General features: G+C 41.8%; 3 protein-coding genes across 4 annotated transcripts in view; 1 reads left to right on the top strand and 2 right to left on the bottom strand.

The window, feature by feature from the left end:
- Positions 1-6,671: 6,671 nt before the first annotated feature.
- On the bottom strand, positions 6,672-45,461 carry KIF14 (kinesin family member 14). The gene is made up of 29 exons (XM_044432610.1): positions 44,338-45,461; positions 43,566-43,817; positions 42,878-42,971; positions 41,040-41,138; positions 40,085-40,137; positions 39,353-39,383; positions 37,804-37,911; positions 36,572-36,688; positions 35,743-35,861; positions 33,678-33,850; positions 31,574-31,721; positions 31,423-31,486; positions 31,076-31,260; positions 30,109-30,211; positions 29,757-29,917; positions 28,680-28,827; positions 27,254-27,406; positions 25,721-25,838; positions 23,079-23,172; positions 22,543-22,681; positions 20,939-21,039; positions 20,355-20,440; positions 19,437-19,658; positions 19,094-19,278; positions 17,835-17,984; positions 16,390-16,512; positions 15,525-15,599; positions 10,094-10,232; positions 6,672-7,954 (listed from the first exon to the last, which is right to left on the bottom strand). The coding sequence occupies exons 1-29, from the start codon at positions 45,459-45,461 to the stop codon at positions 7,563-7,565; spliced, it is 4,956 nt and encodes a 1,651-aa protein (XP_044288545.1). The 3' UTR covers positions 6,672-7,562.
- Positions 45,462-48,817: 3,356 nt separating this feature from the next.
- On the bottom strand, positions 48,818-63,606 carry DDX59 (DEAD-box helicase 59). 2 transcript variants are annotated; one of them, XM_044432564.1, is made up of 10 exons: positions 63,515-63,606; positions 62,331-62,500; positions 61,807-61,871; positions 60,583-61,397; positions 58,776-58,943; positions 57,071-57,160; positions 54,889-55,140; positions 53,173-53,325; positions 51,312-51,440; positions 48,818-49,101 (listed from the first exon to the last, which is right to left on the bottom strand). In XM_044432564.1, the coding sequence occupies exons 4-10, from the start codon at positions 61,384-61,386 to the stop codon at positions 48,838-48,840; spliced, it is 1,860 nt and encodes a 619-aa protein (XP_044288499.1). In that variant the 5' UTR covers positions 61,387-61,397; positions 61,807-61,871; positions 62,331-62,500; positions 63,515-63,606; the 3' UTR covers positions 48,818-48,837. The 2 variants fall into 2 exon arrangements, with proteins under 2 accessions (XP_044288499.1, XP_044288501.1); XM_044432566.1 differs by lacking the exon at positions 62,331-62,500 and having other exon boundaries at positions 60,583-61,151; positions 63,515-63,598.
- Positions 63,607-63,764: 158 nt separating this feature from the next.
- The window catches only part of CAMSAP2 (calmodulin regulated spectrin associated protein family member 2), a 124,928-nt gene continuing 123,818 nt past the window's right edge, over positions 63,765-64,874 (top strand). Inside the window, exon 1 of the mRNA XM_044432428.1 lies at positions 63,765-63,843. The gene's annotated coding sequence lies outside the window, so the exon portion shown is untranslated. The remainder of the gene's footprint in view (positions 63,844-64,874) is intronic.

Below are 64,874 nucleotides of genomic sequence, written 5' to 3'. Positions count from 1 at the left end.
TGTTGTGTTTTTCTTTGACCATTTCCCCCTAAGAAACCTTCTACAGAGGATCCTAAAGAGGGCCTGTTTAGCATGGGAGAGGTTCTGTCCCTGTCATCTCTAGTTTCAAAAAAGAATCAGGTAGCTTTTAGAAGGCCAGATACTGAAGATGAAACTCAAATACTTTGGCCACCTAATGAGAAGGAAGGACTCACTGGAGAAGAGCCTAATGCTGGGAACAATAGATGGCAAAAGAAGAAGGGGACAGCAGAGGATGAGGTGGCTAGATGGAGTCACTGAAGCAGTTGGTGTGAGCTTAAGTGGACTCCCGGAAATGGTGGAAGACAGGAAGGCCTGGAAGAATGTTGTCCATGGGGTCGTGACGACTTTGCAACTAACAACAACAACAGGTGAAGTGGAAAATGGAGCTGCTAGCTGCATGCATGTGTAGAGAAAAGACATGCTCAGCATTGCCCAGTCAGCCGGGAAAAAGCCAAATGCCATGAAGACCCAGGGTTCATCCTCCATGAAAAAAACAACCCCACAGGTTTGCACAGGCTAATTTACCTATCCTGCAAAGTCTCTCTATGTGTGTGAGCAAAGTCTCTCTATGTGTGTGGGCATGTATTTAAAGGGCACTATCTCCTAAGACCGTACTTATTTGTAAAAAGGAGACAGGAAAACTTTTCATTCCGCGGGGGCGGGGAGCTAAGGCAGGAAGACTGAAAGGTGACGCATATGGGGATGAAACCCACAGCTAATCCAGGGGATCAAATTGAACAGGGATCATCAGGAATTCCCTAATTTTACCCATTGACAGCAGGGCAGTGGGGCAGAAATTCAGGTTTCTGGATGAAAAATTTGGGGTTACTGCTCTAGTGGGCTAACTTTGTGGCTCCACACCTCTGCAGTCAAACATGCTTTGTGGGTAATGCCAGGAGTATTGTTTTTTTGGTCCAAATATGCATAGAATCACTTCCTTACATAGTCAAATAGCATGATCTCATACAAGGCATCTTTTTATGTAACATATGTATTTGTTCAATAATCAGGAATTCATTATTATTTGCTAAATATAGAAATGAATGGGGTTTGTTTCCCTTTGCTGAATCACACAGAGAAACTGCTTTTAAAGTTTGTGTCGGGAAAAAAGGGTTCTTTTTCCAGAATACTGTTTATTTTCACACCTTGGATCCTATGAAATGCTCCTTAAAAGAGTGAAGTTTGTAATAGCATTGTGAAACACTTCCATCTAGTGGAATAAGTAGAGACTGCATGCTACTAAAATATGACAAAATGCTGCAATTTACGCAATTATTCAACACCACCTCAAATGCACCCTATCATACTGCAAATTTCCCCATCTCTTAGTTTACCTTTAATTACGATCAGTCCCTTTATCAAGATAACTATCTAGTTTTGTTAATATGCCAGTAGTCCTAAGAAAGATAGTTTTGCTAAACTCTAAAGAAAATTCCAATTATTCCCATGCCTGCACATTTTTAGGTTCACTGAGTCCATTTCTAAATTATTGAAAGCGAAATGACAACCTTTAGAAAAAATATCTATGCACGTTTTTACGTGGGCCAAAATTGGAGCGGCCAATTTCCCATATCCAGTGCTTCAGTCTCATTCGTCTCCTGCAACCCAGCAAACTGCAGGATTTAATTTTTCTTAAATTAAAAAACTCCTTTGATCTTTTAACATCTTGCACATGTGCTCATGCACCGTTTGCAAGTCTGCAGATGAGCAGTTTCTTCTTCAGCCTTGGCAAACTCAAGGTCACGGACAGAGTTTGGCCTTTTACCACAATATGTAGCCATGCTCATCATGGTTATGTCTCAGCTGAAAATCTCCAGTTCAGCTTAAAGTCTCCAGTGCCAGACAATTAAAATACCTAAGGCTTTTCCCCACAAAGTATAGCTTCCATGCATGTTCAGCAAAACCGCAGCATTCATTGCCCACCGTGGCTGGATTTGGGGCCCTTTTTGGCTTGTGTCGAAGATGCTCAGGTTGGTGGATGCAGCTGTAAGCTATAGTCAATACCATGCAATTATCATTAAAGAAACATAACCATCGAGTGGTTCTACATTAATTAGAAGTACCAGTTTTTTAAGTTTAAAAACACTCATGCTAGGCTTGCCAAAAAGGAAATAGATTTTACTTCAGAATGACTTGAAATAAAAGCAGATGAATGCTTTCCCCTTGAATGTATAAGCATTAAAACAAATACATGACATCACAATCATTGCATTTCCCAGTAATTTTTTCCAGGATTGAACTTTTGTGGCTGCAAACTTAATTTTTTAAGGAATACCAGCTGCACTTCAAGATATTTTTTTTTCTTTTTGGTCTTGCGGTGGAGTTGGTGTGGGGGAGAAGAAATGTAGCTAGCCACCCTCAGGCTTGTAAGTAATATTACTGCAACAAAATATTATTGAGTAATATTATTGGAACAAAATGTCAGTTTTGCTGGTTTTCTCTTATAACTTGATCAAGAATCTGCCTGCCCCCTACCCTCCCACATGTTTTCTTGCATAATACACAAATAAAAGTGAATGTCAAAATGGGATCAAAGTGAACCAACCTCAAGCCTGAGGTTTTGTGTAATAAATGAATTAGAATTAAGCCCAAATCTAAAATTTCTGTATTGCCACAAATTCAAACAAAATCTCTGTATGGGCACATGCCCCTTTTAGAAATATGCAAAGAACCATCTGAACAAGAGTAGCATTTCTGCTTCCAAAATGGTTTAGGCATCCATAAATAGGTTAGAAAGTGAACAAGTGTGGGCCATGTGTTTATAGCAAGATAATCTAGTCTGGTTTGCAGAAGAATGAAGTATCTGCAATAGCCTCTCTTACCTGTGGGTGCCATTGTAGAACCAAACGAAAGTTGATACTGGAAGTCAATTATTTGTGTTGTATTGAGTAGGCTGGAGAGAGAGCAAGCATACTTTATCAACCCTAATAAAAGCTTAGTCCCCTTTCCTTCTCCCTGCACCTTTTTAAAAAAATGTGTATTGCAGAAGTCCCCTGTCTGAGTACACTTAACATTTCCATACTGTCGGATGTTTTAAAAAAATTGAAAGGAAAATTGAGACTCCTCCTTAGGAATTCGAAGCCACAGGGTTTTGAGTCTCTAGCAACCTAAAACAACTTGCTAAGAGACAGCTTTTCCTCCCACAATAATAGAATCCAGCCTCATCCCATGGCACTGGTTGGTGGGAGAGTTGGAACAGATAAACAGAAGTACTTCACACAGTACTTTGCTTCAAACATGAAGTCCCTATACATTGTCCACAAATCTGGATGGTTTTAAAAGGGGAACAGCCAAATCCACGGAGGAAGAGCTACCAGTGCTACAAAGTCATGATGGCTACAGACTACCTTCAGTGCGCACCAGTTACCGGAGAATGCGGATGGGAGGGTGCTTTTGTGCTGTTGTCTGGGTTTCCCTGCTTGGCCACTCCGTGAACAAAACACAGGACCAGATGGCCCTTGGGTCTCATTCAGCATGGTTCTTATGCAATTATTTCTTCTTACTTATTGGAAAAAAGTTTAGAATCAGCAGCAAAGGCAGTGTACAAAGTTTCAACACACACACAATAATATAACCCAGTCTAAAGAGCTGGTATAGGGTGTTGCCACAAGTTGCAATCTCAGCTCCGCCATGAAGCTTCTAAATGGCACTGGACCACTCACTTAATCCGCCTCATACAATTGTGATGTTTGTGTGTTTGAGTACTGGCACAAAATGGATGGAATACAAAAGTGAAGGCATAAAATCATCCACAGTTCTTGAGAGTCACATCTGTATCTCAGCACAAAATCAGCAGGATGGTCACATGAAAACTGGTGTATCTGGATAAGTACAGATCTGAGAACCCTGAGCCCAGTTTTTTAAAAATCTTTTCCATCCCCATGGCATATAATGGGGAAAGGAATATTTTCAGAATCCTTTTAAGTTTCCATTTAAAAATTAACAAGGGGCAAAGAATAAAGCATGTTTTTATCAAATGTTTTGACCAATATTAGCCAGTGTTGGCACGGAAATTGGCTCTGATACATAGACAGGGAAAGTCAACATTTGTTCAAGAAGAAAGTATAGGCAAGCATCATTAGATCAGACATGCAATCTAATAGGACAGCAGAATCTGGAAAGCATGAAATTTGCTAAAAATGGCTACACAATCACTGCAGACATTCAGATTATAGGAAGGGGCTGTAATTCAGAGAACAAAGCTTGGTTTCTCCAGTTAAAAATAATTTAACAGGTTAGCAAGGCTAGAAAAAATCCACCAGCAAAGCTGGAAAATGCAACCTAATTTAATGATCTAATTCAGTGTAAAGAGAATTGTTTATGTTCTTGCTTCTGTCACAAGGCACCATTTGCAGTCCATTTTAAGCATCAATCCCATTGATGCAATCCTATCCACTGCCTTTTAAAGAGTCTATGTTAGTGCTGAATGTTCAGCGACTTTTAAAACAGCAGATAAACCAAAGTTTCATAATTTCGTCTTTGCCTTTTTTTTTTTCCTGGAAAGAAGTGGTGAGAAAATATGGGCCAACAATATGAGCCAAAGACTATTTTGCCTTCAAAATTCATTGAATGGGGCAGTGTGACTTCACAGTAAAAGCCTAATCTGGAAGCACCTGCAATAATTTAATCCAGCACTGCTTTGATGGGTGTGAGCGCATGCAATATTTTAATAGCAAATTGTTAGGATCTAGCATGTCCAGTAAGGGGCTTCTTAGTCTCCTGCTTTTGGAGGTACTGCTGCCCTCAGTCTTCCTGAAAGGCCTGTATGTTAAGTATGAGCAGCTGGTCCTAGGAGAAGATTACCAGTGCGCATTGGCACTTTAGATCCGCGGCACCAGCCAAATCTCAATGTCTGTGTGACAACAAGTGAATGCACTACTAGAAATAAAATTTTAAAAAGCAAATAGTTCAAACTAAGCTCCAAAGTATACTTCCATAAATGCCCAAATAAGGATTCAATAGAATTGTTTAATAGGACTTTTGTACAGCATTTTAAAACTTTGCTCAATATACAGTACAGGGCTTATGATTTAAAAAGAAAACATTCATCTCTGTGTTTTCCTTAAGCTTTGATTATTTGCAGACATCTTACAAATTTCAATTCTAAAATTCAGAAGCATATTATATATGCAGATAGATACATAAACATACGTACATGATTGTGAGTGCAATTACATTTTCGCATTTCAAGCCCAGTATTATTTAAAAAATGTGAACGCCAACACTGTATTTTTGTTTTCATAGGTTTATGTTTCAATTCCAAGCAATTGAAATAGCTTTTGTCAGGCCAAGGATCCTTTTAAATCTTTCAATAAACAATGAACCAGTTCTGCTGGAGCTGTTGTGTTACACTATTAAATTGATGACCTGGTTTGCATGATGTGGCATGCTTATCTGGGGATGGGGTTAACCCATGATGAGTCACAGTGAATGCCAGGCAACCTTCTGAGTATGCAACCCTCGCTTGGAGGTTACTGTGAATTCAGCCACCAAGGCATATTTGAAGGTTAAACAATCCTTGCATAACCCTTGATTTGTTCTTTAAGAAATCCCCAATGAATCCAGCTCATCTGCCAAACCAGGCCAGTAACTCCTTTGGCAAGTTATAACTGCACCAAAACACATTGCTAGAACGAACTTAAACTTTGTTTCCCTTTCAGACAACTGTTGCATATAAATTACAGGATACAGAAAATCTTGTTGTCAAATTCAAGCCAAAAGCACATTACATATTTATAAGCTGCCTCACTTTTCTCTTTTGTACATGACCGTTCCCTGAGATGACGTGGAGCCATTGCATTCTAAGTCAGTGAGCCCAGTTTATACCGCCTATTAGCTGGGATCCAAAGGGCTATGTGCAGGCTTACTAACCCCTTCCAGAAGAGGCACTCTGTCCATGCTGAAGCGGCACGCTTGGAGATTGGGGGCTTCTCCAGGGCGGCATTCTGCTAGACATAAGGCACTGCTGGCTGAAAAGAAACCAGATGCACCTGCATACACGGTGGTGCACAGAAAGAGTTTGCACGGAGGGAGCTAGGAGTCTCTCTGGAGGCTGGCCACCATGCAAGCCCAGCCTCGTACTCAAATCTTGTTCGACCTCTTCTACTACGTGCGGCACACTTTCCGAGAATGGATACGAGACAAGAGTATAGGTACATGGCTTTTGCATTCGCACCAAATGCCGTACCGCTACTCAATCGTGCTCCCATCTCCCCAGGAAAAGAAAGGAAGGTCCCTTTAAATATACTTGGTCTAGTTACAATGCTCATTAAACATTTGCAGACCTGAGAATTAAGAAATGTGACCAGCAAAGCTAAAATAGTTCCTCCAATCTGGGCTCTTGGCTTTCAAATCGTCTTACTGATTTCATCCAGAACAAATTAAATGTTAAACATTGAATTTTCCGGCTTACCACACCTCTGAAAACATGCGTCTTGGATTAGATTGTATTCCATGGTGATGACACACACTGAGTTGAGGAGGATCATTTCAGAGTGGAGAGAAAAGGCTGGGGCACTCCACCCAGCAGGCCGCTGTTGCTGCTTTTCAGGGGTGCCCAGGCAGCCTCTCAGAAGAGAGTTGGCTTGGCTAGTGCCAGCACATTGGCTGGTTCCTTGACCAAGGAGTCCATGCCCCGGTCATCCCTGAAATGGTGGAGCCAGTCCGTGGTTATTCTGGGACCTCAGAGGGGCTCCGGGCAGGTGGGAGGCGAGGGTTGCAAAAGTCCCTCTGTGCCATCATGTGGCCAGACTGCAGTTGAGCCAATAAGACCCCATCTCGCCAAGACTGGACAACCCAGCAGTCCCAAAGCCATGAATAGCCCTTGTAGACACCAGATGTTTGAGCATGAGTCAGGGTGGTCGTGGATGAGCTTCTGGATAGCAGCTTTGGCTGCAGGGAAAGGGGATGGGAGTGGGCTTGAGTTGCTTCCTTGGCGAGCTCATCAGCCGCCTCATTGCCAGAAATGCCACAGTGGCTGGGCATGCACAGTGGAAGGTGTGTGTCGGTCGGCAATTGAGCCACTCCTGGATTTTAGCTGCGTCTGTTGAGCTCCTGGTAATGCTTGACAGAAGGGCTTGGCTGTCTGAAGACATCACGGTTGCCATGGTTGTTGGTGGCTCCTCCAGCCAGCACAGGGCCAGCCTCATGGCTGTCTTCTCTTCCTCACAGGAAGCAGTGATGGTCGCACCCTGGGTGTGCTGGCAGTGGGTATAAGCCAAGCATCCTTTACTTAGAAGTTCTCACCTTGTCACTTCAGGGGAGAACTCGGTGAACTGGGCCTTCACAAGAACAAACCTAAGCATGGAGTGCTTGGTTCACACAGTGCCTTAGATGCACAGAAGGGAGAGTCCCAAACAGTCACTCCACACCCCACAGAAGAACAAACTCTGAAGGGGAGTATATGAATGGGTCCCAAGTCTTCTCATTTCAATATTTCCCAAGATAACTGTTCTTATGGCACCAACACAAAAGTCAACGTAACCCATACTAAGTGTTTGCTATTGCCTGTGCCCTGAACTGTTCACAAAGTAAGCATTAATTCATACCCAATGTATTCCACAAGGTGAAGATTCCCCTAAGTTTTCAGGTAGAGACAAAAGCTGATATTCCCATTGTAGAACCCCTTTCTGCTTCTCAGAGTGTGAAGTTTTACCTCTTTCAGATTGTGTTCCTTCAGAGTGAGTATTTTGCATACAACCGTCCTGAAATTTCAATGCATTGTCTCCCTGGTCAATTTCAAAACTGATGACAAGTGACTTTGCTACAGCATCTAATTCACTCTGGTTCCCAAGCAGCTCTGGATTTTTGTGGGCAGGATTGTCTGCTGGGTCCATGGATGAAGCTGACGGATAGCAGAGAGCATTAATATTCCCAGCTAAGATGCAAATCTTTTCTATGAAATACCTGAGTGGACTTCTGTGTCTGTAGGCACCTGAAGAAGGAAAAAAAAAGACAAGGAGAATCACATCCCATAAGTTCAAAAATGAATAAGCAACAGCTGAATAAACTGTGAATTAAAGGTGAGTATAGGTTGTGGATGTCTCCCAGCTTGTGGCAAAGGTTCCATCTTGTCTGGCTCAGCAAGGAAGATGGACAAAGGACGGCTCACAACACCTGCACCACTTAATGAGCAGGTGTTTTGCTATCAGAAAGCCTAACAAGGCCCACATTCCGGGGCTAGCTTGCCTGTCCAAATCTAGCAGCCCTCCCTATTTATCAGTAAGTTGCTTAGCCACAGCTGGACTTGTTGGGGGAAACTTTCAGGTTGTTTAGATCGCAGGGCTTTGTGGCATCAGCACAAAGAGTGTCACTAGGTGCTTAGTCCTACCGTTCCTTCGATCAGAAATGGATCTCTTGCTGACCACCCATTCTGGCTGATTGAAGTCTGCCTTGCAATCCAGTTCACACTGTGAACTGTAACTCCTGCTAAACATTTTATAAGCTAGCTATCTTGTATTCTATCTGCAATAAAAAGCTTTCATCCTTGTAAGTAAACCTAGATCTGGCGTATTGCTTTCCTTGGGATTCCAAAACACCTTGAGCCTATTGGATGGCATGTCTCTGGGTGTTTCACATGGACCTGTGGCCTGATTCAAGTCCACCAAGAGAACAGCAGTGGCACCATTTCTCTGGAACTTCCTGCAACTGGATATTCAGCCAGGTGCCAAAACTTTGGTGCATCTGGAGTTCTGCATTAAAATGAGCAGTGAACAGTGAGAAGTTGAGAAACTGCAGGACAGGGAGGAACAGAAATGTAAGGGTTTCATGTACTTAAGTATCGCAGAGAACCAAAAATGTTTGGGAGCTTCTCAGAGTGAATTACATTTTCTTTAGCTGAGATTAAAAATAGATCCTTGAGATAACCTAACTAAAGATTATTTAGTTAAGTAACGATTGTTCTCTGGGTAGATTGCAAACATGAACTAAAATGCAATGGAAACAATTAAAATATTAAAAACAATGCAAATATTTCAAAGAATAAAATGCAAAATGAAAACAACAGAAGTAGAGAAAGTCAAGTAACCATTTAAAATCTTAGAATGCTCAGCAAAGATTTAAAAGGCACCACAGAGAAGGTAGGCAACCTGGTGTCCTCCACAGGTATTTTGGGGGTCCAATTACATAATCTTTGTTCATTAGGCATCCTTGCTGGGGCTCAAAGAAACTGAACTCTACCCTGTCTGCAAGGTACCAAGTTACCAATCCCTGTGAATAAAGTTAATACCAGCAAATGTAATGCTTCTTTATATAGTCTGAGGGACATATTTTAACATGCACTGGTCCTAGAATTCAGAAGGGCAACATGCACAACACACTAGCCAACTTATCACGCATGTGGAGTCCTTTGTTGAACTTTGTTGAGCTTTCTTCGGTCTGCATCCCAATAGCAGCAACTATCAGCATTTAAACATAGGGGCAAGGAGGTAATTCCTTAGGTGGAGCATATGCAACAATCAGAGCCCATAGGCCTGGTGGAATAAATCACAAGTGTCTACATGTTTTAGCACAGTGTGAGCAAGAAACGTGCTAAAAACAAATTAGCCACCTGTAATTTATTCCACCATGTTCGTGGAGTTTGAAAGCAGGTGAAAAAATGCATCTGTTCTGGATGATGTAAAATCCTCATAAAACCCTCTTTCTGTTTGTTTCAGTGCTGAGGACATTCCTGGCTAAATTTTGTGGTTGTGGGCTTCTGCTTTACATCAGGAAGTAGGTACAGCATGTGCCCCCTCCCCACTGTCAACTGTATGCCTCCTTCTTCAGGGTTAATGATGTTGGTACGAGGGGTAGCACATGGTCAAAGCAGTCTAAGCAAGCGGCATTTTTGCAAAGTAACCACTGAGAAGTGGGGTTGGTTTGAGAAAAGTAGTAATAAGGCCACCATCAAGTTAATATGTAAATTTAGCCTCAGTCACTGATCAAGAAAGGGAATAATTTTGCATGAAAATATTATAATGAATGTTTCCATTGCAACAAAATAGAAGACCTCAGCACCAACTCTTGCATCCCCTTAATTCTATTTTTAAAGTGGATTTGCAGTACAGCAATATACAATGACTTCAGAAAATACCTTGTAATGAAGATGTGACAATCTGGTGGACTTGTTCCAAGCAATGATGGAAATCCAAGAATTCAGCAGCAGTACATGTTGCCTTCTTTAACTCCTGGTCAATAGATTCTCCTCTCCTTAAGAGATTGGCGACTTTCTTCTGTGTTAATTAATAATAGGTTTTTAGGACATGGAAGGACAGGACAGAGAGTACTTCTGTGAGGCCGGCTGCTGCTCCCGATTCCAATACTGTTTCTCAATCAGCTTTTGAAAGACAAGGGCTCTCAAGATCCATGCAAATCTATAAGGACTACAAAGGTGCTGTATGCCTAAAATAATCATCTCTTCACACATGTATCTGCCAGGACAAAATGAGAAAAAGCTCTGCCATAATATAGCTGCTAAAAGCCTGACAGCTTTAACTTAAGCCAAGTCCTGATCCCCAGGTACACCTCCAAAATGCTAATGCTTGCTTGCCCTGCTCAGGTAGACTCCTAGATATGCTAATTGTTTGCCTGTCCTGAAGGTTCTTCTGTTTCCCGTGTCTCATCTGATAGGGGTGGAAGGATGATTTGAAACAAGGAGGTAGGAAGAGTGAAAAAAAAAAGGTAACAAAGAAAATTCCTTTGCCTTAAGGGGGGGGGGGGGGGGCTGAGGTCAGATAGCACAAAGTGTGAGGAAATTGGCATGTATACAAAATAACAGGAAACTTGCTCAATCCTGCATAGGAAATAAGCTCATAATTCACCTGGAAGGGACCAAGTGGGAAGTGTGTAACCTCCCAGTACCCTGGCCAATGGGGGGAAAAGAGGAGGGAGAAGTGGGGGCGGGGGCAGGGCATAAAATGGGATGTGAACTGAGTTGAGCTGGAAGATGGGAAGGAAATCATCCTGGCTACCTTTATTACAATAAAGCTTCAAAAAGAACTCTGTATGCTTGGAATATTTTTCTCTTCCAAAGGAAAGGAAAGGTTTCTAACATTATCCACATCCAGCCCTACTGTTTTACTCTCATGTGCCTATAGCACACTGCCTAAGTGATTCCCTCCCCACTCCAAAATGTGTCTGTAACTGATAGGTTATAAACATATTTTGTACAGACTCATTCCAAGGATACCTACCTACATGCTGCATGTATTCCTTATATCTCAGAATAAACTAAATGTTCTTTGGATAGTACACCTTCAGTGGATCCTGTTTCTTTTCCCTCAATCTGGTTTTTTTCTTATCAATTGGCAACCCATGTGTGGTCACCAGTTCTCCTGGACCCTGCCTGTAAAATAGGAATCTGCCTCCTCCTCAAAAAGACATTTTCCTCCAAAAAAGGCTCCCTTTTTCAGTTTGTGGATATAGCTGGTAATTGGTGGGTTCCTTCAAAGAACGGAGTGTGGGGAGCCATTAACTTCGGCCAAGCCTGCCACTAGATAGTCCTACGAGCAGGGAAGGGCAGTCCTGAAAACAAGCAGAGGCAAGCTCTGTACATGGGCCTTGCGCCTTCCCGGCCATGAAAGGGACTGCTGTTGCAATCTTCCATTGTTTCCTTTGCATGTTAGTTTCTATGTTGGCTAGGAAGCCATTTGCAGAGTAAGCAGGACTGCAGTAAGAATGTTTGCTGCCTGGACAACATCAGGTTTGGGCTGGGACTTGTTCCTGGTGGCAGCGTGTGCTGAAGCCTCAACGGGGGATCCCAAGCATTTGGAAGGGCAGGCGCCTCCATTTGAACTGTGTTGCTCCCCAAGATTGCTGGGCATGGATCCAGGGGAAAGCGCTGGTGGCACCCTGCTGCCAAGTCCTACAACGGTCTGGCGGATTGGGCCAGAGTGCAAAAAAGGGAGGCAGTTCCCTGAAGTGCATGTCTGGGAGAATCTAGACTGTGATCAAGTTAATAAAGGGTTCAGCTTGCTTGCTAGAGCAGCTGGTGATGTGAGAGAAATGTAACTGCAGGTTTTCCCCGGAGGTAGAAAGTGGCCAACCCAGATCTAGAGAAAACTGCCAGTTGTTAGCTCTATGGCCAGACCATGAAGCTGAGAACAATAAAGGTTGCTCTAGAAGAAAATTATCACCACTTTGTGAGTGCTGCAGAAATAGTGCAACGTGCACACAGCTTCTGAGTATATTAAAAGTGCAAGTGCCTTTCAAGAGTTGGATTGCCTCTGCATTCAGCCTCAGGACAAGAGCGTTCACTGCAGACAGCGTGAATCCATCCCCTGGGGCAGAGGCAAACCTAGACTAACACTCAAAATAATTCCCATGATCCTAACACAAAACATTCATGCAAAAGTCACGGAGAAGGCTTTAGGGCCATCACCCATGAATAAAAGCAAGTTTGTTCTTGAAGAAAGAGGGATGATTTACAGTGTTTGAAGCTTGTATTGCCTCCTGGAGAACATGCCCATAAAGAAATCAGTGTTTTGAAACAGGCGACCTTTTAAGAGCTCTTAACAAGGGGTTATGGGAATGTTTTAAGGCAGGGAAGCCTTCTAAAGCATAGCAAAGAGCAGCAACGGTGTGTAACATGCAAGTTTGTATCATCTACCAAGAAATAAAGGAAGGAAAAGCTACAGGAAGACAAACTTTCCTCTCCATCCAGAGGATGTATGACTTCCCCCCCTTTCTTTCTCACTTGGTTTCTGAGCAAGGTTTAAACTCTTTGTTTTGAATCCTGCACCTACAAACTTGTCAATGCAAAGCCAAGACTGTTAGATAGAACTAGATGAAAGCCTTAAGCGTGAAAGATTTCTCACCCTCTGTGTTCAAGTTTTGAATGGTCCTTATGTAGACACATTATTGGTTATCTTACAGTTACCTACAGTATGCATGTAGCCGTGGTTAAGTGGGGAGTTAAATTGGTTTAAAATGCGAAGAAAGAGAACCAGATGACCAAGCTGCCTGATCTGCAACAATTCTTATTTCTGAGACTACTAGTTTACCTTTTCTTAACAAGAAGTTAGTATCCATTAGCAATATTGCCCAATATTGCTGATATACCCTAATCTGCTCCCAAATTCAGGAACAGAATCCTGCAAACTGACAGGTGTGTCTTGCACCAGAATCAGAATTGGCAAAGTTAAGGCGTCCTAGTTTTGACAAGGTCCTTTTCCCCACACCTAATCCATGCATATTGTGGGACAGGGCAAGTGGAGAAAGCAGTAAAGCTTGATTGGTGGCTCCAAATGTTCTTACAGTAGCTTAGCTCATATTGTTATGTGCGCCTATTTGTCAGGCCTAGAATGTAGGCAAATACGTAAGACAAAAAGGGCAAAACACCTTCTCCGTTAAGTTCTTTCATGAATATTGAATTTCATCCAAATGTTCAAGTGTTGGTTCATTGAAATATATTTAAAGTCTGCATATATTCGAGATGAATTGGGGCATTTTTGTACTTATGCGTGTGGGCATGTACCATCACTTTAACAAGAAATTGTTGTGAAACTTGATTCTCAGGTTGAGAATACCATTGTCCATAAACTCAACCAGAAAGGCACATTTTAATTTAGACATAGTAAGCAGCAGGTTACTGCTTGATTTGGAGAGCACCCCCAAATTCAGCAAAAGATTCCATTGTTTTTATCACCTTGCATTGGCTGGAATGGTACAGCAAAAGAGAACCTTTAAGACCAGGCTAGAGAGATTTGTGCTAAGATTGAGTTACAATGGCCAGAGGCTTTCCAGATCTTCAACTTCTTTCACCAATTTCTTCCCCAATTAATGTGTTTCTTCAGAGCTCTCTCGTGGCAGATGAAGTGATATTCTATCACTGCAAGCTTTAATAAAGTATGTGAAGGTCTTTCATGTACAGGTTTCAGGCTGTGCTCCCTTAGAAAGCAGAAGAACTGTGCCCTCTCTTTCAGCTGAAAGACTGAGGGGTGTACAAAAATGTGTCAGAAGAAAGATTCACTTCAGCCCCACAGCCTGCGTACCAAGTTTTCATGCTGCGATCAAATGGCAAGGACTGCTGAGGTGGTGGTAGGACAAGAAGCAGCTGAGTTGCATTGAAAGAAACCTCTGAACTTGCAGAAAATAGGCTCAAGGTACAGGTTATATGTGCTGGCAACCTCTCCCCTGAAGAAAAGCTGATTTCTGCTGGAGTAAAGCTTGGGTCCAAGCTCTGTTCTTGCTTCAACAATAAGCATAACTCAAAAACCAGGCACAGTGTTGCCCAGCAAGAGACAAGGAGGCCCTACAACCTCAAGTCCAAAGCAGACTGAGTGAAGTAGAGACAAGGTAATCTTGAAGAAATGCCCAGAAGGCAAACCAGCTAATCTTGGAACTAGACCACTGCCTCGCCCATTCTGTACCCTGCCTTACCATACACACTTACCCAAGTCTGCTGACCAGACGAGATAATTATCTCAGAGTATTCATCATTGCAAGGGGCTCAGCCCAGACAAGGATGAAATTTTCAGAGGCAGATCTGGTCAAAGGCAGTCTAGGAAGTAAGAAACCAGGCCTAAGAAAGGCTAGGAACATAGACTAAAATGGCAAAAAGAGTGCAATATGGAAGTGAAATAGTTAACCCATTCGGTAAATCTGGTGAATCAGCTTGAGCCAGACTGGACTACTTCTGCCAGTCTGGTTCATCTGCATAGCCATGCATTTGTTGTTTCTTTTAGACCTGCATTACCTGGTTCTGTTTCTCTAGATGTGCATCTCAGAATCAAAGCAGGTATTTTGAAAATTGTATTACGACAGAGTATTGAGAAAGAAGAGGGGACTGTCAGGACAAAAGGAGGGAAAGCTTTGCCATAATATGGCTGCTAAAAGCCTGACTCTGTAAGAACAGCTTTGGACTTAAGGTGGGATTCCTGAATGAAGCAGGAATCCATGTTGCAATCATGTTCCCCACGTACATCTTAGATATGCTAATAGTTTGCCTGTCCTGAAGGTTCTTCTTTTTGTTCTGTTTGCCTTAACCATATTCAGCCCTACTGTCCCTATAGCAAACTGCTTACATTATCCCCCACTTTTATCCAAACTGTGTATATAAATGATGTAAAAGCGTCTAATGCAGACACCATCTTTGGAGTCCCGCCGGGAGTTACCTACATGGTGCGCGGATGTCCCGAATGTTGAAATAAACTGTAAATGTTCTTTTGATTGCACACCCCCAGTGCAGCCTTTATGTTTTATTCTCATCAATCTGTTTTCTTCTTGTTACAACTAACATTGGAAAGGGTCAGCAAATAAAGGAAAACATATACAAGATTTTGCATATCCCTTGGAGAGAACATTCTGTAGCAAATCTTAAGAATATCCAGGAATTCTTAAATTCCCAAGTATACTTAACAATAGGTCATTACAAATGTAAATGTAAATGTAAATAGTTGTAAGCCGCCCCGAGGCTTCGGTGAATGGGGCGGCATAAAAATGTTTTAATAAATAAATAATAATAAATAAATGAACACTACTCCTGCTAAGGACTAAAATACAATCAAACCACAACTTGTAATTACCTTTTTACAAGTAGATACAATGTTTTCAATGACTTTAGCCAAAGCTGTTGCTTTATTCTTTATCTGATTCTGAACCTGAAAAAGGGAGGCATTTTAAAATACATTGTATTAATTTCCAACCATAAACACATGACACTTAAAATGTCAAACCACAAATACATGAAAAACAAGACAAGTTGTATATACATTTTGCACTAGGTAGTAAAATATATGCATGGCAATGTGGTAGACACTATCCATACCCCTCTACCACACAGAGTTTCTCATCTGGGAAAGCAGAGACCCAGATTGTACATAACGGTGGAAGAAGATTACCAGATTAATTAACCCACATCTTGCCACAATACATGCTGGGCACATTCTGGACAACACAATGTCCAAGACCCAAGATTCCTTATTAGATTTAGGAATGATTTAATGAATATGTTTTCTACTGTTAAAAATTAGCCTTTGTTTTTTCCCCTTATTGCAAAATCAAAGCAGTGAAAGCCAATTAGAAATAAAATAAAATGAAATACTTCTATAGAAATAGTTCAAGTTTATTTGTTTTAAAATCTGCACTGCCACTATAACAGGTATGTTTAGTTGAATTATTCTTTTTCACTCTTAAATGAACAGTTTCTGCAGTAGGAAGTTTCACCACCCCATATGCAAATAGTGCTAATTGTTTACATTGCACCAGCAGTTGTCATAATAAACCATGAAGTGCAAACTGTACGTTATAGAGTATGGGAGAACAAACATGTTCTCGATTTAACAAATAAAATCAATGCAAATCTTTCCAAAATATGATTAAATTCATGACATTATTACAAATGGCTTTCCTCTCCATGCCAAAAAGAGATTGTCATTATCGCCACATCACCTCATTTTGTGGGTACCACTTTGAGATTTCATCTTGCATCACCCTAGATGTTATCTGTACAGAGTCTAAAAGGTGCTCCAGTCCCGACTCTATTCCCTCACAGATATCTTGCAGAAACTGTTTCTGATAGAGAAAGACAGAATTTCTTTTAAATACAAAGATCCTTTATGGTTTGCCAATACTAATGCATGTTGACAATGGGGTTTCAAATCTACTTTCACTGAATATTATGTAGTAAGAGATTTATTTACCATCTTTCATCCTGCTTGTATTTCAGGACAATATGCAACAAATTAATATCATATTGCAAACAACAACATTCTTAAAAGCAGACTAGGATGTACAACAATTAAATGCCTCAGTAAATAAAATGGTTTTGACTAACTATTGTTTTAAATTTGATGGCCATTGTTTGATTTTTTTCCATTATCTAAATTTTAGCATAGGTTTTCCTGAGATATCAAAGGAGGTGTTTGTTAACTTAAGTTCCTTCCCTTGCTGCAAAGATTCTTTTTCCTCTGTTGCAGCAACATGTAACCTCCTTACTATGATTGTTATCCTGCCCTCCCCACAAGCAACTTCAGAAAATATGTCACAGTTCCACTTACTAAAATAAATTCTGGCTAATTAATTTACCCAGTAAACAGTGCTGCTATATACTTTTCCTTACTGAGATCTGTCAACAGATACTTGCAGTAATTTCCTTATTCACTTTCTATGCCTATTGTATTAGAAACTTTAAGGGGCAGTATCTTTTCCAAGAACATATGGCAGGTGTTAAAAGGTTAAGAGATGATTGTGAAGTCATAGAGATGTTACTTTTGAATTTCCAGTTTTCAGATCTAGAGCAAGTGACAAGGCAATTCAAAAACCACCAAGGGTGTGATCCTATGGCTTCCCAATGTCATCTGGAGGCATAGGAGAAGTTGGTGTCTCAGCTCCAAACTTGGAAATAGGCAGGATCCTGATCTTGGAGACACCTGCTGCCCAGGTGCTCTTGCATACCCATAACTTCAGAGCCAGAGTCTCAGGGGCAGACCAGTGAAAAGCAAGATACATACTCTCCTTCAAAGTATTTGTCCCTCCTTCAAAGGATCTCAGCCTCTTCCCTTCATGATGAGGGCATACATTTAGATGGCCCAAATCATCTGCCTTGGGGACTGAGGGGAGTTCAGTCCTAGGCTTCCACTAGATGCCTGCCATCCTCTGAGTTCAAGGGGCTGCAGGCATCTACACTCAATGGCGCTCTCACAGAAGTATCATTGCATTACACCTTAGTATCCTCAGACCGCAAACCTGTACTCACCAACTTGAGAGCAATCCCCATTGAACCAAACAGCTGTTATTTCTGAGCTGACATAAGGGATTGTCCTGTATGTAGCCATTCTTAGAACCCCAAATCACCACAAATATTCTCTTTCGCACATACAAGCATGATTTTTTACCTTTGCATCACCTTTACTTTCTGCTGTAAAATGTAGTTCTAAGCCAGTAAGTGCTGCCAAATGCCCTATATGGTTCACCATTTGTTTCAACATCTGCATTATTTTCCTTTGTGCCTCTGCTACTACAGATGACAGATCTGAACAACCACCCTGAGACGCAAAAAAATCCAGTTAGGAAATATTTGTTGCATGCATATCAGTCAGTGATTCCAATTGGGAGCATAATATAAACTAGATTGCTTACTTTGCAAAGCCATGATGCGTGTGTACGTACAATTCAGCTTAACTTCATCCTACATTGTAAGATTACTTTAGTACCCTATGCACACATTCAGTACTGTAATTTACACTTGGTGTTGGAATGAGTTGGTGGCACAAGCAAGCAGTGTGTGTCTGGATTTTCTGAGCTCTGGGTGTTCCATCAGCTTCTTAGAAGGTATCAAAACAAAATAAAAACACTATCAATTTGGAGTTCTCTTTTATGAAGAATTGCTTTTGGAGGATGGTATGTTTGGGATTAATTGTGGGAAGTGAGAATGCAAGGAGTGAAAAGACACACAGGTTTGTATGATCAGACATCCTTGGCTCTTTAGCTCTCTCTAAACTATTCAACAACAGGAAATTAGACAGGCTCTGCCTTTGGTTGTGTTACAGGAGGTATAAGGCTGCATTGAAGCTTGCAATCCAAATGAACCAGCTTCTCAACAATGAAATCCAAATGCTCAAAGACAGTTCAGACTGTCTGGCTAGTCAACACACAACACGCCTCCAACAGCTCCACAATTCTGTCCAGCAGCCTCTGTTTATTTTTATTTCAATTTAGCAGTTTAAGGAGTTTAGCAGTTGAAGGAGTATTAAAGGGAAAAACAAAACTAATAAAATTATCTCCAGATAATGTTTACTCAGCTACTTTTGTGGACAAAGGAGTGAGACAGTTCTGTAGGGGGATTCTGGCTTCTTTGGAAAGCAAAATATAATTGTGCATGCTACTCTGAATGTTACTGGCTCTGAATCTGAAATAACTTGTGCTTGCTGATAGCTGAAAACCATTCTTATGCTGACTGCAACACTGAGAGAAAATTCAAGCCAGAGCAAAGGATTTCAGAATTTTGTATTTTTATAGCCTAAAGTACTTTCTCCTGGGGTGATAAAATCACTCCAGAAGCAACATCTGTTGGATTATTTTGAACAGGTTGAGGGTTAAACCAATACTTCCAATTCTTTCATGCTCAAATGAAATCTGCAATGAAGCCCCTTACCTGCAAGAGCAACTGGAGATATCCTCCCAAATGTTTTATATCATCCCTTAGTTCATCATAAATTTTTACAAACTCATCATTTTTTCGGAAACAATTCAGCCAGTGCTTTGTTAATACCACCAACTGTTCAAAAGAGGTGGTAATCCTGATGCTGGAGGACTGAGCAACTTGATCAACGATGAAAACTAAACACATTGAAAAATTAGTTAGTGAATTAATTATTTAGAAGATAATTGATTTTGGTAAAATGCTTGGCAAGGACTGGAGAAAATATGCTTGCAATGATTTCTAAATTAGTGGACAGAGACTCAGAATGAGAAGTAGGCAATAAAACAGGTCTTACAGTTTTCATGACTTTCTTCAGCTTGCTCATAAGCCTTTGTCAAAGCAGTGACTCCAGTATATATAGTACATAAAGCTGTTAAAAGACTTCGTGCCATGCTCTCCTCTTCTTCGTGGGTCTGTCCCAACACATCCAGAGCTGAACCTATCAGTTCCTTACATATACCAGGAAGAAATGATTCAGGTGGATCCAATTTCAGGCTGCCCAAAGTATTTGCTGAGCCTGTGATAACAGAACAGCTTCATGAACTCATAAACTTAAATAAATGACCGAGTCAATAGTCCGGTGAATTTCTTCTCTAATATTTTTAAATTTGCTGCACCATTATGATGAATAAACAGATACCCATTTTAATCAGGTTTACCCTCTGGAAAAAACACATAGATACAACTTGAAAAGAGCAGAATATGAGAAAGAATGTCATTCTTTCCATATATACAATGTAAATATACACACATTTTAAAAATTTCAGGGCAGTATCCAGCCAAGTGCTTATGCCCTGCTGAGTATCTGGGGCCTTAACAGATTTACTTTCCATCATTTATGCAAGGAAGATTTAGCACTTCTGAGGGCAACCCAGAATGAGTGGAAACACTAATCATTAGAAGGTTGTATAAGGGGCACCCCACTGATCTGCTCCCTTGCAGTGTTTCTGTGTTTTCTTAGCGTTTCTTCTTTTATTGTTAGCTTCTGCCAGAAACTAACTCTCCCTTGCATGAGCAGTGGGTCCTACTTACAGAAGGGAAGTTGGCACCCACCACTTGGTAGAAAGGAATCAGAAGACAGAGTCAAAGGGAATGGAAGTTTCATGTTGGATTGTGCCCTCAGCTATCCTTTAAGTGAAATGAAAAGCTGTGAAAACAGAACACATTAAAGATAGCTTCTCAAAGTCACAGTTGTGTAAATGCACATACACACCAGGTAAGTACGAATTGTTCAGTCTCATCTTAACCTCAGACAAACATCCAGAAATTCGCTTGCTCTTCCTCAGACTTCTGCTTCTCCTATTTTGAGCAAGAATAGGGAAGCAAGAAGAAAACAGTTCAAAGTTTCATGACATCTAATAACTTTCTGTAACTCACCCCAAATTTTCTTTACATCCTGCCATGGGCACTTTAAGACTACATTGACCTCACTGAAGGAGCACAATAGCCATTCTAAGATGCTTAGAAGACTCAGTATAGGCTTCTAATAGCTAGGAAGCATTCCTTGCTACATATATTAAACATTATTCATCCTCTCTCTCTCTCATTAACAACTTTGGCTACCCTGTAGAAAGGGTATAAAAAGAACTGACTTGGTGGGACATTCATCACATGCATTCCATGTTTTGTTCTGTTCAGAGAAGTTTCCCTTCACCATGACATATCTAAAACCTTTACTTCCAGTTTGCAGGCAGTACCTCACTGAGCTGCCTAATAAAATATCCTATATATATTTCTCCCAATTTTTTGTTTACAAAGCAGAATTTTGCTTTAAACTCAAAACAAGAAATTATTTACCTCCTTGTAGAAAGCGAAGAAACTGATGTATTTGAAACATCAGGTTCCCATTCATCAGTTGGATCATAGAAAATCTCATCAGCTTTGTTAATACTGTTTGCCTGGAAAGAAAATAAATCCATTTTTCTTAAAGTGCTATAGTTTCCATAGTTGCAAAGAAAAATGCAGTGCTCAACAACCTACTTATTTATTTTTAATTTTATTTACAATATTTTTATCTTGCTCTTCAGCCAAAGAGAGGCTCCCAAAGCAACAAAGATGAATAATGAGATGATCTCTCTCTTCAGGCTTACAATCTGAAAGATTTATGAGAGCTGCCTCTTCATAATTTTCACACTTTAAACCAGAAAGAATCTACTACATTCTAAAAACATTATTCAAACCTCTTCACTCTACCCAGCAAGGTTAAAGCTTCAGTGAAAAGTTTGCTGTCTTATCCTACAGCTAAACTGGTCCAGGCATCCCACAATATACTTCTCAGTATAGTCTTCCAAGAAGCAGCAGTTAGCACTTATAACTGAAGGTGAAGGCTTCAGCCAGTACATCCTATTTCAAAGCCAGGCTCTCATACATGGAAAGAGTCAGGACTTCTATTGTGTAATTTCATCTTCAGCAGCTGGCTTCACACAACAGGGTTGAGCATGGGTGGTCACTGAACCACTGGCTTGTTGCGTTGCATGAGCTTGGCCATGCTAACCATGGTTTCTTAATCAAAAGCAACCCAGAGTTCACAACTCAACAATAAACCATGAGTTTTGTGTTGTTGTTTTAAAACGCAATCCCACAAACATGTCTGTTAGCATGGTTGGGTTTGCACAACACAACAGTCCCTGGTTCAATAGCAAGCCATCACTTTGTTGTTGTTAGTTGCGAAGTCATGTCCGACCCATCGCGACCCCATGGACAACATTCCTCCAGGCCTTCCTGTCCTCCACCATCCCCTGGAGTCCACTTAAGCTCACGCCAACTGCTTCAGTGACTCCATCCAGCCACCTCATCCTCTGCCGTCCTCTTCTTCTTTTGCCATCTATTGTTCCCAGCATTAGACTCTTGGGTTTAAGTATGGATAAAGCCATCACTTTATCCATACTTAAACCTAAGTGTGTCTTGTTGTGTTGTGAGAAGTCAGCCAATGAAGGCAAAACCACATAATAAAAATCTGGGTTCTCTTCACACATGCTCATATGGATTTCAAGTCAAATGTTACATTGACTGAAGATTTTACCTTAATTCATTAGTTCATGTGGACTTAGAAGTTCAGTGCGGCTTTTCTGCCAGAGTCTTCTCACTGCACCCTCCTAGGGACTTTCTTTTCTAACTGTGTTCTGCCTCAGGCTCCTGGTTTTTTGCCTGCACCTTTCACACACCCTTAGGCTGGTCTGTGAGCTGCCAAGGTCAGCCCACATGCTGGCTTCCGATGGCTGAACAGCACCAATGTCTCAATAGCACTTCTGGATGCCAGCAGCCAAGGGAGCCTGAATAGGCACTTCTGTTGCCATGCCAGATGAGATGGGCTCACACTGGCAAATACTGGCAGTGCGTCTTTCACAGACAAGTATTAGTTTAGGAAGCAAGTGGGGAATTTTGTTTCCTCCTAAACAAACCTCATAGGCTTCTTTCATCATAGCCAGTTTGTCTTCAAATTTCTCAAGGCTCCAGAAAGTTGCAACACCCAGTCTGATGTTGCGGACCTGCACTTGAAGAGAAGGGCCAGTGCCATTTTCTTGATCCATTGCATCATGTCTAGGAAAAGAAGAGAGGAAGTACATCCAAAGCACACAGGCTCAGAAAGCATCTCTGTGCCTCCTGATTAATTATAACATTGGAGAGGAATAGAAATTATATTTTACATACAGATTGCAAAGTAAACAATAACTGAGCTTCATTTTGAAATGAAACACTTACAACTACACAAAAGAACCTTATGGCAGCATTCATAGAATTTCATAGAAATGTTCAGAACTTTGAGAATCTCTGTCTTTATTAATTGTAAATTATAAGTGCTCAGATCAGTGTGTTCACGGTTTATTTTACTTTTGCTTTTAAGCAGTTTAGATACTTTGCTGAAATGCTGTCTTAATTGGTTTTGGTTGAATCAATGCAACATAAAAGCATAAATTGCTTTACTTCAAATACTTACCTACAAAAGACAGTGTGCTTCTCTAATTTACTGCTAATAGTGTTGGCCTCCTTGATCATCATGGACAGTTTCAAAGAGTTCCAGTTTGGTTCTGCTAAACATTTTTTTACAAAGGAAAAAAGCATGATTACTGGCTAACAATCATGTCAGTCGGTGAATTATCAATCCCTGAAATTATGAATAAGTAGTTATTTATAATGATACTCTCAGTGGGATATGGCGCTTAGTTCAGAAATTAGCCACCCTAAAATTGGGGCATAGATATTAACAAAGGGAAATCTGAATATCTCTTTTACCTGGTTTGCACTTAAACAGCCCAGAATTATAAACCATGGTTTAATACTGGGTTAAAACTCTGGACAGTTTAAGTCTAAGCTCAGACAACATAACTAATAACCCAAGAAAGGGGTTTTCCTGGGTTCTTTCTCAAAATAAGTTGCAGGCAGGCAGGATGTGCTGTGTCTGCTCTTGATCTCAACAATTTGAGTTAAACAACGCATGAATTGTCATCATGTATGAAACGGGTCTCCATCAGTGATCACCCAGTTGTCCCTTCAGGCACAGTGGCACTTCCACCATTTCCCTTTCTACAGCTTTTCCAGCTGCAAAATGCTCCACATACTACTTTGGCAGGTTTCCCAGTTCTCAAAATCAGTTTTATGTGTGACATGGAAAAACCAAGTATATACACAGAAACATCTCTACAGCTCTTCCTGGATCACTAAGAAGATGAGAAAACCTGTGTGTCTAATGGTATTTCTTATGCTTGTACATGTTGTCCATTTTTCAGGAAAGACTTTAATCATATCACATTGGTGTGGGTAGCTTGCCCTGGGCTACCTCAGACTTTTTTTCCTATCATCTCTGGATTCTGTACTGACTGAGACACCTGACACCCAAGCTCCATCAAAGGTCAGGTGTTATTGCAGATTAGCAGTAGGAGATGGAGACAGCCTTCTTCGCAAGCTTGTAGCGTGGCATCACCCACATCACCAACTGGATTGCTTTTACCTGCTTTTAGAAATAACAATTGCAGTCAGGGATTTGGCAGGCAACAGCAATACATCAGGTTCCAATTATTAAAAACTTACTTGTCTACCTTAACTTTTCCTAGCCAGTACTTTATATGATTGTCATGCTTTTCTATGACGTGCTGTATAATAATTTATTATAAACTGCAGAAGGATTTTTAAAATGAGAAGAGAAATGAAGTATTTTAAAATATATGTGAACTTCAGGGATTGCATGAACCCTAAGATGCTGTTGCCCTCTAAAACAGCAGTTCATTTGTACATTAAGTAGTTTTCACAGTTTCATGTGAATACAACTTCCTCCAAGTTTATCCTCAGAATATGTTTGTAAAGAATTAAAGGCTGCAATTCTATACAAACCTGGGGATAGTTCCTACTGAACTCATTAGGGTCTATTTTGGACACAGGGTTGTATCTGACAGTGCCATTTTGTTTATCATTTTGGTAAGAAACCCTGTTCATACCCTTGTGCAAATGTACAGTCTAGTACTTTGATTCTGTTTGTGCAAGCTCTTACACAAGGCATTTCACGAGTAGTTGTGCAAGCCATTGTTATTGCATGGGTTTTACTGAAAAAATAGCAAAATTGCTTATTAAGATTCAACAGGTAGGTTGGTGAACTTTCCCAGTGTCCAAAAGCAAGGAGAGTTTTCTGGAGCCACGCCAAGGCCTTGTAGCCTTCAGCTTGTTACACAAAGCATTGGAGATAATTGCCTTGAAGCTACTTTTCCCAATCGTTCTGTAGAAAAGGGCTGCTTTTGCTGTAAGAACAAAACTGTTTGCCTTACAAAAACTGTTTCTCCCTAGCACCTCATTTCCCAGGATGCAGGCATTGAAGCCCAGTGCATACTGACAGACTCCACAGTAGTGGAAAAGAGGGCTCTTATACAATGCATGGCAAGAAGCACTGTCTTTTGTTCTTGGCTTGGGGAGAAGAATTGATGGGTAGCTCACCCAGGCAACTTTAGAGGTCCTGGCCTATCCAGAAAACCGACACAGTCACAGAGAAGATGAATGGAAGCCTTCTTTCTCTTGTTTATATTCTGCCTCCCTATTTTATCATTGCATTCAATTCAACAGGAAGATCTCTGTTCCCACTATCTGTGAACTTGAAATGTGATGCCTTGGCTGGACCAGGCACTTCGAGTTAAAACAGCAGCATAAGATTGTGCACAACTTATTACAACCTCATGAGATGACATGTTGCTTGTGATTTATTCTCACAGTTGTTGTGTAACCGCTAACAGAACAACAGGAACATTTGTAACTATTCCAGAGGCATACAGTTGGAGATTAGGATAAGGTTAGATATAGTCTACATATAGGAATGCACTGTGGAAACCATGTATTCAATAGCTGTGAACTGAATGGAGAAGAAACAGGAAAGGGCTGCCCTCCAAACAAAAAGTGTACATCAGTGTACAGTCAGTATACATTCTCTGTATACGGTATAGTTGTTGTAAGGAAAATATATATTTTCAATACTGAGCTGGTCATGGGTGTGGGGAGAAGCCTTTTCCAGAAGCCTACTGGAGGGTTGAGATGAAATACATAAAATCTCATTAATATTTGTGAGTAAGCACTATTCAGCAAAATGTATTATAATAATACCTTTAGTTCTCTTTCCCCGACTCTGCTGAAGAATTTGCACTTCCTGAGCAATTTTCTGCTTCTCTGCCTCCAGAGCTTCAAGAATCTTGGCACGACGAATTGCGTGATCTTCCAAAACCTTGCACAAAACAAGGACCACAACTTTTTCAGCAAAAGAAGGAGCTCTATTTAATATTCTACTTTCTGTTCTTAGACTTCTTCACTACACGAGCTGACCATCCTAAAAAGGGGTAAATTACCGACGTGGCTCAAAGCATGTATACTCTGGAGAATCCTGCCCTTGAATGAATTCAACACTAGTAGTGCAAATCTACATTCCATTGGTAAGGCTTACATAAATCATCTTCCACTCCATTTTATTCTTACAACAAACCTGTGGGGTAGGTTTGGGCAAGTCACTGCCTCTCAGCCTAAGTCATCCCCACTTTGTTTCATGACTGCGTGGGAACAGAAGCAAGATCTCAGGTGAACACTCTAACCACTATTCCCATACTAGCTCTGACCTTCCAGAGACCTCAATCAGATACAGCAACATGGATATCTTGTTTAACTTTACAATTACACAAGCGTGACACAAACCAAACTCAGTTTTGCTGATGTGCTGTTTTTCGACATTGGCCTGTGCCCAAAGCAGCTCGCAAGAAATATCAAAATGCGTATTTAAAAATGAAAATTTAATATTTTAATAACTTTCAATGTCATCTATAGGTTTTAATTTGCAGCCAGGGTGAATCTGGAATTTATTTGTAATATTTGTATTGTGTTCATTTATTTATGTAAGCCGTCCCGAGGCTATGTGATGGGACAGCATGCAAAAATTCTAAATAAATAAATAAAATTTAGCAAAACATCTACTGCTTTAAAGGCAACAAAATCAATTCAGCAAACATTGGATAAATCCATTATTGCAGTAAACTATATATATATTACATGACACGTACAGAGCAAAATCAGAATTGCCTAGCCTCTACTGTTCGCACGAATCTTGCTAACACTTTGATCAGTCCCAGCAGGCTGACTTAAATATAATTCCGCAGGAATGGGTATTTTCATCCGACTAGATAATTCAACATCGGGCTATTTCATTTCTCCTCCAGAAGAGGTTGCAATACTCATTCGAAGCCCCTAACTTGCAATTATTTCTAAACTGAATTAGGGTTCGGTTCACAAGGAGAGAGAGATCAAGATCATTTTCTTCAGTAGTTACATCTGCCAAGAGAAGTTCTGAAAGACGTCTTATTTCCTTCCCATAGGATTCCCAATCTCCAATGTGAAAGCGAGTGCTTATGCAACACAGCCCCAGGAAATGCCTTTGAATGCCCCAATTCCAATTGGCACATCAGCAGAGCATCCGAGTTACATAAATTCCTATTTTGCAAATACCTCAAAAGGGGAAAACTAGAGGACACCCGAGACTTTACTTGGTCATACAAGATAGGAAGTACAGATTCAACAGAGTAATATTAAAACAGGTACAATGTCCAATCGATGAGACAAGATGCTAGGGAAGGAGGTTGTCGTTTCTGAATTTACCTCTCTGGCAGCCAACGTCTCCATTTTCAAGCGCTTCTTGTTGAAGTGTACCTCTAGCTCAAGGCCTTGTTTTGCTTTCTCCAGCTCTTGAATTCTGTTTGCAGCCATCTGATTATTCATTTCCTGCAACTGAGTCCTACGGGATTCTTCTTCCTAAGAAAAGACAGACAAATAATATGTACCAACATTCTTTACCCGCCCCCTCATCAAAGCCATTGCCCTAAACAAAATTCTATTCATGTGTGCACATATCTTTTGTCCCCTATTCCCTCCCATTATTCTAATAGTGCATGGTGACCCTGTGACTATCAAAGAAATGGGCCACCCACAGACAAGGTAACGATTCTGTCATACCTGGAGACCCCACAGGAATTCAGAAATACGTTTGTTCATTAAAATGGCAGGTGAAAAACCTCTAAAACATCCCAACGAGTGTGCTCATTGAACCAGAGAAGTCACAGACCTTTGCAAGCCTTGTCTTCAAGCCTTCCGAGGTTCATTTTATGCTGGGAAGGGAAGGGGGAGAGTGCTATGAGGCTAAAGAACTCCCCCTTCTGAACTACATGGGCAACCTTCAGGAAGGCAGTGAGAAGGACACCATTTTCATTTTCTACTCACTAACCTGTCTCTTTCCTCCCTCGCTATATCTAGATCAAACTATGGCTCTGTTCAGACAACACAACAAGCCATGGTGGCGTTTTACCATTACTGGTCTGTCATGCTGTCCAAACCTAGTCATGGTATTTTTACCATGGTAAATTTGTACTTTAAAAACCATAATGGTTTCTCTGTACCAACGCGGCTTGCTGTGTTGTCTGAACCCAGGAACATGGCTTCCATAGTCCAGAATGTGACTACTCCAACCATCTAGCCTCTGTGTAGACCGTTGAGAAAGAGGCAGGTGACTTAAGCAGAGAGTGATGCACCTTGGGATTCAATTTCCGGCACAGTAGCTAAAGTGGGAAAGATGGAAACCATGATAAAATGGAAAGCATGTGATCATCTGTCAGGTAGATGATGGCAAGAAACCTCAAACCATGGTAACCATGTAGGATCTGCTTCCTTATAGACTGTGTCCACACAACACTACATCTATATACCTGAGCCCTATGGAGCTACATACAACTTTAAGGAAAGTTTAGGAAAGGAGGAATGAAAATTATTCTCATTGTTCCCACACAGCATCACAGGCTGCGGGAGGCTGCATTAAAACATGCACCTTTGCCTTTACCTTGACAGATTCTGTCCCATCCCTAGAGAATGCGCATCCTTGCCCTTATCGCTGTAGTGCTCTTAAACTGACTGGGTGTGTCTTCTGACGCAAGCAGTGATGCACTGCATGCCCACCATTCAGAGCCCATCCCTGCTGCGTGCGACCACGGTACGATCCACGCCACTTACTTCAACCCTCTCCATCATGACTTACCAGCTGTGTTTCTAATAACTTTATCTGGTTCTCGTAATTCTTCTGCTGAGAACTAAGTTCTTCTTGAGCCATTTCCTTCGCAATTTGCATACTCTGCATCATTTCTTCCTTAGCCTTCAGCCGTGCTTCTTCTATTTCTGATTCAAGTCTAAGAAGTGTTTTGAAAAGCAAAGGAAAGGCATACATTTGGAGCAAAATAGTCCATCTTACATTTTTACCACCGAAGAATATCACTAAATCCCATTTCCAGCCTCCATACATTTATGAACCAAAACGATGAGCTTTAATTTTTTCAATATGCTGTGCAGGGCATCTCACCTAATTACTATTTAAACATAGGTCTAGAGCTCCCCTTCTGGAAAACTGCAAGGCATTCATCTTCCACCTTTTAATATCATTGCTGGCACAAGGAAACCCACATCATCCAAAGAATAGAGGAAAAATCCAATGACAATACAGGTTCTGCCTCTGATAGTGTGTTTATTTGGCTGTAGTCCAGCAACCTCTTTGTTACATCTGTAGATAATTAACCATAACCATTTTGTCTCAAACTGCAAGGAAAGAACAGTGGTGCCCAAACCAAGGCTTGGGAGCCATGTGCAGAGTTCCTTTTGTGGCTTGCTGATTGCTATTGCAGGCACCCAAGGGGATCCACTTGCCGCTCCCTGCCCCCCAAAGTTGCTTGCTGCTCCCCACCCTCTCCCGCCCCTGTGAGCACCCACTTGCAGCTCTCAGTCATCTGACATAATTACCGTGTGTGTCTCTTCCATTGAGCAAGTCAGCCCACCCCTAGAATAGAATATATTAGCTCTGCAGGTGACCATGGGTTATAAGTTTAAGTCTTTGCCTGAATTTAAAGTTTCAGCACTAGCAGGATTTCAATATAATTTTAAGAAACCCACGGGACAACTTCCTTACAGATTAGTAGAGTATAAATTAAATTAAATTGAAAAGCTTTAGTTTAGGCATTCTTCTCCTATGGGTACAAAAATTATTGTCATTTTATGTGTATGTTCACATATCCAAGTTGTAAAAATCGGCACACAGCTTTAGCTTAGAATGTCTGTGCCTACTTACTGAGCCTTCTGTGCAGCCAGCAATTCATTTTTTGCAAACTCAAAATCTTTTGGACCATCCTCAGGAAGGGATGCCCCACAATACCGACTCTTTACTTTCTGAACTTCTACTGGATGGTTAAATCGAAAATAGTGATCACCGCCAAGAATGATGCGATCGCCCTAGAAAATTCAGAAGATATTAGATGGCTGCATATTATCAAGTGTTTGGAGGGAAAAACTCAAGTAATCAAGTGATATAAGCTTAGCCATCCACAGCCTACTTTAAATCGGCATATAGCACGTGAATTTAAATTTCCATCTCAGATTCCGTGCATACATAAATCTAGTTGTGCCTGTTTCGATCAACTTACGTGATGCAGAAATGTGGGCCCTGAAATGCATTTTCCGTTGACATACGTCTTTGCTTCCCCCACTGGGATGGTACACACAGCACCCTCCACATGCCTGATAATGCTGCAAATGAAAAACTTCATGTTACCCCACGCAAATGGCACACACAGGCCGTGATCCAAAGAGTGAATGGCTACCCCAGTGGAATGTGACTCCATCGCCACACCCACAACCTGCTTTTGAAATTAGTCTCCTTTCCAAAGGCCAGTGTTCGGGTTCGGATTAGGTCTTGAACCCACACAACTGCAGCCTCCTTCTAGTGTTGTTCCCCACAAAGCAGTCCTGTGAGGGGCCAGCCTCTGAAGACAGAATCTTCCTATAACCTTCTGTTGCATTCACTGTTAGACTAAGTCAAGTCCATTTATTTTAATGAAGGTCAAAGATTATAGACAACTCCAGAAGGTCAAAGATTATAGACAACTCCATAAGTTACTGTCATTTATTTATATCCTGCCACTTCTCCTCTTGCAAGGGACCCAAGGAGACTCACACGGCCCTCCTCTGCTCCATTTTATCTTCACAAGCACCTTGTTGAGGAGAGGTTAGGCTGAGAGTAACTGACTTGCCCAGCGAAGTCACTCAGAAAGCTTCTTAGCTGAACAGGGACTAGAACCCAGATCTCCAGAGTCCCAGTCCAATGCTGTAACCACTGTACTACACTGGCTTTCAGTAACATTTCTCATCTTATCCATCCAAAAATTTATCTAAGTCCCTTTAGCCATCCTAAGCACTGCAACATGAGACTGCCTCACTGGATTCCGACCAATTATATTTTAATAATTGTGTGTGCGTGCCCTTCCTTCCTTCCTTCCTTCCTTCCTTCCTTCCTTCCTTCCTTCACACACACACACACACACACACACACACACACACACACACACACACAGGGTGGGGGAGAGTAGCCATTTTGCTGAGACAAAAACCTACCAATGGTCATCAGCAATTAAAACGCCAGACAACTGAATATCATGACGTGAATGTGGCTTGCATTTCCCAACAGTAGTTTCTCCTTCCTTAATCATGTATAGCAACATCTCAGACAGCTGCGGATCTTCATTCAGGTTGACCAAGTTAGGTAGACTGTTGTCTACCTTGAACGTAATACCTGCTTTCTAAAACAAAGGATCAGAGAGTGAGAGATTAATTTTGTGAGCCTAAAATGATATATTTACTTACTCCTTTTAAGGACTTAGTCTAGGCAAAAAAGGTGGAATTTAATTTTGGGAATGCCCAAAGTTTCGCATCAGTGCCTGAATTTGCTTAAAGAATAGTACCTGTAATTCCACTGTTTCTTCAAATTTCTTTTTTTCTGCTTGTTCAAGTTTTTCTTTCCAGGCCCTATATTTATTCAGAGGAAAAAATCAGTGGTTTAGCCTCAAACAGCAAACTGTATTAGTCTTGCAAGTGCCAGAAGATCATAAGTACCTTTGCATCTCAGCCATCTCTCTCTCTTGTTGGTGCAGCTTCATCCTTAGAGATGTTATTTCTTGTACGTAAAGTCTCTGTTTCTCAGGGTCAACATTCTGCATGTTCTTTTGAGCCAATTTCAGTTTCTCAATTTCAGCTTTCAGTTCTATATTTAACAAGAATATTTAACCAATAAGTCACAACACTACCTTACATTAACAAATACGTTGGTGAAATTTGTGAAGACTCATTACATTGAGAAATATAAGGAATAGTTGTGCTAGATAAAGGAACCAATGACTTAGTACACACAATGAAATAAACCATGGTTTGTTTATGGGCTGAAAGCAAGCAAACCGGCTCCTGAGCAATTGCCCTTTTTCTGATGGGCTAAACTAGTCAGGGATGTCCCTGTCTGAGCCTAGAATTCAGGGTGAAGGAATAAACAACAAGACTTTGGACTATAGCTCTGCTTTATTTATTGCGGGTTTGAACAATCCAAGGATAGACTATTCCTCAGCTGTTTAGTGCAGGAAGCAGGAGCAGAAGCTGGAAAGCAGTTCAGAGCTAGCACAATTGCTCAATCCTGAACAGCCCACAATTAACAAACTGTAAATTCATCAAACTGGAACAGATCAATGGCTCGAAAACAGGTAGCACCCTCAGTAAGCACAAGGGAATTTTTGCTTACAGGAGGATTGTTATACTCCTCACATCAGAATGATCTGTCCAAAAAGTATGATAACCTACCAGCCTCATTCGGATATAACACAAAACCCTAGGCTCACACAAAATTTCTCTTCCCTGCATTGGCAAGAAGTTTGCATATCTCCCTTTCCATATTTGACAAACTGAAGCTTAACATGACTTAGCTATGGTTTACTAAAACAAGCCAACTTTAAAAAATGGTTTATGAAGCTGGTTTAAGTAGATCATAGTTAAGATGAACCAGAGTTTAGGACATGGATGCAACACTAAACTGCAGTTAATAAAAACTGAAAGCAGATGCTTCCAATCTTCTCATAGCCCCACAGAAGGGGACTACATGAAACTTGTGTATGTAATGCTAAGCCATGGTTTGGTACAGGGATAGGTACCTTTTTAGGCTACTGGGAACATTTGGAAATTTTAGAAATTGTCCCAGGCATCATTACAAGCATAACTGGCAGGTGAGGCATGGCTAATCAAGAAGAACAAAAGAGACAGTATGATAAGGTGGTGAAAGAGAGAGCTGGACTGGAGATGTGGGAGACAGGTTCTAGTCCACACTCAAGCAATGAATCCCTCCAGGTGACTCTGTGCCAGTCATTCATTTCCTCACAAGAGGAAAAAAGATGGGATGTAAATGTAGCATAATCATACTTAACTTGCCTGAAAGAAGGAAAGGGGGAGATATAAGCCCAAACATACTAAATGACTCCTTTGCACCCACATATTTCAGTACTCACAAAAACTATCACCCAGAATACAAACTTTTCCTCTCCCATTGTAAAGCAGCAAACACATTTTCTTCCTCAGTTCCTTTTCTCTCATGTACTAGATCACCCGTTCACTCACTCTCATTCACACACATACACTCATCTAACCTGTTACAACATTCATTAGATTTCTATCCCATCCATTAGCTAAACTTCTATAACTACATTCTGCGTGTGCAGTGAATGAAACCAAATATTTTATTTTTTAAAAAATCCAGTCCCTAGGTATGCACCTAAAAAAGTATAGGGCGAGTGAAAAAAAAAACCCTGTAATATATGGTTATGAACAGACACATACAGAGGCATGAGTTGTAACTCTTGAGATTGTATAATCAAAGAAATTTTAAATAAATAACTGGCTGTATATCACCTTTGAGCTGTTAAGTCGCTTTCAGAGCAAAGCAGTTCCTAACGAAGTTGATTAAAATGCCAATGTACACAGGCAAATTTATCACAGCATCAGACAGAAATAAAAGCTTTTGCACCCTTGGTGAGTTTCAGCTACATGTTTCTGTTTGTGAATCGGTGCAGGCATCTTTCCAATTGCATCATTAAGTGCATATGCCCTGAAAAATCTGAAGGCATCTCAACATAGGGTGTGAATACCCTTTTCTACTAACCAGCAAAATCACTGTAACTCTTACCTAGGATTAATTTAGCATTTATGTCTTCATTGACTTTGGCAACGTTGATTATGAAGCATGCTTGCTTAGCATATCGAAGAGTGCTGAGCGTTTCTTCTACATTGCTGGCAGCTGGGCTTATTGTGGCAATCATAGCAGTTTTTGAATTTCCACCAAGGCTTTCCTTTAGCAGCCTTCATTTGGAAGAAAGGAAATGATGACTTTTCCAATGTGAATCTCTATTAAGACAGGACTATATTTATGTTCTGAAGTGTGTAACTTAGAGTGCAAATGCCCAGGTTCTTCACCTGTGAAGTCAGGATGTTTCCTTCATTCTCCATGCAAATTGCTTTCCCAACACTGATCTCTCCCTGCCCTCCAGATTCAAGAACCCTGTCAGAACCAAGGAGGGGAATGGGCCAAACCAAAACATGTGTTTCTGTGGAGCTGCTTCTCCTCCGAGTGGCTTGGCAAGCACCACTCAAAAGTTTGGGTCAGCATCCTTCCTGGTACCAGAAAGGACAGATACCCAGAGGTTACTGGGTAAGCACTGGGGACATCACTCCCTTCAGTAAAGGAAAAACTGTGAATGGAGGGAGATCCCAGATCAGTCATAGCATGCAACTATGAAGAGCACTTCATTTAGCCTGGGCCACACCAAGGGTTTCTTGGGAAAACAGCAAGGCCGAGGTTGAGCAAAGCACACTTATTTCTCCATGGAATTGATGGAACAGGTCTCTCAGAGTTCATCAACCACAGGAAGGCTGAGGGCTGGCTGCCCACACAGCTGTTAGTGCAAGCCATTGATGGAACTTGCAACTTCTGTGAGTTGCAGGGGGACCTAAACTCTATCAAATATTAAGGCATTACCCAGCTTTACTGATCTACCCAGCTGGAACAGCATGCCTTCTGGGTTCATTCAAATTCCGAAGAAAATGATGTTAACCAGGCATCGAATAGCTCTAGTCCTCAGTGCCAAAGGAACTGAGCACTGTGTTCTCAACTGGACTGTTATGGTATAGTTTGCATTATTTGTGATATTCCCTGGGACAAACTCGTAAGCATATACTTATTTCCCTTTAAGCTGATTGTCACTTGGAAACATGGAATGCTAGAGCATCAAGCAAAACCCATTTTAACTTCCACTGATCAAAATAAGAGAGACTTACAGTGTAATGCTATACATGTTTACTCAGAAGTAAGCCTTGATGAGTTCAATGGAATTTAATCCCAGGTGACAATTTTTGGAGGAGTAATTTGTTGCAGCAAAAACACTTTAAAGATTGGGGGGAAAGGTTCCTAAATAAGCTTGCATAGATTGTCCCCTTCTTCAGATACCAGAAAGGAATCCATTTTTGTGGCCTGTTTAAGGTTCAGGATGATGCTGGGGTAGAAGTTATTGAAGTCCTGGTAGAATTGGCAGGGCCTTCATGAGACCAGCTAATAAAAATGTCATTGATGACTCTTAGACAAGAGGTTTTTGGTAACAGAAGCTGAGAAAGCCTTGTCCAAAGTCACCCATGAAGAAGTTGGCCTATGGCAGGATCTTTATCTGATAACGTGCACAGCAGCCACAAAAGCTTATGTCGGAATAACTATACCAGTCTTTAAAGTTTGCAAGACTCTTGCTTTGTTTTTACCTCAGGGGAGCATAGGACTGTCGCTTTAGTCTGCAGTTCTGGAGTCCTATGCACATTCAACATGGTAGGCTTCACTTTTGAGTAGACAGGTATATATGATTGTTACCAAGGGCATTTCTAACTCTTCCACTGAAATCAGTAGGTCCGAAAAGAACTGTATTTGGATGCATGCGGCCTACAGCAAAAACTGACATTTTCCTTGAATTAGCTCAGTTCCACGGACAGAAATCAGAACTGGAGTGAACCAAAGTGAGTGTGCCGGTGGGGTGAAAACAGTGCCTTTATTAGAATAAGCCAGCACCCTGTGGAGGACAGAATTCCATCCTTTAGTGATGCTGTTTTCTGATGACTGCCCTGCCTTGGCAACAGTGCAGGCAGAGGGAAAGGTTCACTACAAAAATTAACTACCCCAAACTTCTACTATGACGCATAAAATATACACATACCATGTAAGAACAGATTCCCGGTATGGAATGAACACCTTCTTCCTGCTCTGATTTTGCTCAGACAGGGCAGAAATAACTTTTCCCAAAGTTAACAGGGACTTGTTTATGCTCACACCTTCCTACAAAGAGGAGAAAAGAAACTGCCTTATGATCAACGTATTACAGCCAAGCTTCCTATGGAGAATACAATCAGAGTTAAGACAGCCAGAGATCACCTTCTCCCCATGGTTGTTGTTATGGGATCATGTATGCAGGGACAGCTGTTACAATCATAGATTAGTAGAGCTGGAAGATGCCATGAAGGCCATCAGGCCCAACCCCCGGCTCAGTGCAGGACTCCCAAGTTAAACCTTCGCTCTCAGATGGCTGCCCAGTTGCATCTTGAATACTTCATTTGAGCTGAGATAACTTGAACTGCTCTGTGCAGAAAGAACTCCAAACATCTGAGCTGGATCTTATTTCCCTCCTCAAATTTCATGTAGAAATTGGATAAAGAAGTCCTAGGAAGTCAAGCTTGTAGCTCAGTGGCAGAGCACACACTTTGCAAGGAGAAGGTCCCAGTGCAGTTCTCTGTATCTCAGAGACCCCCAGGAGATCTGGAGAACCACTTCAAGAATTAAAACAGACAATACCGCCCTAATTAGGGAGTGGTCTGACCTTATATAAAGCGACTCCAGTCATATGAACACAGTCACTGTTCATAAGTACAACTTGGATTACGGGTTTTGTGCTATAGTACTATAAATCACAGCACAGTAGTGATTGTTAGGTATGGGGACCAACCGGAAAGCTGATCACAGCTTAGCAAAGAACCATACACTCTTTTTACCTTCAATCTTTCTCCACTGGTTTGAGCTGCAGAGCAACGTTCACTGCCTGCAAGGTCTATTAGATTGACACGACTGATAATTCTGTATTCATGTTCCTCCTTTTCCACAATATCTGTCTAAAAGAAATGACTACAATCAAGTATCTCTGCCCAACTTGTACTCTATGAGTTCAGTTCAAAAGAACTCCAGCTACTATCACATCTATTCTTATCACTTTAAAAACCAGACAATTTCCTCCCTAACATGCCATTAAATTTCTGTAACATTTAACACTTCATAAAACAAGATGGCAATAAAAGCAAATGCTAATTTTTACATTCGAAAAAGATCTTACTGGAAGCACCCTACGTGAAATTACTTCACTCTGGAAGGTTAAACAAGTTGTGTTGATGCTCAGTGCATTAACAACAATGAATGCTGCAAAAGTATGAATTCCAGGTCTGTCATAGATCGTAGAGGACAGAGGGCTTCAATAAAAAGAGGACCTATACAATTCAGGAGAATCCCAAGCCCACTCCTGTTGTGATCAGCAAAGAAGAAATCTTCTTTCTCAGCCAAAAGAATTCAGATTGTGGAAGGGTGGAGAATTTGGCTATCCCAGGGTCAGCATCCTCAAGCACCTCATTCTGATACCTGTCCCAATCTTGAGGTGGTGAGGCAGTGCACCTGCACACTGACCTTGCAGCATGAAGAAAAACATGCTTGGGAACCTTCGTTCGGCTGCAAGGCGGCATTCTGACCACAAGGTCTTTTTCCTTACATAAGTGGCCATCTTACGCTACTCTGCCCTCCTCCATGATTGTAAGCAGCCCCAAGAGCACTTGCCAGTTGGGTGACATAAACATTTAATAAATAAATAGATCGCTCTTGGTGGCTGATATTGATCAGGGAAATAGCACTTATTTTGTAACAGCAAATTCATAACATTATTTACTGTATTATTCACATTAGATGGTGTTAATTACCAAAATATAACAGAAAAAGAAAGGAGAACCAAGCTACCACTCTTGGTCAGCATGAACAAACAAAGTTGTTGGAATGCAAATGTACACATATGGAAAAAAACAAACAAAACACAGAGAGTGGAAGGAGGGTTAATAAAGGAATTCTAGTTATCTGGCTACTTGAATCTTTTTTTTTATACAAGCGGGAAAGGAGAAAAGTTCTTTTGCTGAATTCTTCCATGTTTATCAATCCTTAAAAATGTATACTAAAAAAATAAACATAGTACCTTTGTTTGTGTCATCACCAGGGTGAAAACAGAATGAGAACGAGAACTCTTGTCATTCATGCCGGTGGCAGCTGTAGCCCTGTGTTTATTTCCTAACTGGAGCCAGTTCTTATAAAAGACAGAGTATGAAAATGTTTAGAAAGCATGGCGAGAATCATTAGGTCTTTTAACATTAGGGAAAAAACCACTAGAACTGATCGAGGCAAAAAAGGATACATAACTATGCTTTATTTAGCTTTGCAGCCATCTGTAAATTATAAAAAGACTAATAGGATTTTAATTTAGTAGAACACTGCAATATTAAAAATCACGTGGTTGTATGTTCGTAAAAAAAATTCAGCTCCATCGGAAACAAAGAAGTTTACATCTGACAGGTGTCAGAATTTCATGCTCCCATTTATATCCCACCTTTTTTTCTTTTTTAAAAGAACTTGAAGCAGCTTACATCATCCCCCTCCTGCTGCTTTCAATCTTATCTCTACAACAACCACCCTGTGAGGTCACCCAGTTGGCTCCATGGCTGAGCAGGGACTACAACCCAGATTGCCCGAGTCCTAGTCCTGTACTCTTGACAAGTACACCACACCGGATGTCTCATGGAGCTCCTAGACACTTGGAAAAGGGATGACAAGCTGTTTAGAAGAACAGCTCTTATCAGCAATATGGAAATTCTTGCCTTGGAGTGCAGAACGCCCCCATCTTGAAAGACTTGGCAGAAGGCCAAGAGCTGCGACGGCTTGATGGGACAGCTCTGCACAGTTCTGTGTCTGTCGGACTGGCAGAACTGCATCCTAAAAGCCTATTGAGGTCCCACAGTTTCTCTCAGAAATGGCAACCCCTGGCTTGGTGGTATTGATTTTGAGTGAGAATTGGTTGGTGGTTTTCTATGGTATTATGTTTTGCCTTGGAATCCACAGACAAAAGCAGTCAGAGATAACCTTACAAAACCAAATGAATTGTATAACTCGTGTTAACCTATAACTGTACAAAATAGATGCGCTAAGGTAGTGGTCCCCAGAAGCAGGCTTCCAACAGCAGATAAAGAATTGCTTCCTTTTTTTGTTACACTCAAGGAGCTTCCGTCAACACCTGAAGTCCTGATGGAATTTCGACAGGAGACATCTCGCTTACAATTGGACTGCTCTGCATGGTGACATGGCCAATCAAGGCTCTGCCCATGGATGCATGCCTGTGCGCATGCGTGCTCATGCTTATCACGCCTGACATTTAAAAGAGGCACCTCCTCGAATAATAAAAGTAGCCATATGAGTAAAAGCAAGACCTTTGATAGTTTCTCACTCTGGGTCGAGGTTAGTCATCAAAGCAGACACACCAATCCTGCAAGTAACTTTCTATCAGTGTTCGGATCCTGCTACATGGAAAGGGTTACCAGTTCAGCTATTTTGCTTAAAAGCAGGTAGCATGTCAGCGCAACCACATTCTACCTTACTCTATAAAATTCTGCTTATGATCACTGGAAATGGGCAGTGGGATTTTACATACACCCTTTGAAAGCCCTATCATTTATACTACAACAACAGAACCTTACCTGGATTTCCGTGTAAGAACTAACAATATTCCTAAAAGTGGAGGGAAAAAATATACATATTTCACCTGTTGGCATTGGGTGGATGCAATCATATAAACACAGGCTAAAACCTACAAATTGTACAACTTATATTAAAACTCCACATAGCTTCCATGACACCAACAGGTCATAGAGATGTTCTAGCAGTTGAGTAGCCCAGGTATGAACAACACCTGCAAGAATGAAAGCCCTCACCTGCTGATAGGCGCACTAGAGCTACATGGGAAACTATACTGAGGAATCTCAGAAGCATCAGCATCCACAGATGGAGCTCATGTTTACAAATTGTTAGAATAAGTGTCAACAGGATGTTGGCAGGCTAGGTGTGAGAAAAAGGAAAATTATGTGTTTGATTTGAATTAATAGACAAAGTAGAAAAGCCCTATGTGATACCGAAGTTAAGGAGAGCAGATGAAATGCAGGCAGTGAACTGGGAAGTAAGAGCTTCAGATGACAATGAATAGATGAAACAGATGCATCGAGGGAAATGCAGAGTGCAAGAGACAGAGTGTCAACTCAAGAGGATCTCTGAGAACGACTGGTAATCCCAACAGGAAGTTTTGGTGAGAGCTGACATTTGCAACTATTTCAAATAAACAAATTCCTTGACTGCAGGCTTCTAGTTATGTTCTGAGCAAGATAGCAGATCAGTAGACAGAAATCTGTGGAAAAACTGAAAATGGGAAGACTTACACAGTTAAGTCTTCTACATAAGGTCCAAAGACTGGATGTTCTCTTACACGAAGCTGTTGAGAAAAAAAATGCTGATTAAAACTCTATCATAAGGTTATTTTCATAAGGTTAATGCCACAATATAAAATGCAGAATCCCTTGAAACAAGGGCATCTGTATTTTTAGTGAAGACAGCTCCTCACTGCAAGAATCATACACCACAAAGTGACATGCAGACAAATCACTGGGAGAGAAACTCCCCCAAAACAATAAACACAGGTTATTAGATCTAACTAGAAGAAAAACTATTCTTGACATTCAAGCAGGTGCCCTTCAGATGGACTCTAAACATGTAAAAGTGGCTTGCCCATGAGCAGATCCCATGAGGCACGGATATTTTCGTTCAGCAAAATGCTACCAAGATCTGAGCAGCTCCTGAGAACACAGAAGCTAGTCTCTCAAGGCATCTCTCTCTACACACCCTTGCTAAAACACATGCAAATCCTGTGAAGAGAAGAGATACAGAGCTGCTTCATGCTTGTAGAATCTTAAATTGCACTCACTGAGCCAGAAAACAATCCAATTCCTTATGATGAGAGCAGTCTCTATCCAAAGGTATGATTCTGCACACCAAGGGAACGCAACTCAGGCTTGTGAGCCAAATCAAATTCGCCTGGGGGGCTTCCCCATCGCTACATTTCTCCTGGGTCCACCCCTTCCCCCCCCCCAACTACCCATTCCTAGAAGGTTTCCCAGATTTTGCAGTTTTCCCTCCTCCCATTCTAAATTTGGCATACCATTCCGCAAGCTTAATTTACTGGGAATAAGACACTGATGGTGGTTATTTTAGCTCTTCCCACTTTAGCTGTTGCACCCACCCCCCACATCTGTAATGAGGCCCATGAGCAATTTTCCAAAAGAGCATTAATCCCCATAGTACATTCATGATACAGACAAGGCACAAGTAGCTACTTACAGGTTGTTTCTTCTGCCCATTTTCAGCCTTGAGGATAAGTAAATCGTGAATTTTTTCATTGTAGACTTCAAAGTAGCTCATTTCAAGATGATAAGCGGTCTAATGACGAACACACAATGGTTAAGATAAATGATTACAGGCTTCAGAAAAAACAAAACTTGCTACTTGCCTACATGAAGGCACTTTTTCGGGTGCAATCCGATCAAGGGAAACACATTATTCAAGGACAAATGAAGCAGTCCTTTGGACAAGGATTTTCTCACCTAGACAGACAGAAGGCCGGAAAACTAATTCCATTCTCAACCACATTCCCTCAAGAAAAGCAACCAACACATTAGTTCACCCCTGTTGACATCTAACAGCTCGTTCACAGCGCTTACACGCAAGGAGAGCCAGTGTGGTGTAGTGGTTAAGAGCATGGGACTGGGACGATCCAGGTTCGAGTCCCCACTCGGCCGTGGAGCCAACTGGGTGACTTTGGGCCAGTCACAGACTCTCAGCCCAACCTACCTCACAGGGTTGTTGTTGTGGGGATAAGATGGAGGAGGAGAATGATGTAAGCTGTCTTGAGCCCTTTGTAGGAAGAAGGCAGGATATAAATTGCAATATAAATAAATAAATTATCCCTTCTCTAATACAACTGCCAAGACAACTACATGAACATCAACCAAATAGAAGTGATGGGTCACACTGGCAGCATCTCCACCACAGAATGGAGCCTCAGCCTTAAACCTACCACCTACCTACCTACCAGGAGGTGTTTCCATGCGTCCAAAGCAAACGTATGAACCACCTAGCGCAACCCTCAGATGAAAGACAGAAGATTTATTCCAAGGGCTGAGGATGATAGCATACAGACTAAAACCAAAGAAACCTTCATCTCCAGCAGTATTTTCATTTATTTATTTATTAAAGCATTTTTATGCTGCCCCATTCGCCGAAGCCTCGGGGCGGCTTACAACAATAAATAAAACCATATTAATGTACTAGCTGCAGATTCTTTTAAAAAATGAACATTTTTCCACTTATTGATCCCCTCCCCTGATAATAGTTAACCTGGTAAGTTTCCTAAGAGCCTCTGTAGTAGAGAAATTCATTTTAAGGTACTAACTCAGAAATATAAACATCACTATACTGATTAATGACCAAGGATCCCGAAACTGGCATATGGGTACCCCAGGTTCTTTTATGCACGATTTTAAATATCCCAGAACTTAAAGATATTTTTGCTCAGCTTTTACATATGGCAAATTACTCTGGTGCTTTAGGATACATAGAATGCAAGCTCCAACTTGGTTTCTATACACCACCACAAAATGGAAGGCAGAGATATGAAGCTGGAAAGCAGAGATACAAAGAAAAACAGAAGGGGAAAAATATTACTGGCCTGAAAGAAGAAAGCAGGATTCCTATACTGGCTGCTTGATCACATGTACTACATAGGATCTACCACCTAGTTCAGGTGCTGAAAATCCATAAGGTGGCCAGATGTAGCCCTGGATCGCAGAACAGTATATGAATACAACTTGTAAAAAATACAGCGTGAACTGACCCATATACCAACACACATCCTATTCGCCTAAAGAATACCGAAAGCTAGATGGCATGCAATTACACCCAGATCACAAATGACTTCTTATGCAGAGTGGTAAGTTATGGAGATTCGCTTTCGTCACAGGTAGGTGATATCTGAGCAAAACGCTATACCCTTGTAACAAAGCTGGGGATAAAATCTACTCCCCCAGGGTGAAAAATTATGAAGATTCTCAATAATCTCCCCTCCAGAGGCAAAAAAAGGAATTCAGTCCAGCATAGATAGGTTCACGCTCCAACAGTACCTGTTGTGTATCTGCTTTTGCTATTCGAGTAAAGATATCTTCACAGAACCTTGGTATTATGCCTCGTTCATGATCATCATCAAATCCCATCATGCTGAAATGGCAAATATTTATAAATTCAGGCCTTAACCTTGCAGGGGTCTTTTGCATTTCCCTAAACTAGTATCAGTATGTAACTGATCCAGAAGAATTGTTTTGTACAATATAGTAAAGTCGAATAGGACTTTTAGGAATGATTATCCAGTTTCATTAGATCAGCCGGGAAAACTTAGCCACTCTCCAATGCAAACCAAAGAAAAATAGGAGCTTTTAAACCTGGTTCAAGGTTCAAATAAAATCCGGGTCACTTTGAACAAGCAAAAGTTAATTGGACCCTGACTATCCATTTTACCGTTGAATTTAATGCTCAATCCCTGTGATGTCAGATCCTGGAATTGGACATTGTTGGGATAATAATCCAGACTTGTAGCCCATGGTTTATTCAACAGAAATAGCACATTTTGCAGGACCTTAAAGGAACAACTTTAAGTGAATCTAATTTTCTCTGGTGAAATTTGAACAGCATATGTTAGCAGCATCCTCCATTCTTTACAAGCATTCACTTTAAAAAAGAAAAAAAAGCATCAAGGGACAGCATAAATTCAGCCACAACAAAAAGCAAACATGAGGCATATCCAAGCCAACTTACGTATATGACTTTCCAGAACCAGTTTGTCCATATGCAAAGAGGCAGGTATTGTATCCTTCAAAGGCCCTTTCTAGGAGAGGTACGGCCAAGGATTGATATACCATCTCTTGGCTTGCAAAGCTGTGAGACTGATCGAAAGACCAGAAGGAAAAGTCAAAAGTGAAACGGTATATTTGCTTTGTATCTGGATGCTGCACCACAGTCTCTTGCCCAGTCATGGAAACCACCTGGAACGTTCCTTCGTTTTTGTCTCTGAATAAAAGACATAGAATGAAAGTCACATGTGGAGCAGGGAGAGGGAATAAGAATGATTAGTTATGAGCCAGCACAATTTGAGTTACAAAAAGACAGACATGAATTTCTGTAGGGCACAAAATCCAGGTCCTAATCTCCACTTGGCTATGAAGCCCAGTAGGTGACTTTGGGCCAGGCATGGATTCTCAGCCTGATCTACCTCACAGGGTTGTTGTTGTGAGAATAAAATGGTGAGGAAAAGACCCTAGTAAGCCACTTTGGGTTCCTTCCCAGAGGAAGAAAGGTGGGCAGACACATAATACAACAACAACCACCACCACCACCATGTAATTATATGTCTAATATTATACTAATGTAGCACTGTGTATACTTAATATTTTCAAAAATCAAATGCATTCTCTTAGAAGACATGTTCATCTACTCAGTATCTTTGTCAAAGGGCGTAACAAACTGCATGATCTGAGATATATAGAAATGCTTTTAAAAAATAAAAATCCTGAAAAATAAGGCTACATACCTGATGCTAAAGGGACGTACCCTCACAGCCACAGTCACCTTACTATTTTCTATCTTGAAAGCATCATCTTTTGTACACTTGTTCTGCCTCCGAGTATCTTCTTTCGGCATAACAGTTTGTTGAACGGACATGCTATTTTCTTGCACCCCTTCTTTTTTACTACTCAGAGTAAATGCATTCAAAATACTAGTACTCTTTTGGGGTACTGTTTGAAGACACAGTGTCTTATTCTTTACCATGGGAACAGTAGAATTCCTGGCATACTTAACAGGTCCATATTTGGGAGTAAATTCAATTCCTTGTGCTATACCTTTCCTTGGAGTCTTCTGTCCTTCTAAATTTTCATTTTTAAGAAAGCTTCTAGACATAGTTTTGCTTCCATTTTCCTTACCAAAATTATGTTTTCTAGTCACGTCAGAGGCCCTGTCACTTGGCTCAGCTGTCGTTAAAAGTGATGATCTAGAAACCTGAATCTGACTCTGAGAATCAGCGAGAGTCATCCTCTGTTTCATGGTGGTATAATTCCCAGGACCATTTGAACCACCACGTTTAAAATCAGAACCAATTTTCACATCAGGATTGATCTTTCCATTCCTGGAGTCTTTGCGTGACTCTAGGCCACTCATAACAAGTGGCAGGCCACTGCTGTTAGTGACAGGGGGAAGTGTACTTTTGGTACTCTTCTGCGGCACAGATACTGCATTTTCTCCTCTAGCATCATAAATGCTATTTGCTTTATGCGTCTCAGTTGATCCAATTCTTGTACGGCGTTGTAGGGTCAATCTTCTTTCTGTTTGTGTGTTTTCACTAGCATATCCAATACTCTCATTAGATTTTTCTTCCTTTGTCACAGTTCTTCTCTGGAGGGTTAGTTTGTGTTCAGTTGTAGTCACAGGTGAGGCATTGGACAGTTTGGTACAGGCAGAAACCACATAGGTCCTGTTTAAGTCTCTAGCCTTACTCAAGGACTGTGACAATGGGTTGCTGCTCTCCTTCTCTGATACACACAGCGTAAATTGTTGTCCAAACCTGTTCCTAGAACAGGTAATTTCTGCGGGCTGCTTTTGCGAAGAATCACCAAGCCCATTAATATTACTTCTTTTTGGAACTGTATAGATAGGCATTGCAGCTTAAAAGCAAGCTCAGACTGCAGGGGCAAAACTATTTCAAACAAGCAGCTCCTGAAATAGAAGAAGAAGATGTCACCAGGAGAGCTGTCTTTTTAAGAAGTACCAGTGATCCTCAAATTGTATACTCTGTATTCCACAGATCAATAATATTCCATACCTAATAGTAAAATCTTCCTGGCAGACTGAATAAAACACTTCAATAGAATTAAGACACAATCCTAGGCAAAGAAAAGTCCTGCAACTCCAGCATAGCCCAGTCAGCATTTAAAATTAATGTTTCAGCCAAAGAATAACGGCTCACGTTCCTTACTGTCAGAGGAAAAATAAAAAGAAACTCTGCAGCAGAAGAGGCTTTCCCGACGTGGAGCCCAGTCCGGTGCTGTCCAGACGTGCTGGAGTCGCAGCGTTCCCCAGCCAGGGCGAAAGACCGACGCCCTTTCCTCGGCCAAGGCAAGGCTGAATCCGCTCCGCGCGCCCCGGCAAAGCCCATTGCTAAAGCGACGCCTACCGACAGGGTGAGCGGGGGGCTAATCCCCGGGAGCGGAAGGAGACGCCTCGCCCGCTCGCCTCGGAAGCGACCGCGACGCAACTCACCTGTCCCCCGACCATCAACCAGCAGCCGGGCACCACAGCCCCTCCGCCTCTGTATTTGAATGCGCCTCCGCCGGCTGCCATTGGCTGGAGTGGCCAGTGACATCACGGGCCGGAGGAAGACGCGGAAGCGGAGCCGGGCGGCCGGCGCCACCTAGCGGTAGCGCCACCTCCGGTTCCCAAATGAGCTCGTCCATAAGCGGGCTGCTCGATGCGGAGGCGCCGAACGGGACACCGTAGACGTAGGGTTCTTCAGCGAATTCTCCCATTCCGCTTATGGTAATGGCCAGATGAGGGAGGGCTGTCCGCGGCCTTGCAGAGTGCTTCCTCTCCAGTCCCTTTGGGAGCGGCCCTAAACTCCTATTGGGATTGGAGGGAGTGGCCCTAATGGGATAGCCCAGAGACATGGGCCAAAGAGGGGCTCAGAAGTGGGGCCGGGAGGCGCTTTCCTTCTTGAAATAAAACCTAGATCCTTGCATGTCCCAGCTCTTGTCAGCAAAATCCTTCATGCAATCAAAACTGTACTTTCTATTTTTAAAAAAAACCCAATCGCTTTTTATTATTAATTTTCCTCCTAAATGTTTAGATCATAAAGATACTCAAGAAAACGTTTTGCCATCAGTGCTTGCACAAACTCCCACGATCCTCGGCATTTTAAGTAGCAGAAGGCAGCTAATGGCAACTGTAACTGCACCTTAACGCTATTCGTTAAGATACACATCGTGGGAATTTCTCCTCACTCATAGACATTTATGTCACCAGTGCACTCAACAACAATTCCTTCTGGGCTCCTTCCAATAAGCAAGTGAAAGGTCCGGTGGGAGAGCATCTTGCCTGTATCCCATCCGCCCAAGAATCTAGAGTGCCCCAAGCTGGTTAGGGCTTAACCTTCTCGATGCCTTGATGCACCAGAGGGCCAAAAGATCTGACATGAAGTGCTTGTCTGCATTCCCTTTTTCAGTAGGAAGCAAACACCGGGTAACAATCCCCATGTGAGGCAGAAGCTAGTGTCTTGAAATATAAATTCTGCATCCCAGTGGTGCGATGCCATTTTGCAAGGCAGAAGAAAATAGTTGGTGCCATGGTGGTCAGCAAACTCCTGGTCCAACAGCATTAGACTGTTGTTCTTCCATACCCTGACCTGAAGACCTAATTCTACACTTGCTCTAATGCTAATTGTTGTAAACCACCCAGAAAGCTTCAGCTATTGGATAAAGGTCAGTATTTCAAACGTTAATCAAAATCAAGTTACAACTTGACATGTTTTACCTAAGCTAATAAATACAATCCATTTTTTTATTTTTGAAACATGGCTTGCATATCTTTCATTAGTTTTGTCCTTAAGCCTCTTGTTGAACAAATATAAAAATAAGAATGTGTTTTCTGGTATGAAATTTAGGAAAAGCATAGATTGGGATCAGGAATCCTACATTCAATTCCATTTGTATTAGAAAATTTGTATTACATAAGTGAAGGAAGAATGAGTGTATTTTTCCTTGTCAAAACATTAAAGACTAACATATTTTTGTATTGTGGCTTTCCCTAGCTGATAATTCCCTTAATAACTCCAGACTGGGTGAGTTTCCCCTTCTCCAGAAGGTTACTGAAAAGGAGGGTTCTTGGAAGTAGTTTTTAGTTTGAGTTCAGCAAACTGCTCTGTCCATGTTCAGACTTTGTTTTTCTCTGCTAGCACTAGCTTGCTAGATGTGCATGGGGAACAAAGAGCTTTTGCCAAAGGGATATTGTTTGAAGGGGAGGCTTAGCTCCTAACACCCCCCCACACACACACACACACACTTTACCTTTCTCAGAGGTCAAATTCCTAATTTTGGATAAGCAGCCAGTGCAGTTCTTTCCACACCAGCTGCAAGCAGGGAGGAGTCAGTGTTGGAGCTGTTTCCAGCCACAGATGTGGGAATCGTAAGTATCCTGAACCCCACCCCTAGCAATGTCTAGGGGCCACAGGATTGTTTCTGAAAGTGTTCTCCGTGCAGACTTGCCCAGCTGCCCATGCTTCCATACTTTTTGATTCTGAGCTAATCCTTTCAAAAAATATTAAATTTTACAGTCCACCTGAATTTCATCCTTTATATCCTCTGCTTTACCCTCTTCCATGCCCGTAATGCTGTCTCCTCTCCCTGACTTCCAGCCAGCTATCACAGCAAGCAGATGTGGAGCCATCTCTGCTGGTCAGCCACACAGTCAAACTCCCTTATCTAAAAGAAGTCTATCCAGGAATGAGAAGCCCATCTGCTCCTAGGCAAAAATCTCTTTCTTCTGCTCTACACCAGGCAAATCTGAGGAATTTGGTTGCCCAAGATAAAAAAACTATGCCTGCCCATATGTTTTTTTGGAATATTTCTTGAGAATGGTTATGTACTCATTCCTAATCACTGCTTCTCCACTAATTGCAAGGGAAAGCAGTCATTTTGTGATGTGCTTGTGCCACTCATGGTGTCATTTTGCCATTTACCCCAACATAGGTTTTGCATCCAAGACTATAATGTAAATTATGAAATGGCTCCCTAGTATAACTCACGAGATGACTCTGAGCAAGTTACTATGTCATCCATGCAATGATGTTCTTACGCTGAAATGCTATTCAGACTTTTTATAGAAAGGATGAGATGCATAACCAATTCAACATGTGACACCGAGCAACCAAAGATAAATAGAAGTGCTTGATTTTGGTTGGCTTATAACTGTATAATTAAAAACTGAAATTCAGCACATATTACAAATTACATAAAACGCATGTATACAAATATAATGCAGTTTATTATTTCTGAGAAGTGCTTTTGTCATGTTTTCTAATAATGTCCATAAGATTATCACCTGTTACAAGACCATTTTGAGAATGTTTACTCCTCTGCTGTTCTTTTCTCTTTTGGTCATGTAGATATGGTGAATTTAGTAATTGAGCTGGGAGAATGGTGCCAGTCGGTTTAACTCGCTTTGCAACATCCCAGAAAAGTCTCTTGCTGTTGTTATTAATAAAAGTTATTGCAGTTCCACTGTGGCCCAGCCGACCTGCTCTTCCAACCTGAAAGAGATAAGCGACTGTATTTAAAGAGGGCCAAATTATTAATCTTAGAAAGCAGAAAATAAAGGTTAAAGAACTAGAGAGTGACAAATCAGAACCAAAGTTTAGACCATGCGCAGTAGCCAACTGACATCCTGTCTGCCTGAAGCAGCAGATTCATTCATCTGGATTAAACTGAAGCTCAATCCAGACAAGACGGAGGTCCTGTTGGTTGGCGGATCAGGCTTCGGAGAGGGTGAATTGAACCTTGTCCTGAACGGGGTTGCACTCCCTCTTAGGGACAAGGTCCGCAGCTTGGGAGTGCTCCTCGACCCGGAGCTTTCACTGGAAGCTCAGGTAACAGCAGTGGCGAGGAGCGCTTTCCTCCAGCTTCGGCTGATTCATCAGCTGCGCCCCTATCTGGAGAACGACTGCCTTGCGACAGTGACACATGCGTTGGTGACTTCCCGTCTGGACTTCTGTAACGCGCTCTACGTGGGGCTACCCTTGAAGATGGTCCGGATACTTCAATTGGTCCAAAATAGAGCTGCCAGGCTGCTGACGGGGACTGGACGTTATGTTCACATGACGCCAGTTCTCCGTCAGCTTCACTGGCTCCCCATTGAAGTCCGGGCCCAATTCAAGGTGTTGGTAATGACCTATAAAGCCCTAAACGGCTTGGGTCCTGGTTACCTGAAGGAGCGCTTACATCCTTATATGCCCAGCCGCCCCCTGAGATCGGCGGGAGAGGCCCTTCTCCGGGAGCCCTCCGTGGAAGAAGTTAGGAGGGTGGTTACTCGGAGGAGGGCTTTCTCAGCGGTGGCGCCTAAGTTATGGAATGCGCTCCCCAGAGAGGTCCGCCTGGCGCCGTCGTTATTTGTTTTTCGGTGCCAGGCAAAGACCTTTTTATTTAAGCAGTATTTTAAATGTTAATATTATTGAATTTTATTTGGCCAGGGCGGCTTGTTTTATATTGTATGTTTTATATTATATATTTGTATTTTAATGTATATATTTTAAAATGTTATTTTAATTTTTTGTTGTAAGCCGCCCCGAGGCTTCGGCGAATGGGGCGGCATAAAAATGTTTTAATAAATAAATAAATAAATAAAATCTTTGAGAGAAGCCAGGTGAGCAAGAGGATTTCAGCTAAGCCTGCTAAAGGGCAGCCATTTTACCAAAAGTTGCTTCTGAGCCATGAGGGAGAGAGGAGGCAGCAATCAGGTACCCCTTCTGTGCCTGAATACAGCTCCTGCTAAAAGCTTCCCATCCATTCTTCTACATCAGAGGGAAGGGAACCCTTGTGATTCCTCCTTTATTTGAAATCCTGTGATTTTAAGCCTTGGTGCTTTCTGAAAAGCTGCTGTGGAGAGCTGAACTCAAGTTCTAGTCCCATTTGGACATGAAGCTTACTTGGTGATTTTTAGTACTTAACCTACCCTTCTTCACACAATGGTTACTAGGATTAAACAGAGAGTCACTGTCTCTCAGCATAACCTCAGAGGGGCCTAGGGAGGATAACATGGAGAGGAATAAGGTCACATGTGCCATCTTGAGTTCCTTAGAGGAAAGGCAGTGGGTTAGTGTAACAAATAAAGGAATATGTGAAGTTGCTCAAGAGATTTTAACTGGCCCTCAGATAGTCAGTCATAAAACCCCGTATCAGTGTAGTAGGACAATCTATGAGATGTTCAGGGACAGAAACTCTACTGCTGCATAATGAACTGTTCTTTGCTTTTCTCTTGGCTTTGGCGATTATGACATTTTCATATACAGTTCTCATTCTATCATTCTATTTATGAAAATAAACGGAAAATATGCTGCTCCTATAATTTGTTTTCTTTAAATGTGCCTGTGGGATTCATCCTTCTGTTTTCACTTTATTGTTCTGAATCTGCATATTTATGGTCTAGAAAGCTCCATTAGGTGCACTCAAAACTTAATAACTGAGAAGGAACTTCTGAACTATTCTGCAAGCTCATTCTCACACTTCTGAAATTTCTGCATTTGTCAAGTGTCAATTTGCAGGGCTCATAAAAGGAGGAGAGGGTTCAGGAAATGCCCACCACCCAGGCCCCTGAATGATGAAATCTAGTCTGCTGTAAAAGCTCAAGCTCAGCTACCCTCAGCCTAGTGCCAGACTATAACTCAGTGCTACAAGCTGTAGTCCAGCTCATCTGGAGAGCACTAGCAGGACCCTGATAGACTTAAAATCAGGCAGGTGTGTTTACCTGGTGTACATATTCATCCATACTCGAGGGCATGTCGAAATTCACCACAAGTTTAACATTGATAAGGTCCAGGCCACGTCCCAGGATTCCAGTGCTTACTACAACTTCGTATTTTTCTTGAAATAATCCCTAGTGCAAAGAACATACAAATATTATTTCAGCTCTCTCATACCTGTCTTGCTGTTAACAACAGCAAGTCAGAAATGTTAAAATTAATGTAACCATTCTTTAATGTCTGGGAAAGGAGAAGAAAAAGCTGGTATGCTGTGAAGATTCTTGTCAAAACTGAGGATTTGCAGCAAAATAAATCAAGTCATTGAAAAAGTTACAGTGATGCTATAAATCATGTTGGACACATTTTAAAGCAATGGGAAATACTAACAGGATGATTAGCAAAAGAAGAAGGAGCCAAGGTATTTTCCTACAACTGAAAACTAATGTTAATGTGTACCACCCAATAGCTATAACTACCTGAGCAGTGTGTGGCAGTTGAGTAAATACATTTCACTAAGATTTAAAACCAGATTTGTACAACTTAAACAACTAAGACAAGGCTTGCTAAAACCTGCTGAGTATACCCCTGTGTGTTATTTGGAATTGTGTAGGCTGTGGATGTCTTCCATTTTGCAAGCAAAGCCTCCATCTTGTCTGGCTCAGCAGAGATGGGCAAAGGACAGCTCAGAACACCAACACCACTTGAACAGCAGGTGCTTGCTATCAGAAAGCCTAACAAGGCCTGCATTCCAGGCCCTGACTAGCTAGCTTGCCGGTGCAAATTTGCCAGCCCTCCCTGTGTCCCTATTTATCAGCAAGTTGCTCAGCCACAGTTGGACTAGCTAGCGGGGAGATCTCAGGGCTTCGTGGCATCAGCAGCAAAGAGTGTCTAACTAGGTGCTTAGCCCTTCCTGCCATTTGATGGAAAACAGATCTCTCAGGTACCCTTCATTGGCCACCTGTTCCAGCTGATAGAAGCCTGCCTTGCAGTCCAGTTCATGCTGTGCATTGTAAGTAACTGCTGCTAAACACTTGAGAAGGAAGCTGTCTTGCCTTCTGTGTGCAATAAAAAGCTTTCCTCCTTGTGAGTAAACCCAGACCTGGCATACTGCTCTCCTTAGGATTTCCAAAACACCTTGAACCCATGGCCAAGGCACTACAAGTTGGTAACTGTCTCAGCAAAAAGGGCAGTCTTAATCTGGTGGTAAAAAGTTAATATATTTTTAACACCAGGAGGCTCTCAGTGGGAGCATCATTCCATAAGTTGGGGGCTTATGGAATGATACTCCCACAGAGATGTTCACACTGAATTCCCCCCAAATCTACTTGTCTCTAGCTGCTACTATATTTAAATATATTTATAAGAATAAATGAATATATATCCAAATAGGCAAAGAAACTTCAGTAATCAACTGCATCAAAAAGCAGCCTTCCTAAAGGGCCAATCCACAGTATCACTACAGCTCAAAGCCCATAGAACAGGTCATCATTCTTCAACCTGGTGTTCCCCAGGTGTGTGGGACTCCTAGAACTTTGGGCATTGTAGTCCTACACAGCCAGATGTGCCAAGCTTCAGAAGGATAGAATAGGCCCTGTAGTTTGTATGCAAGGCAGATCAAAGTATTTCTCCCAGCTGCAGCCAAGTTGCCAGAACTAGCATAGCAGCACAAATACAGCTCCGGCTCATAAGCACAGTGGAAGGGAGCATCTATACAGCACCCTGGAATGCTGCAAAGCACAGGACCGCTCTGGATTGGCCCTTCAGCAGTAATTGCAAAAGACTGTATTGTCTTCCACAAATATGTGGAACAAGAAAGAAAGAAAATTAGCTTTTTCGGACACAGTTGTGTCACAGATGTCTACAAACCTGCAATATGGCCATTCTTTCCGTCTGGGATTTATCAGCATGCATAGACACTGTTTGCAAAGCTGTGATTTTATGAACAGCATCACTCAAAAGGTCTGCACCCAGTTTACATTCTACAAATACCAGTACTGGAGGCTTGAAGAGTTTTTTATCCTAAAAAAACACAAAAAGACAGAAAGCTATAACTTAATGTCTTGTGCATCACAACTGTCACGGTAACAGCTCCATTTCCCTTAAAATGGTTCCTATGCATCAAAAAGAAATAATATTCATGATAAAATGGCCAACAGGTAAATAACATGTCTCAGTTTTCAATTGGAGATGGAAATCACACCTTATCAAACTCAAGCAGTTGTTTTACAGAAGTAAAAGTAAATAAATAAGTTTTTACTTAAAATATACATTTATAATTATAGATTTATTTAGGTGACAGCCATCAAAAGTATTTTAACTACTACTGAGAGTAATTAGAATTGTCTTGAAAGACCTGCCATTTGACATAAGTACTGTTGAACTTTGTAAAACAAAACATTATTTAAAGCAAGGAGGCACCTGCTGTTCCCCGTGATTACTGCAGGCAGAATTCTATATGGCAAGTACGAGAAGATCAAACATATTGTAAAACTCTCTCAGCTATGCGAACGGGATGTTTAATTTTGGGATTTGGCAGTACTGATCAAAGTATCAGTGGTCCATCCTAACTTATGTTCCCAAAATGAGAATATTTTTCTCTCAGGCAGTTAAATAACCTTCCCTTAGCCTAGCAGGAATAGCATCTCAAAGACTAACCTACAGGAGACAGAGTTCATTTCTGCAATCCTTTCTGCCTTGAATGTGTTACCCATTTTGCCCTTGAATGCAGTATTTCTCATGATCATAGAGTATCTTGACCTTGTTGGAATCAATAAAGAGAGGGTTTTTCCTTACAAAATGTGTTTTTATTGACCAGTGTTAATCAATATGTAACGTTTAGAAAGGGCAAATTATTTGTGTTAGCCCTCAAGCTGCACGCAAATTCTGAAGGGGCAGATGTGAAACAACATCAGGATTCTTTTCCTCCATGGAGTGCTACTGTATATTCCATATTAGTATTAATGATTGGCACATAACCATTGACTGCCACACACTAATTACATTGACTATGGCTTTTGGAATGCCAAACAAAATACAATAATCCATCACTTGGATTATTAAAAACCCTCACACAAGTGGCTTGTGCTTACCCAGTGAAAACAAGTTTACTCCTTAAAAGGAGCGGGGCACTATACTACAGCACAGATTGTTTAATACTGTTTCAAAAGTAGTTTGTCATGTCAAATAACAAGCTACTATTCAAGAATTAACGTACCTTTAAGTATGTTACTCCTGATCAGTTTTTCAAATCCTATTTATTTTTCTAATCACATTAACACATGCAGAACAGAGTTAAGACTAGTTTAACACACCTTTCCAGACCACAGGCTCAGACATACTCTATATACTGGACATGCAAAACAACATTATCAATAAGGCTGAAAAAATCAACATTATGTTTCTTCCTGCACACCATTCAACAGAGGTGATGGCCAAAGTGGATTACCGGCATGCCAATGTAATGGCAGAGTTCCCAAGAAGAGAACTGCATCAGATCACTAGCCATTTGCTACTTCCAAGTTTCAAATATCCATAATTTGTAGGGGGGAAAGGGAGAGGGGTTCTCTTTCTACAAATACTAACATTTAATATTTCAAAAAGCTTTTTCTTTTTGGAAGGTTCCTCCACCCACAAAATGATCTGGCGAACACCGGGGCATGGCAGGTCCTTCTCTCCAACAGTTATTTTCACAGGATTTTGCAGAAGCTGATTTCCCAGCTGCTCAATCCCAACTGGCATTGTAGCTGACACCAAAATGGTCTGATGATCTTTGGGGATATTCTCCAAAATATCCAACACCTGCTGCTGGAAACCCATCTTTAGCATGGTATCAGCCTATTAAGATAGAGAAAGGGGAAAGAAACAGAAATAGATTTGTTAGCATTAATATTCTAGTTTTAGAAATACAGCTGAGAAAAATATAATTGCACATTCATTACCAACGTGATGTTTAGGGAGAAAAGGATGGCACAAAATCAAATTTGCACTTTTGAGAAACTATTACACCACAGCTAGAAAGTCTGCAATTTAATAAGTAAAGGATTAAAACTATCTTCTCTAACCTACTTCCTTCCAGTTGCTGTTTTGGGCTTCAATTCCCATCAGCCCTAACCGGTATGCCAAAGCTGGTAAGGCTGAGAGCTACTGAATCTGGAGGGCACAGGGTTGGGGAAGTCTGGATTAAACAGAGGTTCCTTGTAAAAACGAGAGAAGCTGCCACCATGCCTACCCACGGCGTTTTCAAATTCTGCCTGATGTTTTCTCTCTCCCCTGCCAACAACTCAGGCCCAGAGCAACAGCCCAAAGTGCCAACTGTGTGTCAGGCAGCAGTCACTCCCACTTTGCAAGCAGCTTGGGCACTGGAATGAATGAGGGACCTTTTATTCCTTGGCTGCCGGTGTGCCAGTGAGAAGAGGCCTCCTCCCTTCCTCCAGAGCTCAATTATAAGTAGCATACAAATGTTGCCCTGTTAGAAGGATGACTCATAAGAGGGCCCAAGGACACCAGCCGAATAGCTTTCCAACGACACCATGCACTAGCCAAGGGAAGTGGACATGTGCCAGAAATCCATTACAGGAAAGATGTTTGATCAAATCTGTACATATTTTGCTGGTGAGGGCTTAAGTGGATGGGCGATCTTTTGGGTCTGAAGGCCACACTGGCTCCTGCAGATTCCAGCAGGGGCAATCTGAGTGTGGGGGGGAGTAGCAGCGGGTGGGTTCAGGATCCTCTGCCTCCCCATCCATATGATCCCAACAATTAATGGAGAGAGGAGAGAAGAAAGAGGCCTACACCTCACCCCCCACCCCATGACCCTGATAAAGATGGTCATTTCAAGACTGCTACAGCAGCAAAGAAACTGCAGTCTCCGTTCAGCAGGGAGGGCCACATTAAAACCTCTCCCCACCCCAAATGATCCCAGTTAGGATTGTGCTATCCTGCTGCCATTGCAAGAGTTGTTGTTGTCAGTCGCAAAGACGTGTCTGACCCATCGCGACCCCATGGACAACACTCCTCCAGGCCTTCCTGCCCTCCACCATCCCCCGGAGTCCACTTAAGCTCACACCAACTGCTTCAGTGACTCCATCCAGCCACCTCATTCTCTGCCGTCCCCTTCTTCTTTTGCCATCTATTGTTCCCAGCATCAGGCTCTTCTCCAGGGAGTCCTTCCCTCTCATTAGGTGGCCAAAGTATTTGAGTTTCATCTTCAGGATCTGGTCTTCTAAAGAGCAGTCAGGGTTGATCTCCTCTAGGACTGAACGGTTTGATCGCCTTGCAGTCCAAGGGACTTGCAGGAGTCTCCTCCAGCACCACAATTCAAAGGCCTCAATCCTTCGGCGCTCAGCCTTCCTTATGGTGCAGCTTTCACAGCCATACATTGCACAGGGAAAACCACAGCCTTGACTATACACACTTTTGTTGGCAGGCTGATGTCTCTGCTTTTTAGTATGCTGTCTAGATTTGCCATAGCTTTCCTCCCCAGGAGCAAGCGTCTTTTAATTCCTTGGCTGCAGTCCCAGTTATCTGCCCCCACCCCATCCCACGCCAGGAGCTTAAGGCTGATCAGTTGGGTGACCATCAAGAGAAATGGCCTGAGGGGCTGAACTAAAATGATCAGGGACAGAAAGCCCCCTGCAGCTTCCTCACAGGTGGTCCACAGTATGCAGTCACCAAGGAAGAGATGGGACACACGCAACAGCTGGCACAGATTCCTTTGAAAAAGGACACATTCACATGCTCGCTTTGACCCACAGTATATACTTACTTCATCCACTACAACAATGCTGATATTACAGAGCAGAACAGAACTTTGTTTTAGGATTTCTAGGAGCCTTCCTGGTGTTGCTATAATAACCTAACAGAAAGGGTTGGGGATGAAGGCAGGAGAGAGAAACACCAACATTAGAAAAATAAATACATTCGTTTCACAACAGCCTTCAACAGACCCACTTGCCAAATGAATGTTTGAGCTGTACTGGCCTCTACAATCCATTAAGAAGATTTATTTAAAATGCCATAGGGTTATAGGAAGCTGCTCATACCATGGATGGGTTGCAGCATTCCAGGGATCCAGACAGGTTTTTTCCAGTCCTCCCTGGGACCTTCTGAGTGCAAAGTATGTGTTTTAATGTAAGAGCCCTGTATCCTTCCAACAGGCCAGCGCAAGAAGGCTCATGATCTTGGCAAGGAAGAATTCGCAGGGAGAGAGACCATGTGGCAAGAGCTACAGGAAGCTGCCGGAAAAGGGGGCAGTACATTTTTGGATGAGTATCTAATTCTTGCACCCATCTCCCAGCACTTCCTTCTAGGAACAGCCACAATAGCAACTGAAGATGTTTTGTCTTGTGCCTTTTGGACACTACAACTTCTCTTTAATACAGAACAAGCTAATTCAGGTAATTGCTAATGCCTCTTTTAAATACATGCTTTGGCAATGACCAGTAATGCTCTTTTGGGGAGGAGGTTATTGTACAGATAAATGTTACACTGGAACAATATTCCCTGATGTACTTACTCTACTAAATTATTTAACTGCTTCATGGAGATTAACACACCGAAGAAATGGATTCTCTGCTTCCCTTTGGCAGTAAAAAAATGATTACAAAATCGGCAAGATAATCAGCTATAACAGAATGAACAGGTGACATACAGCTGCCAACTTCAAATGGATGTGTTGATATTTGGTCAGCTTTTGTTGAAGCCTATACATATCAGCTGGAAAGCTGCATGGATTGAATACAAACCTAAGCACATTCATTTAAAAATTGGGGGGATCTGTTGGGGAACCCTTTGCGGACATCACTGGAGGGGCCCATGTGGGGATCTCTTATTGTATGCCACTTCATTCCAGCTGAAGTTTGGGGCATGTGTGTTTTAAGAACAAGGAGGATTGATTTGTAAATTAACTAAAAGAAAAGAACCTAACGCCCTTGTTTTGTTTTGCAAAGGTTGATTCAGATAGAATATAGCCACACTGAAACCTAGGGGTTGTACTCAACTTAGTCCATCCTCCAGCAAAATGGACACTACTAGCAAAAAGGATCCCTCCTCTGCCCTGCAGTGCCCCGTGCATGTTCTTGAGGGCTGAATACCCTCCAGAGGAGATTAGATGGGGCCACAGGGGATACAAGTGGAAGGAAAGGACGACAAAGTCCTGTTGTACAAGCAAAGATTTGCCAGCACAATTGAATCCTGGGTCAAGAGAAGGGGAAATTTCTCCAGGGAAGAAAGAAAACTGTTATGTGGAAGAGAACGAAAAGGTGTCTTTCCTGGCCTTTCAAACCCTGACTTTGAAGTAGTGGTTGTTGTGGTGGAGCATGGCAGACAAATAAGTGGCAACGTTAATCAAAAAGAAAGAAATCAGAGTATATGCCACTCATATATAGAGTTCCTTCATATTATCTAATTATTTTCCTTAAATAAAACATTGTGGAATAATGTTAATAAAACATTGTGGAAGCAAGTTTTACCTTAACATTTTGTTTCAGGCGATGAAGCTGAGGTGGCAATGGTAATCCTCCAACCAGAAGAACCGTTCTCATATTTGGAAGGCCAGTCATGAGCTCTTTAGCTTGTTTCTCTATTTGTATGGCCAACTCTCTTGTTGGTGCCAGAATAAGTGCAGATGGAGTTTCCATCTAAAAAGGAAATAAGAACAAGCTGTGAATCTGCAGTCTCAAAAATCCACCATTTTTGAGCACAGTTATTTCATCAGCCCAGTTCAACAACATCCTTTTCATCTGGGTGACAAAAGGGATGAACGTGCGACATGAGAGACCAGGGCAGTGAGTGAGCGAGCTCTTAAAGAAAAACACAAAGGACTGACTGGTCCACGCTTCCATCTGTGATGTCTTCTACTCGCATTTTGACGGCTGTAGCATGAATTACTGGCATGCATGCGTGAATGAGCTTTCGCCGATCAAACCCTACGGACATATCATTGCTATCATCTTAGCAATGCATGTCCACACATTTAGCTGCTGGCCATCAAGTTCATGTACAGTAGTCCAGTACAGCTCAGAAAGATGTGCAAATGAAGTTGTGTGATGTGCAAAACCAATCCATTTCTCAATGGGTATTTATCATTATTCACATTCTGTGAACTGCATAGTAAAATTCAACTTCAGTTACATAGAAGGTTAGTCCAAGAGTTTTGTTTCCTATGCTCTGAAAAGGCAGCTTGACTCTCAAAACCTTTTCTGCAATATGTATCCAGTAAGACTATTATAAGCATATGTTAAATTCCACAACAGAGTAAATAGACTTGAGTGTGAAGAGGGTCCAACCTCGTATTTTGTGTGACACATACCTAAAGATGGAATCGACCATGCCATCCACAATAATCTGAAGATTTACTTTCGTTTTGGGGGTCTGCAGTACTTCTGCCTAATGACTGAAAACAGTCTCTTTCCCCTTTCAATAAAGGAGCTCAAAGATGTGAGACTGGACAACAAGTAAGAGAAGGATCCCAGAGCTCTGTGCAGCTTCTGGGAGGCCACAGGATAAACTAGATTCCCATTTCAAGGCCAGGGACAATCTGGCCATGCTTTGGCCTTGGAATCTGCATGCCATTCCTTCTCACAACCATGCCAGCTGCCTCTCCCAGGTTGAGAAATCTGTTCAAATAATTTACTGATTAGCAAGCCAGGTTGCCCTTGGCCTTGCTATCTCTCTTGTCAGGCACAAATGCTGGACACAAAGAAATAGACCGGGAGCAATTTGAAATTAGGAAGGAAGGCCTGTCATCCTTGTGCTCTAATAATGCCAGCAAAATCTCATAATGCCAGCAAAATCTCTGCTTCTCCAAAAGGTTGAGAGTGCAACTTATTCTTTTTTTCTTCTCCAAAACATGCCCAGATTTGGGAGCCAGATATATCAACTATTCTCCTAGCCCAACCTATGCATCTTTTGTTAAATGGAACATTCAGTAGATTCAGCAATTGTAGTAGATATCCAGTCATGGTACTTGCACAGTACTGTTTTCCTACTATTTTGATCACTTTTTCAGGTCAAATAACACACACAAACAAACAAACTTGATGATTTTTTTATAGGAACACCAAGATTGTCTTCTACTGAGTCAAAGCATCAGTTCAACTAATCCAGAACTGTTAACACCAACCAGCAAAATTCTCTAGAATTTTTGATCACACCTCAATCTTTTCAGTGTAGTAAAGTTCTCCCTTTGAATGCGTTGGGGCTTTCTTCTCAGTAAACATGCATAGCAGTGTGTTGTACCGTTACCATTACTTCCTGAACATGTTGGTTTGAACTTACCTCTCCCAAAGCTTTAATTATAACAGGAAGCAGGAAAGCTGCTGTTTTTCCTGAGCCTGTGTCAGCAGTTGCAAGAATATCCCTGCCTTGGAATCCAACCGGAATCATCTGCATCTGGACAGGAGTTGGCACTTCATAGCCTGCCTTCTTTAAATTGCTGTTCAGAACGTCAGGAAACCCACAGTGCTCAAACTCTATAATCGGTCTCGCAATGATTCCTTCACTTTGGACAGCTATGCCCAATTGCTGCTTTAAGTTTTCAATCTGCTCATCTTGAAGGCTTAACATAAAGGAATTCTCTTTATAGGTGTAAGTGCCATCCTGGAAAGCAGGCGGAGGTTCTGCCTCTTCAAGTCTCGCATTCTCCTCTTTGATCCGTAAAAGGTGTTTGGCTTTACACTCCAAGCTACAGACATCTTCGTCAGTCTTGTCACAGATGTACTCCCCATAACGACCACAGACCACACACACGGGTTCCCCAGGCTGTGGCCAGCACTGTGTTTTACTGAAAGATTTGATGGGCTCCTCAGCAAGAGAGCAGTCCTCATTGTTCGCATTTTCCAAGGAGGCTACAGTAGGGGTCACAACAGAATCAAGACAAGGTTGTGGCTCAGAGCGGATTTCCTCTGGTTTGCATAAATCAGTCTCTGAGCTTGGTGTGCCTTTTATATCTGGCCTGGCACCGCTGGACTCTACAGCCTTTTCAAATGAGGATTCACCCAGAGAGGACTTAATTTTCTTAGCTAAGCAAATCCCATCATCAACAGCGTTCCTCTTCACTTTAACAGTCCTTGGAACAAACATCCTTCAACAGCCTGTCATACATACAGAAAATAATTAGTCCTATTAATCTGTGAGAAACTAATACCTCAGTATCATGCAACCAAGCAAGGTGCAAGCGATAGATCGTTACTGATTTTCTCAGGAATAAGTCCACTGACTTTTATTAGATATTCTAGAACCCATGTGCTGTGGGCAGAGGCCAAATGATTGGTCTCCTGACCTCTCCAGTCTCCTCCGCTCCTGCCCACCGAAGTGCCTCCTTTCTGCCTCTGATTCTCCCTTCTGAGGTGCACCATCTCCAACCTCAGAAGGGGTTTCCTGAGCTATGATTTGATCCCTGGCACACTTGCCCAGAGATTGCAGGATTGCTCTCTTAAGCATTTGAGAAATGGTGCAGGAATGGATTATTTAATAACAACCTTGCAAGAAAATCCAGCTCACCTAAGCTCTTTTCTCTGCTCCAACAGTGGTTCTTCCTAGAACCTTCTGCACAAAAACGGTTCTCACTGCAAGAAATAAACACAGTCATATTAAAAAATGTATGACACATTCTCTGTTTTGTTGCTCTGTTAACAGCAATGAAGGGCCCCTGTGGTGAATGGCCTCTCCACTGAAAACAACAGAGTATATGAATGCTTGTTCAGTAAAATTTACTATAATGTCTCTTAAGCTTCAGGCAGCAGAAGCTACAAAACTTCACCTCCTGAAAGGGGCAGTTCTCCTAAAGTAAATCACAACACTTGTTCTCTGGCCAAACACCATAATTTGCCGCTATCTTTTAATCTGGCTTTTTAAATTGTAGTTATGGCAGAGAATGCATTGCCCCTCAAACTACAAAGTACTCTTTGCCTAGAATTGAATGCTTTCTTTTGGATATCTTAGTGGGCAGGCAATAGCATAGGAAGTAGTCTGAACCTTTGGAATAGGGGAAGTTCTACAATTTCTGAATGAATCAATAAACCAACCTCTGTGTCACTTCCGTTGTTATCTTCTGATCCACTTGCTGCCTTTTTTGGTGCTATAGAATATAAAATCTTAGCTGTTCAAACAAGACTGAAAGTTTCAAGCCTTTCTTCATAAGATGATCCAGTCCCTTGATCCAGCACAGAGTGAATGGGTAATATATGCATATATGCTTAAAATAGAAAGAGCATAGTTAAAAGAATTCTGTTTCTAGAAGACTGTGCCACATTTCTAGGAAGGGAAATAATGGGGGAAGTTGTCCAGTCCTATCATTTCCCTGCTTTACCAATGCTGCTTGTATTACCATTTTAAAAAGTACTAAATAAACTTATCAGTTATGTGCCAATGAATTATAGATGAGTCAAGTTGGTACACAACATGTCTTTATCTTGAGGGGAACCCAGTGTATCTATTTTTTACTGTTTTCATTTAAAGAGGTGGGGGCAGATCTCATTTTAGCATCACCAAAAAGATGAAGATCACTAAGGGGTCAGAAAGACATCCTTCAACTCCCATGGCTGGCTAGCCCATGCTGAAAGTTCTAGAACATGTACCTGTTCGTAAATGCATAAGACTACACCCTAAAATATCTATTAACACAGATCAGTTGTGATATATTGCATAGTACACCCAATTTCATGGGAATAATCCCTGCTGAATTCAACAGGGGTTACATTTGAGGATTGGCACCAAGCAAAAAAAATCTGGTGGTACCTTAAAAATAGGTATAGAATTATGGCATACATTTTGATAAACCATTTTATCAGAGGCAGGAAGCATTGTTTAGAGTGCACATCTAGTGCTGTGTGCCCAGTGATATTTTGGACTTCAATTCCCATCAGCCCCAGCCATCTTAGCCAATAGTCAGCAATCCTAAGGGTTTTAGTCCAAAATACCAGGTTGAAAAAGGCTGATCTCTACACACACAAACAGGGAGGAGGTGGAGAAAATTATTATTAATATTGCTACATTCCCTCTCTAGCACGTCTTTCTTCAACTTGCAAGGGATCCAAGGCGGCCTACGAGGTTCTTCGGCTCTCCACTTTATCCTCACAACAACAGCGCTGTGAGGTAGGCCAGGCTAAAAGTGACCGGCCCAAAGTCCCTCGTGAACTTCTCGGTCATCCCTCTATTCTGACGGAAGCGACATCCTGAGACTGGGCTGAGCTCCGACCGAGCGTCCTACCGTGATCCCTTCCCTCCAAACAGCCGGGGCCGCCCGCTACAGTCGGCGCAGAGCATACAGCACTCCTCCGAGTCCGCCCGGGTTTCCGGAATCTTGCAGCCGCTCTAGGCCCTCAGCGCCTCTCTGGTCTTGGCTTGGATTCTTTGTCCAGTCGTTCTCCTAGAGGCGGAAGAGACTCTTTGAACGTATCATACACGCCTCACTTCAGGTTCGTGTTCGACTCTGCGTGGCAAGGCAGCGCCTTGGAAGGACACGCACACGGCAGCGAATGGAATGCGGATAAAGTAGGCGGGCGTTCTCTGCAATCCTTTGCAGTGATCAGACCCGCGGTAAGTAAATATAAATTCAGAGGAGCTGTCTATTGGAGCGAACAACAAATCGAGGAGGCTTGTGGTACTTTAAAGGCTGAAATTTCATGCATGGGCAAAAAAAAGCGCTACAGTTCTCAGCCAGTGTTGCCTGCTTGGGAATGCTGGGAATTGTAGGACATAGATAGGATTATCCTCTAACCAATGCATTCTGATATATTTTAGTGGATTTACAGATGCATCTGAGTAAGTGCACTATACTTTACCAAAATGTATGCCAGGATACATTTCTTAGGGTGCAATCCTATTCAAAGTTAGACCCAAAAGCAGGTCTGCAACTCCCAAGTGGCTGGGCCTAACTCGAGCTGTCAGCCTATTTGTAATGTACTTGAATAGGATTATGCCTTTAGGAACCAACCATTAAGTTCAACAAGAAGAGCGAGATTTCAGTGGGATAGTTAGACGGAACAGCCAAACAAATAATGTTTTTTTGGTCAGAAAAGGAAAAGGGGCCTGTGGAATGGCTGGATCTTTTGAGACTTGCAGCCCAATGCATTTTACTCTGAAGTAAACCCCACAGTGTTCATTGTGTGCACCTCCCAAGGTTAATGCCTGCAGAATATGTTTAATATAATCCCAATTTAATTCCGTGATTCTGTTTAACCACACATGAAAGAATCCACAATTGCAATCTAGAACCAGAAATCTTTCTGGGCAGGGCAGGGGGAATTACAATGCCACCCCTATGAGAGCAACAGGAGAGAACTTGGCCGCAGATTCGCTCATCTTCTTTTGCTTTCTGCGCTTGGTACAGCCTCCTCCACTTACTGGTCATATTTTTCTAAACTGGTATGTGGAAAATGCAAATACCTTCTGCAGTTTAATGAGTTGGAGAAGCAACAAAACATTCCTGTCCAGGATCCCACTGTCTGTGCCCATTTCCAGGACACTCCATTACCTCTCCCCCTCCCTTCACACACACTTCAGATTTCCCCCTGCCAACAGACATTTAGCATTCTGAAGTCCCTGAAAATCCATAAAATGGGCAGTCA

The sequence above is a fragment of the Varanus komodoensis genome, unplaced genomic scaffold (assembly GCF_004798865.1).
Source record: "Varanus komodoensis strain SLA01 unplaced genomic scaffold, ASM479886v1 scaffold24, whole genome shotgun sequence".
Taxonomy (NCBI): Eukaryota; Metazoa; Chordata; class Lepidosauria; order Squamata; family Varanidae; genus Varanus; species Varanus komodoensis.
Note: the sequence above shows the minus strand (reverse complement) of the source record. Positions and strands in the feature narration are given on the sequence as shown.

Coding starts and splice junctions, on each gene's coding strand:
- DDX59 (XM_044432564.1), bottom strand. CDS start 61,386: ATGTTTGTTCCAAGGACTGTTAAAGTGAAGAGGAACGCTGTTGATGAT. Junction 55,141..57,070: donor GCATTGTTGTAGTGGATGAA/GTAAGTATATAC, acceptor CTATCTTAATAG/GCTGATACCATGCTAAAGAT. Junction 51,441..53,172: donor AAAGAATGGCCATATTGCAG/GTTTGTAGACAT, acceptor TCTTTGCACTAG/GGATTATTTCAAGAAAAATA.
- KIF14 (XM_044432610.1), bottom strand. CDS start 45,461: ATGCCTATCTATACAGTTCCAAAAAGAAGTAATATTAATGGGCTTGGT. Junction 42,972..43,565: donor GGTTCTGGAAAGTCATATAC/GTAAGTTGGCTT, acceptor TTGCCATTTCAG/CATGATGGGATTTGATGATG. Junction 7,955..10,093: donor TGTCACATCTTCATTACAAG/GTATTTTCTGAA, acceptor TTCCTTCTTCAG/GTGCCTACAGACACAGAAGT.